Raw genomic sequence first — 61,181 nt, 5'->3', positions numbered from 1 at the left:
AGCCGGAAATTCAGTCTTTCTTTCTTTTTTCCCTCCCTGAAGCATCTCCCATATCCTGAAAGATTGCTTAGCCATCGCTTCAGTCTTTTCTGATGATAAGGCCAATTCAAGCCTATCCAAGCTCTTCAAAGCTATTTTCATCTCCTCCTCCCTTAACCACTGAGAAGATGAGAAAAGAAGAAATGGAGGCGCTGTGATTAGAAGACTGCTCCTTTCCCAATGAGAAATTCTTGCCTACTCATGGAGTAGGTAAGATGCCTACATCGCTCCATTGTGTGTGTGTGTGGGGGGGGCATTGTGGCACTAGATGGAAGAATGTGACATCACATTCTCCCCTTTAGCGATACATGATCACCGCCTATTGGAGGCGTATAGGCACTTAGGGATCACGGAGCACCTATTGAGATAAGTAATTAGATTGGGGGGGGGGTTGCGGATTAGATACATATCCATTGTAATGAGTCATTTCTTTGATGTATTTACCATTATAGGACTAGGTGTGTACATCAACATATAGAACCTTGCAAATCAAGTGTATTTTTAATGAGATAATTGATCAAATTCCAACTTTGGTCATCAGAGCAAACAACTTATCTCATTTTTTCGTTGGCATGAGCCCTAGCATCCAGCAGCCTACCGCTGTCCTACGCCACCCTAGGCCGCCTGGCTTCCCCTTTGACACCTGCTTCTTCTGTACTCATACAATTGCCATATCCCGTTATGTGTTTAACTCTGACCCTCCTCTCTTGTTGTCGAATCCATCGCTAACCTCACCATCAATACCTTCCTCATCGCCCGATTTTGGGCTGCCTTAGAACAAAGTGTATGCTCTGCTTCCTGTATCTTGACTCTTCATGAAGACTTTACGAACCTTATTGACGAAAAGTGAGATCTGTCACGGCCTACCTCCACAATCATGTTAAAGCAACACAGACTCTCTTGCTGCATCGACCGTCCTCTTTAACGACAAGAACTAATATGACTATCTTCAAGGCCTTTGTCCAAAGATTTGGCGATCTCAGAGACTCTCTCATCGCTACATAGAACGGTAATCGTTGAAGATCGACTCCCTACTTCTTATTAATGAGTTCATCTACAAGAATACGATTTACCGAGTACAACGATCTGCTCGCCTTTTACATCGCGCACAATAGGATCAGAGTTTTCCCCTAGCCAAGAGCTCACCTCTGTAGCCTCCTCTCTCTTTCGGATTCATGCCCATGCAACTGGCCTATCTCCAAAGCCTTGGTCATGCCACCTCGCGTGAGTGACAACAGCAGTGCGGCTTTAGCGCGCCGAGAGAATAGTGGGAAGCGGTGACTTATTTTCGGTCATCCCCGTGCATTTCTCGGTTATAGTCTTAGAGTGTTTTTATTGCTAATTCCAAAATTATTAAGATGATGCTTATACTTATAGATTTTGTACTTTTTGTGTGGGCCGATTCCCTAAATTTAACTTTTAGGTACATCTTGCAAATTTTTCAAAAAAATTGTGTTTTTTTTTTTTCAAATTTCAAAGATTTTCACAGTGGCTCTTTATAATATATGTCTTAGAACATTTTGTAGGTTTTGATATTTCTGGGGGCATGTTTCTGTAAAGCTTTGATTTTTTTAGGGGTGTATATTTGCAATTGGTCAAAGTTTAGGCATTTTCCTGCAACTGTTAAAAATTTCACCTGCTGTTTATAACCATAGATTTTGTACTGTTTGTAAGTTTTGATATTTCTGGGGCATGTTTCAGTTAAAGTTTGACCTTATGAGGGCGTATTCTCAGTTATGCAAAGTATTAGGGTGTTTTCTTGCAAATTTTCTGGTGTGCGTTCTATGATATTTAACTTTAATGGTTGTTGTTTTTTACAACTTTTGAAACAGTAGGGTGTTTTTTGGGAAATTTTAAAAGTTTTATCGTGTCGCTTCTAAGTTCTAGATTTTATAACGTTTGGAGGTTTTGATATTTATGGGGTATATGTTCATGGTACTGCTCAAAGCTTACGTGGTGTTGTATTGCTTTTGCGAGTTTTTAAATCCTTGGTACTTATGCAGTAAAGTTTTGAACTATTGAGGATGTATTTTCAATTTTTAGAGCCATTGAGGGTGTTTTCTGTAAATCAAAAAGTTTTAGGGCATTTTTTGAAAATTACAAAAGCTGTATGTAATGTACGGGTTTTGTCTTGTTTATGTAAATTGCAGGTGTTGAATGTAATTTATGGATATTGTTTTGTTTACCGTATTTTTGTTAGTGTTGAATTTTGAACGTTGAAGATGAATGGTAAATAGGTTGTAAAGTTAAACGGGTTGACCCGACTATAACCCGGTTAAACGTGTTTGTGACCCGACTAGTCGGCTCGGGTCGGGTCAGCTCCGATAAATTGCCACCCCCCACTTTAAGGGGGTGTTTGTTTCATTTTTTTTTGGGATATAGGGTGGATTTCAAGTTTTGGGATGTAAAAAGTGCTTTTTTTGGCTTTTTGGCTAATTCCGATAAACTTCTGTTTGTTTCAAATTTTTTTTTGGATATTGCAAGATTCCTAACATTTAAACAAATAATATATTTTTAGCACTTTATGAAATCCTCTCTTTTGGTTTTCAACTTCTTTTTGGGATATAAGGTGGAGTACAACAGTTTTTCGGTTTTAGAATTCCATAAACGTTGGTGTTGCAAACCAATTTTGATATTGAATCCCCAAAGTAATAAAAACTATTATATTTTAGAATTTTGAAATCACTTAATGAGAGAGGATGTCAGTTGGATATTGATGTATTAATGCTTGATAAATATAAGAATTAATATTAAGATTAATACATCTATTTCCCTCTAAATTATAGGAGCGACCAAGAATCACTGCTTTCTATGCTTTAAGTAAATGCTGAGTAAATTATCACGTGATCATGCTGTAGTAAAATATGTAGTAAATTACTGTATCATTATATATATTACAGTATAATATTACTATATGGTATTATATTATATATTCAATATTAGATATATTATTATATATATTATATAATTATATAATATATATAACATATCATTTATATATATGTTATTACTCATATTATATATATAGCCTATTATTATATATTATATAAAGTATATATATATATAATATATATATTAATATTATTATATAATATATAACTATTCTATAATATATATATACTCTGATTTTTATTTTTTTAGTGTATTATAGATCACTGTTCAATGCTGCCATAAATGCTGCCAGTACTAAATTACTAAGCCCATATTATATATTACATTAATATTTATATAGATTATATATTATATAATAATTATATATATTATTTTATATATAATTTATATAATTTATTATATATATATTATATAAATATATACGGTAATAATAAATTATATGATAATAATTATACATATATATATAGTATATATTACATATATTATATATATTATGATAATATTATATTATATTATACTATTATAACATATATAATATTATATAAATTTATAATATTATTATATATAATATATTATAATAACTATCTTTATAGGGTGAGTAGTGATATGCTATATATATATTACAATATATATTATATATATTATTTTACCAATATAATAAAATCATTATATATATAATTATTAAATGTTATAATAAAATAATATATATGAATATATATAATTTATATATAATATATTATATATAATATATCATATTTATATATATATATATTAATATAATAAGATAATATATAAGTACTATATATATAATATAATAATTGTATATATAATATTTAATTTATATATAAATAATATCGTATATATATATACTATTATAGACCTATATATATATTATATAATATTATATATAAATAATAATATAATATATAGTAATTAATAAAAATAACTAATAATTATATATACGTATATAGTAGTCTATATAATTATGATATATACTGCTATATATACTATAATATATATTATATATATATATATATTAACTTATATATATAAATATATACTATATGAAATATGGGTAACACTTGGGCCAAGATCTGGTAGTTAGTCTGGACACATCTCTGTCCATACATCACACCCTTGAGTTAGGTAGGCCTCCATCTTCTAGGGTGATGTTATGGGACAAGATGTCGCTCCACATCACTACCAAATCTTAGTGTACAAGTATACCATATTTTTCTCTTAATTATATAGTATATATATATATATTATATATTATATATAGTATATATATATATATATATACTTATCATAATATGTGTATATATATATAATATTGACATATATATTATATATATTAATTTATTTTAATATATAATAAATTTATATATATAATAATTATATCGTCAGTCAATACTTAACTATATTATAATTATTGATAATATAATATAAATTCTATATAATACTGAGAATATATATATATATTATACTATATAATGATATAATTATATATATATATATATTATATATATAATCTCATCCTATATATATATATTATATAATAAAATAATATATATGATACTATATATATAATATAGATAATTTATATATTCATATATCACTGTTCCAATGCTGTAGTAGTAATGCTTGCCAGTAAATTACAATGTAGCCTTATATACATATAATATATTACATATGTATATATAATATTATATATTTTATATATATAATAGATTATTATTATATATAATATATAATATAATTATATTAAGTCATAATATATTTTATAAGTATATATATATAATATCAATATATATACTATAATATATATATATATATCATATATATATATATATAGGACCAATAATCTTGTTCATGCTGTAGAAATTACGTGTCGCATTATATATATATTTTAATATATATTAATATAGATATTATACTATATATATATATATATATATAATATATATATATATATTATATATAAGTATTATATATATATTATACTATATATATATATATATATAATACTATATATTATTATACCACTATAATATTATATATATAATAGATAATATTAGATCATATTATAGAAGACCCAATAAGCACTGGTTCCATGGGTAGTATTCAAAATCCCCAAATATCATTAATAATTATAATAATATTAATGTTCATGTAAAATACTATTAATAATATTATAATATATAATTTATAGTATTTCAAATCCTAAAATATTGATGAAACAAACAAAATATTATAAATTTTGGTATTCCAAATCCCAAAATATTGATGAAACAAATAAAATATTACAAATTTTGGTATTCCAAATCCCAAAATATTGATGAAACAAATAAAATATTAGAGATCCCAAAACATGTAAAAATTTAAGGTGAAATCCATATCCATAAATTTTGGGATGCAAAACAAACACCCCCTAAATCTCTTTCCCCAACCCCGGCCCCTGAGCGGGTATCCCCTAACCCTATCTCATCTTTGGCGGCGGTGCTTGAGGGAGACGACATGGAAGGCAGGAAAGGCGAGGTGTGCATCTTTCTTTTCCCCCGTTCACCCTTCTATTGGGCTCAGATATGTTACTTTTGTTATTGCTATTAACTTATCGTTGTTGTTGTTGTTGTTATTATTAACGATTTAAGGAGGCTATGCAGATTCAGGAAGAACTCAGAAAGATGTACGCCAAAACTATTTATCTGAACCGGAAATACCGTTCCCTGGAACATCTAAATTGTTGGCTTGAGGACGCGGAAGGCGATCGCCAAACGGAATATTCACGTCACATTGAAAAATCCTTCCGGCGCTGGCACCATGACCCACCTGACCAGAAGGTAACGGTCAGTTTTAAATATTTCATATCGACATGATCCATCAACTATTGATCCCGCTAATTTATGGGAAACGAAAAATCCTTTTTTTTTTTGCAGGTCTCCAAATTGATTGATGAAGCGACAGAACATTTCAGCATGGAGAGGATCTTTTCCAAATATTGGACTCCCGAGGTAGTTACTGGTACTCACTTAAGCTCACTTAATTTTATGTTACTCAAATAGAAGGTTGTCGTTGTAGGCAGCAATTGATACTAAACTTAAGGAGATTGAAGTTGAGGATGATCCGTTAATGACTATTCGCCTCGAAATCGAGGTTTGCATCTTCCTCGGCAACACCACATCTAACTAATGGGTTTGTTACATGTCGATCTAACTTTTCATGAATCATTGTCCAACCCTTTTAGGATTTCAAGACGGTGGACCGAAAACTACGGATAGAGTGTGAACTGAGCCCAGACCGGGAAAGGCTCCACTTCCTCTTGTTCCTCCTCGAGGAGGACTTTTGTGACTTGGTATGTGCTGCATGTAAAGTCTTATTTTCTCTTCTTTTGACTTGCAATAGAATCCAGGCACACCCCCCACTTGTCACATCAGGTGGGCGTGGGGTCTATTGTTTGTGAGTCGGCAGCTCGTTTTGTCAGGCGAGTCTTTACACCAACATAGAATCAATGCGCGCTACCCATATGTATGTTATGAATTCTAATTTACTCTTATCATAGACCAGCCTCACTCCCTACTCTGCATCTTATCTCTATTAATCACCGTGGCTCTTCCTCTTGATGAAATATTCTTCTCAATATTGTCACTCCCCAATTCCTGAAATATTACAATGACAACACCCAACTCTTTCAGCGACATATGCATAAGGAAGGAACACACCTCTTGGACACACTAAACATCTCGGAAACCCAACCCAAGTAATAAGCATGCAAATGTTTTTACGACCAAAACACCCCACTCCTTTTGTTTCCACTGATTTTTCGGCGGTCTTACTATGTTGTGTCTGTTTTCTTTTTTGCAAGTTCTTTTTCGCCGCATTATTTTCGACTCCTTTTTTCCGTGGCTTTTGTTTTTGTCTTTATATTCCTCCGCAAAGATAATGCTTAAAAGATTGGCGCCGTTGCTGCTCTCTTCTAGCGTAGATGAAAGTCCACGAGATGCTCTCTTACAATGCTTGTTCCATTGGTGTATATTTTCCTCTTAACTTGTCATATCTTGACCTTTATTTTACTTACCAAATCAATGTCGTACGTTGAACTTCGAATTTTTAAGATTACTAGTTGAGATGCACGTGTGATGCACGTGTAATGTACGTGATTGAATATCATGATTATTTAAATTAATAAAAATAGAGTAAAAATATAAAAAATAAAGTTTTTTGTGGGATTGATCAACTCAATGATTTCTCTCTCAAATAAAATATTATTATTGTTTCCTTCAACCCAAACCGTTGTCACATGATCTACTATTTGTGAGTTATAAACACATTAATCTATTACAACATCTCTATTTAATAGTATCTTGAAATCTTCAAAAGATGGGTGATCATTCAATTCGTAAAGAAATTTTGTATATGAATTTACTTGCAATATATGTCTGTTAAACTTTTAGTTGTGGTTTAACTCATATTCACGTTAACTTTTAGCTGTGATTTCACTCATATTTATATTATTTAATTTAATATTCTCATTCAATTTTATAACTCGTTCTCTGTATCATTAAAACTGAAAGCATGAAGAATTATTATCTTGTGAAATTTGAGCGGGAAGATTATGATATATTTCCTTATGTGCTCTAAATATAAAATTTTTTTTTTCTTTAATGCAAGGTCTCTATCGAATCTTACCCCAAGCGATGTGAATAAAAAATAATATTATAACTCATTTTCCTAGTACAATTGTATTGTATATAAGACATAACTCATCTGGAATATCAACATCTACTAAGTAGATTTTGTTGTTGTGAGAGCAACATAGTAGAGCTCGTAGTTAAACTTTTTGGCTCTATAAAAGACATAAGAATTTTCGCTGGTAACGTCTTCCCCATGTTCAAACACGATCTTTGGCAGTTATGGGGCCACGTGACGTGCACAAATCTCAAAAAACTACAATTTTCTTCTTAACTTCCGAGACAGTTGTGTCTCAGAATTTTCCGAGACAGTTATAAGTGTCTCGGAATTTTCGAGACAGTTGTAAGTGTCTCGGAAGTTTCCGAGACAGTTGTAACTGTCTAGGAAACTGTTGGTTCCCTTTCATGCTTTTGGGATGTGTTTTGCACCTCAAAACTTGTGTGATGCGTTTCTTGTGCATTCTCAAGTTGATCTTTAGCTTTGGATGATCCTTTGCAACTTAGATGATGATGTTTATCGTCTTCTCTACGTCTTGAGCTACGTACGATTATCTATAGGTAATTTTTGACGCCTACAGATATCCCCTCCAAAGTATTTCAGTCTCGATCTTTTATAGAGGAGTCTGGAATACTTTGGATATGATACACTCCTACTTTGATTCGTCGACTTCTTCGTATTTTAGTCTATTCAGTTTTTTTTGTCGAATAGCTAAAATTTTCCCGGTGCTACGTTTATCGCTTGACCGTTATCGAAATCATGAACTGAAGTTGTGTTGATTGTTGGATTTAGCTCGTGTTGTTGGATCAACGATGAACTGCTCATCTTGTCCAGAATGAATTAGCAAGGATTGTCTTTTGATTTGGAATTGATCTGCACCTTATTTTGGCAACGTTATGGACGCGTTGATTGGCGTCGACCTCCATCGCGATGGAAACACAGTTTATACTCATATGTTAATTGGAGTCTACACAGTTTAGGCTCTTTAGGTGTTGGAGCGTGGAGAATCAGTCTATACTCGTGTACTCCTCGGAGTGTTCGGAAAACAGTTTAACCTCGTGTACCCGTTGGGAGGTTCAAGGAGATGTAGTTTATACTCGTATACTCATCAGTGTTCAAATGTGCTGAAAATGGGTCGAGAATGCTTCACGAATACAATTGTTGACTTGCTAGGTTGACCCTTCTTCCAAGATAGTTTTAACTGTCTCGGAAGTGTAGGGGTCGTTCCTTCTTTCGAGACAGTTGTGACTGTCTCGGAAGTGCGAGACAGTGACTCGGCAATGCGAGACAGTCACGACTGTTTCGACAATGCGAGACAGTCACGACTGTTACACACGAAGGCGAACAGTCCCTTCGTTGGGGGCTTTAAAACCCGACCTTTTGGGCATTTTTTGTTATCTTTGGCCGCCTCTTCCAATTCAAAACTCCTCCAAACCTCTTCCAGAGTCTTTAAGCCCATTTCCTTCCCTCTTCTTCGGATTTTGTTGGATTTTGCTCGTAGGTTCTTAGGGTTTTGGCTTGTTCTTTGAAGGTTTGATCTCCTCTCACTCACTTTTTTTTTATTAAAGTTTGCATTTTTCATGATCTTTGGTGAAATCCGAATCTCCAGGTGCCATCTCCATGATTTTGTTTAATTATAACCCTAAAAACCCTAATTTTTTGTAGGATTTCCGATAAAAATCACCTCTTTAGCATGTCTCCTAAGAGATCTCGCGTTCCCCGAGGTAGATCGGCTTCTCGTGCAGCCTACCGAGAGGGTAGACCCCGCTGTCGCTTCATATGGAAGTACATTTTCCCACTTTTTTTGTTGATTTACATTCTGTATTTTATGAACCATATATATATCCTCGTTTGTCGTCCTTTGAGAGGCATTCGGGAAGAGCTAGTATTCTCCTTTGAGAGGATCGACGCTGACAGATGCTGTTTTGCTTAGACAAAACACATCTAAAGGCAATAGGGACGATTTTATATTGTTTCGCATTAAAGGTCGTATATATTGCCGTAGTGTTCGCACGCGGCGATGTATATTGCCTTTCATGCGTGTACCAATTGAAATCGTTTCGCCTACTTGTAAGGTGGTGACTCTATATCGTGGATTCACGAGACGAGTTCTACCCCTTATCTAGCTTTAGGACATCATTTTAAAATAGATTCCAACCATCTATTTTCCTTTTCAGTCCATTTTCCTTCTGTGATCTTCCCGGATGGAGAAGTCACTGGTCAGAGTAGTGCCACACACTCTCGTTATGAGGGAATTCCTTTAATTGAAGGGGCACCCTAATTTTCTACGGACTGTCCGGAGGACGTCCGTAGGCTTGTGTAATAAGGAGATTGCCGTACTTTACGTCGATGGATTACAGACGCTCCTTTGACACGGGACGAGGCTTCAACACAACCATTGAAAAAAACACAGTACCTTTTCGGAGATTCAGTGAAGGATCCCAAAGCCCTTTCTTGTCCACCCTTCGGAGATTCAGTGAAGGATCCCAAAGCCCTTTCTTGTCCACCCGCACAGTGGCTGAATGAGTGTGGTTCAGACTTCCGGTATTTTTACCATCAATCCCTCGCCACCATTCTCTTTTACGGTTTATGAATTTAATTATTAAAGAAATTTTAAATATTAAACTCATTACAATTGTATCTGCACTTATAAAACGACGTTCTAAATTATGAATTACCTTATAAAACATGTAACTGTTTCTTTGCTTCTTCCTTTATTTAACATGGTACCCGTTATAACCTGATCAAGATCCACAATATGGAGTGGAGATGAATGTAACAGTCCGCTACAAATACAAACAGATATAGTTTTTCCCATCTTTTTCCTATTTATGTGGAAAATTCTTCTATTTTATTTTATTTTAGAGTCAGTTTACACCCTAAAGTTTAACCAACTTCAGCTTTGATACCCCGCAAGTTAAAGTTTGCTCAAATAATAGCCCCAAGTTTCACCCTCTTTAACTTCGCTAACCTAATTTTATTGCTTTTGAACTTTGTATGACCTCGAACCCCTAAAAAGTAATATTTCAGTTTACCCAAACTTTAATGATAGGAATTATTTTCAAAATGCAAACTTAATCAGAATGTTGAACTTGCTACCTCAATTACCAAATAACTATTCACCCAAATATGTATAAAGACACAAAATTCATATAAAATTTCGAAAATTGCAACTGACCTCTCAGTGTTACCATTTCCCAAGTAAAATTGGCATCAAACGAAATTGCGCAGAGTGGAGAGAAGAGGAAAGCGGACTTCATGTAGATGTTTGCATATTTGCTCATAAGTCTTAGTTAAAATAGATAAAATAGAGGAAAAGGAGAGAAATTTTTTTGTTCAAAATTTTTTCAAGGGATTTATTTAAAGCCTATACCATAGCGATCACATGGAGTCGATCGTGGTCACTTGGTTTTCTTGCTTTTGATAATATAATTTTCTATTTTGTTTTCTGTGACAATAGGTAGATATGTACTAAAGAGAGTACAATATGCAAATAAATTAGGAAGAGAGCTCCCTATCAAGAAGTTTAGATGTTATGTCTGGGTCCATTATTCTGGAGATAAGTGATGGACAAGAATGACCAACTACGTATTGACACGTTGGGAGCGCGAGTTGAATGAAAGTGGATTATACGTCCCCATTCGAGCTAGTATGTATGCTCTGCAAATTAATGTTGATCATTTCTTTGCTCTGTTTGAAATTTATAACCCCGACACCAACATTTTCCTGACCAAGAATGGAGAATTGAGACTTCCTCTTCACGAGATGATGAAAGTTTTTGGATTACCCATGGGTGATGTGCCCTATCAAGAATTCTTTCCGATAGTTGGTCAACTGAATAGGATGAAAGAGCGGGCTAGAATAACTTATGACACTTTATGGGAACTAACGTGTCACTATCATACTGCCATGGCCACAATGGAAACTAAGGCCAAGAAGAAGTCTCCACATCTTAGCTTGAAGCAGTTTGTTGACTACTTATTCAATAACCTTGAGAATCATGCTGTCAGATCGGTGTGTGAGTTGCCTCCTTTGTCCACATCGGAAATTAATGGATTATTGGAGAAAACGAACGCCCAAACATATACTTCATACTCAGAAGATGGATTTCGTCATGACACCAGGTTCAGATCATTTTTATAGCAAGTCGGCACATCGATTGAATCAACAACTCTTTTAGCCGGATACTTAGCTATTTGGTTAAAGAAGTGTGTGGTACTTCACCAACCTTCTGATGTAATGCTTATCGGGTTTTATATCCAGGGGTTCAACTAGCAACAGGTCATAAGCTGTCTCTTCTCCCAACCATGGTAGCCGATATTCACAGTGGGTTTCGTCACCTAGCTACCACATTCACACAAGAAGGAAAGCAGCCTTCCACAGAGATTTCAATTCCTAAAATGGAGCTGCCGTACACTTATTTAATGACTTGGTTAGCTCTTCACCGACCGGATCTAATGTCAGCTCCAGAAAATTTTAATCCAAATCTCCCTTACTATAAATTTTAGAAGAATCCAAGTGGGTAGTGAAACAATGGCATGATGTGTCTCGGCAATTCAGAATTCATAAGTGTTGGGAGTTCTTTCCGTGTTTTCCTCAATTTTCTGGTGCCTACAATGACACTTTATTGGATATGGAAAAACCAAGATAGGACATGTCCATATTGAATGTCGGATGTTTTAGGTGCTTGATGAATATCCGTCCTAGTTACCTGATTTTGGTCCTAACTGTAGGAATGTTTGACCAAGTGGGAATTGAGACAATTCTACCTTTTATAGGCTTAATTGTTCAAATTGGGTTGAGGCCTTTTCGTTTATCGAAAGTGTAGGATCTGAAATAGATACACTTGAACACTAGAGGGGGGGGTGAATAGTATTCTTTTAAAATTAATGCAAAGTATATTATAAATTGTAAAGAAAAATGGCAATCTCAGAAATTCATAATCACAAACACAAGGATTTTATACTGGTTCCACCAATCCGGTGTACATCCAGTCCCCAAGCAAATCCCGCTTGAGAGTTTTCACTATGATTTTGAATAAACTTGCAAAATCAAACGCAAACCTGACCAATTTGCAAGTCCCTACAAATTGCAACACCAATTGACAAACACCAAACCAAGAGATTAATCCTCTCATACCCGAGAGAAATCATTGTTGAAGCAAGAACACAATTGATCCTATAAGCCTTGAATGTTTAGTGAAGTGCAGCAGTGACTTAGGATTCTTTTAACCTCTGTAAATTGCCTAAATGATATGTATTTGATGAATGTTTAGAGGCAATTTCAGAAACTTCTCTTTTTCACAAAATCTGAATATTTTTCACTTGAAAAATTACACAAAGATCAAAGCTTATGGGTATGTAAGTCTCTGCAATTTTTCTGAACAAATAACCTATTTATAACCCTTGAAAAGATAATTTTTTAAACTTTAAAAACGTTTAAAAACGGCTATAAACTGTCAGATATTCAAACTTTGAAAACTGGAAAAACTGTATCTGTAGTCGACTACTGTAGACATTAGTCGACTACTGTAGACATTAGTCGACTACTGTAGACATTAGTCGACTACACTGAGTTCAAACAGACTGTGTTTTCGGAAAATTTTCTCAGTAGTCGACTACAAAGCCCATTAGTCGACTACACTGTATTTTGACAGAAACTGATAAAATGAAATTTGAGTTTAGTAGTCGACTACTGTTGACATTAGTCGACTACACTGTAAAATAACAGAAACTTATGTTTCTGTCAAACACCTTAGTAGTCGACTATAATCACTATTAGTCGACTATACTGTAAATTGACAGAAATATGTATTTGAGTTTTATACACGAGTAGTCGACTACTATTCTAATTAGTCGACTACTAAGAGTAAAAATTCTGCTATAAAGAGTTTTTATAATCAAGTTTTAACTATAATTCTAATGGTTAACATAGGGGATTTCTATAGTTAACCAACACACTAAGCCTGTGTTAGTGTATTCTAAAAGTGTGTGTGTGCGTGTGTGTGATCAAGGCTTGTACAATTATTCTAAGTAAAGAAAATGTAAAATACATTATCTCTTTTGTTCTTCATTTTCTTCACTTCAAAATGCCTTAAAATCAACTTGCACTTGTACATATTCTGATATTGAAATCTGCATATAAAAGTTAGTGCACAGACTGTATAAATTGTTATCATCAAAACACTATCATAGAGATATGATATTCAACAGAAAGGGGATCTCGATTTTGAAAGTGGATCTCTCGTTCATGGAAGGAATCAAGAGAGGATTTTGGTTTTGGTCTAACTGTAGGAAGGTTTGACCAAGATAAACAGTGGGAGTGAGAGTACAAATCACAGTGGAAGTGTTGACTTGTACAAATCACTCAGTGAGGGTTTCCGATGTCAAATAATAAAGACCTAACATGAAGGGGTTCGCTAATCGCTATGAATCAGCATATTAAAATTTTGGATGTCGTGTCAGGATTTCAACAGGAGTGTTATAGGTTTAGACACAGTGAGAGTTTGAATGGATTCAGCCGTAAAATTTTTAGCGGACCCACCGTCAATTAATTTGATCAGTGAGGGATTTTGTGGTGAAGGGTTGTGAATCATCAAGCACTTCACGATTGCACCACGGAGATTTCGTGAGGAAAGATCGACTATATGCAGTCATTGAATCTCATCTCAACGAAATAATGCTTGGAAAGTCACAATGGTAGATCCTTAATCATTTTGGAAATAATTAGGTAACCAAAGTGGAAGATTCCCAATTATTTTATAATAATTAAGAATGAACTATTCAGATGATCAGTTTCTATTTGAAATAATTGACTAATCTCGGGTTATTCTTAAAATACCCTGTACAGTATTCTTTAGGAAATTCCTATTTAAATAGGTTATCCTGAATATACTAAGGGTAGTACTTCTTCAGGAACTTCTCATTTATTGGCATCATGAGTTTGTTGCTATCTTGAGTGATCAGGCGATATGCACCGTTTGAATAGACTGTTTCTATTACAAACGATCCTTTCCATTTGGATTGGAATTTTTCTTTCTTCTGGAATTGAGAATCATGGTTCTCCGAACGGCAAGAACCAGGTCTCCTTCATTGAAGCTTCGTTGTCGGACTCTTTTATCAAAAGCCCGAGAAATTTTGGCATGATAAAACTTGATTTGTTGCTGAGCTTCCAAGAGTTTTTCATCTAGCATCTCCAACTCTTCGAGACGTTTTTGATGTCGTTCTTCCGTCGTCATTCCCGTTGCGAGAGTGATGCAGAGAGAGGGAATTTGTATTTCCGAAGGGATGATAACTTCACATCCATATTCTAAGGAATATAGGATTGCCCCGATTGGCGTACGGACGGTAGTACGATAAGCCTATAGAGCTTCACCCAGTTTGTCGTCCCAATCTCGTTTATTGACTCTTATAAGTTTTGACAAAATTTTGATAATTGTCTTATTGAAAGCTTCATCCAGTCCGTTAGCTGTGGGATTATAGGACGTTGATGAAACATCCTGAATTCTGAATTTATTATAGAATTTGATGAATGCATTGCTAACGAATTGAGGACCATTGTCATGTACTATTCGTCTCGGGACACCATATCGATATATAATATGGTGTTTAATGAATTTGACCACATCGCTCGTCTTCACTTCTTTAAGCGAGACCATTTCAGCCCATTTTGAAAAGTAATTGGTGATCGTTACGATGAAGCGGTCACCTTTGATTGACGGTGGGAAAATAAGACCTACAATGTCCATTCCTCATGTTTCGAATGACCATGATGTCGTTGATGGGCGTAAATACTCCGGAGGCTGGTGCATATAATTTACATGTATTTGACACGCATAACACTGTCGGACGTAGTCAACCGCATCCTTGACCATGGTTGGCCAGTAATATCCTATTCTTAAGTCGATCACAGAGTTTGAGACAGGGTTGATGCGCACCACAAGTTCCATCATGCGCTTCTTTGAGTGCTTCCGCTTCTTTACTAGATAGACAACGGAGTAATAGACCATCATATGAACGTCGATACAATATTCGTGTCGTGGTATTGTAGTAAAATCTTGACGTCCTTCACCGGATTGAATCCCTTTCTTTTACATCTTCAGGTAAAATACCGTGTAGGACGTAATCGATAATAGGAAAACGCCAATCTCGAGTTTCGAGTTCGATTCTCGTTGAATGTGCCTCTTTGACGTTTGCATCGTAAATTGGCATAATAAGCTGGTGAGTTCTCATGGTGACTAACTGTTCTGTCTTGAGAGGCTGAGCTAAGGACACAGCTAATACTGCCAATGCATCTGCATATGCGTTTTGGAGACGTGGAATGTACTCTATGAAAAATTCCTCAAACGAGTTCGTCATTTCAACAGCCGTCTTGTAGTATGGAATCAGATGTTGATTTCTGACCTCGTACTCTCCTCGTATCTGATTAATTATCAGTTGAGAATCACCAAAAGCTTCAAGGTATGCGACGCCTCTTTGACGTTTGCATCGTAAATTGGCATAATAAGCTGGTGAGTTCTCATGGTGACTAACTGTTCTGTCTTGAGAGGCTGAGCTAAGGACACAGCTAATACTGCCAATGCATCTGCATATGCGTTTTGGAGACGTGGAATGTACTCTATGAAAAATTCCTCAAACGAGTTCGTCATTTCAACAGCCGTCTTGTAGTATGGAATCAGATGTTGATTTCTGACCTCGTACTCTCATCGTATCTGATTAATTATCAGTTGAGAATCACCAAAAGCTTCAAGGTATGCGACCCCCAGCTCTTTAGCGAAATTAAGTCCAATTATCAATGCGTTGTACTCAGCTATATTATTGGAGCAAGGTTCAGTCAATGAATAGGCTCGAGGCAATACATGTTTCTCCGGGAAAACTAGTACGACTCCGACACCTGAAGATATTTTTGAACATCCAGGAGTGCTCGCTATATTGGTTGCCTGAGAAGCTTCGTCGAAGTATAATTGTCATACTTGTTGATGTGAAGTGTTGTTGACTTTATGAGTTTCAGCCGGCAAATCTTCGTATAATTCAGCTGTATCTTTTGTTGGATTAACCTCCAAAAGATTACAAATTGCTTGTCCCTTCACCGACTTTTGCTGTTTGAAATGCAGGTCGTAGTTGGATAAGAGTAGAGCCCATTTAGCTAAATGTCAATTCATAGAAGCCGGTTGGGTCATGAACACTCGAATTGGGTTCACGTTAGAGATATCATAAATCGTTTGTCCAACTAGATAATGCCGCATTTTCTGAATTGCGAATACTAAGACGAGACATTCCTTTTCAATCATCGGGTATCGAGATTCGGCGTCTACTAACGTACGGCTTAGATAATATACCGTTTGCTTATGATCGTTATCATCGTCTTGTGCAAACAATGCACTTAACGAATGGTTCGTTGCCTTAACATAAATCAAAAACGGTTTAACCGACTTCGGTGCAACGAGAATAAGCGGATTTGCTAGATATGTTTTGATATCCTCGAATGCTTTTTGACAGGCTTCATCCCAAATGAATGACACATCTTTCTTTGTGAGTTTAGAACGGTTGACATTTTCCCGAAAGGTTTGATATAAACCGACGAATATAAGCCAATCGCCCCTACAATCCTCTAAGTTCCTTAAGATTTCTCGGAGGTTGCAATTCATGTATCCCTTTTACTTTGTCGGGATCGATGTGGATACCTTTTGTAATGAGACGAATCCAAGGAATTTACCGCTGGACATTCTAAGAAAGGATTTAGTAGGGTTCATCTTCAATTGATGACTCCTCATAAGACCGAACATCGTCTTCAAGTCGTTAATGTGATCATTCTTATCACGGCTCTTAACAACCAAATCGTCAATATAGCATTCGACGGTCTTTTGGAGGTGTTCCGTAAAAATCTTCGTCATTGCTCGTTGATATGTAGCGTCGGCGTTGTTTAGACCAAAAGGCATGACTGTATAACAGAAAACGCCTAAGGGTGTTCTGAACGCAGTATGTTTTTCATCATCCAGATGCATCTTAATTTGATTGTATCCCTTAAATCCATCCATAAATGACATTCTCTCGAATCCGTATGTGTTATCAATGATAACATCTGTAATCGNGAAGAGGAAAGTCGTCTTTAGGACAGACAGTGTTTAAATCTCTGAAGTCAATACAGATTCTGATTTTCCCGTTCTTCTTAAGGACCGGGACAATATTTGCTAACCAATCAGGATGTTGTTCTTCCCTGATGAAGCCTTAATCAATCAATTTCTTGGCTTCTGCTTCTATCGCTTCCATAATTTGTGGACGAAACTGTCTCTGTTGTTGTTTGACAGGTTTAACATCTGGTTTGATGTTAAGTCTGTGCATTGCTACGTTTGGGTCAAGTCCCGACATATCTTCGTAATTCCAAGTAAAAACGTCAATATATTCCTTAATAAGGACGATCAATTCCTCCTTCTCATCTGACGGAAGATTGTCGCTAATAAATATAGGCTTCGGATTGACTTCGTCACCCATATTTCATATTAATATGGACTACTTTATCTTCAGTAGGGGGTTCCCTTTGTTCGAATCGATTACCATATTGAATGTTCATGTAATGTATCCAGGGATCTTCCCAAATAGGCAATTGATCATCTTCTTCTGTTTTAGGAGGATCGATCGTGGTCATGTTTGACATTAAGCCTTTGAACATTTCTCCAATACTAATGTCAGAATCCTAATTTGAAGAATCAGACGGATGCCCATTTTTATTTGCTAGCTGGTCGATAACTTGCTAGCAACATTCGTCATCAGATGATGAACTATAACCCAAACCCCTTCTATGGCTGTAATAATTATCAGGTTTTTCTTTTGGTACATAGGCAGGACGAGGTGGAACGCTGGTACCTTGACCAAAACGAAGACCTTCACTGAGCGTGAGGTCATACCCTTGTTTTTTCAAGTAGTCATTCGCTTGTGAACTATATCTGCAGAAATGTCGTCTAGGCCCTTCATCATCAGTATTTGTTTCATGAAGAGATCAGAGGGTGGGATGACTCCCCTTTACCAAAGATTATTTCTTTTCCACCCCTGCCTTCGCGGGTAGGATTAGGGTTGTTCCGAAGGAATCCTGGATGCACTTCTTCGTCGTACAAGACGACCGAAGTGGCATGTGTACGTCAGGGTTATCATATAATTCTTGCATTACATCATCGAGACAATGCGAGTACTTTAAATCATCATTTGTTATTTCATCAGCAAGTTGCCAGTTACAACTTTCATCCGACGATTCACTCTCGTCAAGATCGATTACAAGATGTTCAATATCATTTAATACAAGACCTTCACTATAATCGAGCCCAGCTTCGATATTAGCTTCTTCTTCACTGTCCGTACCGTGGGCTGATGGTTTAGTATCGGATTCGGCACCATAGAGAAAAGAGTCAGTAAAGTAGTTTCTAACCCCTTAAATGGTTGCTTATCCGCGACCACCGTCTTTACTTCGTTGTTAGTGTCAATATATTTCAGACACTGATGGAGGGTGGAGGGAACTATAACATTACTGTGGATCCAAGGACGACCCAATAGTAGGTTATAAGAAGTTTCTGCATCAATCACATAACAAGTGACCTCCGATCTCAAGTCTTCGAGTTGACACTTCACCCGGAACTTTCCTAGTGGCCTGGACCCACTGGTGTTGAATCCGTAGATAACGGTTCCCGTGGAGGTTAATTTGTTGGCGGGAATTCTAAGGTGGTACATCAACTGAAGTGGCATGATACTAACAGCGGAGCCCGGATCAACTTGGATTCGGTGAACAACGCTTAAGCCAATATATCCGGTGAAGTATAAGAGCTTATCATGCTTTGAATTCTTCACTTGCATATCCTCTTTGGTAAAAGCAATGCAAGGAAACTTCGTAGCCGCCAAGTTACGGTGTTGAACTGATGACTCCGGCTCTTTAGGGATTGGCTCAATCCGAGTGAGAAACACATCAGAATCAGCCACTGCATCTTGTAAAGCTTCCATCATATCTTTTGAAAGGCGCAACAACTCGTACAAAGTAATCCTCGTTAGGATATTGGTTAACTGAGCCATGCCATCAAAACGGTATAGAGCGTTTGTACTTTCCGGTTTATTTCTTCCAATCGGTCGATTAAAACGAGACTTCTTCGGAATGTGAATTTCTTTGTGCTGGGACTCCTCTTTTTGCTTATCCAACTGTTGAGGTTTTTTAGCCGGTATAGGAGTTGGAACTACCCCCAGCTCAACTAAGGTTTTGGAAGGTGTGGTCTGTACCACTCCCTGTTCAGCTAGTTGTTCGGAAGCACTTGGATAATTGAAGTGGTATTCATTTCCACTTCTGGTAGCAAATGCTTCATGCTCTTCCTCAGAAAGCGGTGAAGTTGGGATTTCTTCATCATTTTCTTCAGGAATTATCGAGGCTCCGTAACAAGACTTCTCTTTTCCTTTGCCTTTCAACTTCTTGGGTGCAGATGTCGTTCATTGTTCATATTCAAGCAAATCGGGATGAACCCAGAGGATTTCGTCGTTTGGAGCTGTATGTGACACAAGTCCCTTTTGGCGCTGTCCGTGAGAGTCATCGTTGACGATTTGCATTTTAACCTTTGACACGGATTCAGGTTGAAACCATGACAAAGGAACTGAACCGAAACTAATGGATATTGCATTTGCACCTACTTTCTTCTCTTTCGGCTTCGCGATCATAATACCAACGTCGATCAAAGTCTGTATTTTGTCTTTTAGGACATAACACGCTTTGGTAGGATGATGGACCCTTTTGTGATATGCACAATATTTTGGGTCTGTAGTCTTCTTAGCTTCTTCCCGATTCGTGACCGGTGGAAGTTTGATCTTATTGTTATCCAAAAGATATTTAAAGATAACTGGTACTTCATCGTCCCTGAAGGAATATTTTTTTGGAAATCTAGGTTCCGAAGTCTTGGGCTGTCTTGGAGACTGTTGTGACTGATGTGGCAACTAGAAAGGTGATTGTTGCGATTATTGTTGTTGCGGTTGTTGTGACGTCTGGTGGGCATCAACAGCAGCCGCGACTCCCTTCCCTTTGTTGTTGCGGTTGTTGTGACGTCTGGTGGGCATCAACAGCAGCCGCGACTCCCTTCCCTTTACCTCGAGGATTGTAATTCTGCTTTTGAGGATTAGTCGGTGGCTGACCTCTCTCCAGCTTCTTCCTCTTAAGAAAGCGTTCGGCCTGTTCACCTCGTACCTTCAATTCTTTCCAAATCTTGGAAGGCACAACCCCCATGACTTCTAGGACATTCAAGGAAAGATTGTTATAACATGTCTGAAGGATGAACTCTTCAGTGAGCGAATCTCGGCAATTTACCGCTTTGTTTCGGAACCGTTTGACGAAGACATCTATAGTTTCTCCATCCTTCTGTTTCTCATCCAACAAAGTACCAATTGAGACCTCGGTGTCATCGTCGAAGAAATTGATAAGAAACAATCCTTCCATATCATCCCAACCGTTGATACTTCCAGGCTTAAGATGTCGATACCAATCGAAGGTAGGCCACAAATGGTCCATACGAATGACCGTACCATCAAAGCTTCGTTCCGAAAATTACACCCAGATGAGATTTAAAGTAAATCAAATGTTGAGTAGGTGAACCACTGCCATCAAATAGAGTAAAGTTAATTAAATTGAATTTCAGGGGTAAGGAATTGAGTCCTACTCCCTCGGATATGGGCATGGAATGTCTGTTTTCTTCACTTCTTGAGTCGTCATCAGGGCATTGACTTTGTTCTAAAGGTCTTGCATTTTCTTATCCTCATCCATATTTTTCTTCGGGTGAGTTCGAGAAGGTTGGATAGTCGACTTGACTGGGTCACTCAAAATTCTCTTTATTAAGAGGAGGATCAGCAAAGATAGTTTCATCCACCTCTTGGTCATTATCAACCTCAGTTATCCAAACTGGTATAGCATTACGCCTGCTAGACTCAGCTTTTTGACTTGATTCCTGCTATTGTAGATGTTGTTGAACCTATAAATCCCTCATCTGTTGCATTCTCAACTCCATCTCCGTTTTTATTTTAGCTCTGATCTCTTCTCGTTGCTTAGCTAAAGCTTCTTGCAACATCTGGACTAATTGATCAGGCGTAATTGTGAATGATTCCCTGGTCTGTCCTACACTGGACATCGTATCATCAAAGGTAACTGCAGAACAATTATCTAAGAGTTCCTCATCTGAAGACAACCCTTCATGCATTCTTCTATAATCTGCGTCTAGTGGCCCTTTGCTGTAGCCGTGACAGTCTATGAGAGAGGCCCTGATCAACTTTTTCTCCCGGAGAAAAATCAGGATCAGGGTTGATTGAATGTCGTTTTCCTCTGTCGATCATATTGATAGTGACCTCTGTAAGCTCATTATGTTGAATGGCAGATATCCTTTTGCGGAAACGTCTCGGCCTGGGCTTTGACGTTTCGGTAGAAAGTCTCTGGAATACAGAAACCTTTGGAGGTTCGACTTTAGAGCAGCTGCATTCATACAACACTGTTTTGATAAGCTTTTCACATACACAATGAGGGCTTGTTTCTCAAACAGTCCTTTTTCGTGATTTGTTTCTACCCTTAGTTTGATGGTACAGCTTGTCAATAGGGTGACTAGAGCAACTTATCTTCTGTTTTTGTGTTTGTACCTTGTTGACATATCCTGGATGACTTGTCGTCGCCTCCGAGCGATCCAAGGTTATATGTTTAGACCCACCCCTTTGCGGGCATGGAGTCTTTAGAGGCCCCAAACGAGAAGAAATTGGAGTTTTCCCCTCTTGGGATTGCTTTGTCCTGATAGCAGGATACTTGCGACCCCCAGTGTAAGAATCTACTCGGGGTTCATTCACCGGACCCAAGCGTTCTTTGATTGGAGCTTTGCCTCGATCATCAGGTAAAGGACTGAGGCGATCCGTCATTGTAATCTTAAATTTTGACAGGTCGGGACTGACCCACGGCTTCACTGGTGACGTATCAGAGGTGGTTGCAGTAGACGGATCAGGAATAGATGTCAACGACGTCGAAGGAGAGGCCTCGGAAGCCTTCCTTTGGCCGAGACAGTTACAACTGTCTCGAGTATAGCTCCCTGGTCCGAGACACTTGATATGGCCTCTTTGCCCGAGACAGTTGCAAGTGTCCCGGATACTGTTGCTTTGTCCGAGACAGTTGTAAGTGTCTCGGATGAAGGACGTATTTCGGTGATTTGATTTTTGCACAAGTTAGGATTTCGGGATCCAAACTTTGAGGTTCTTTGGTGATTCTTTAGACACCATTTTCTTCTTCCCTTCTTGTGTTTGTTGACGAAGGGCACGGACACGAGTGACATTTGCACGACGCTTTTGTATGCGTTATTTAAGGGTCGAACGAGCCCTTTTGACGAGAGTTCATTCCTCTGTTGTAAGTTTAGCAGATATGTGAGTGGTTTGTCGTTGAGGCAACTGGACCACTCGATGCTTCCTCGACTCTAGGTCCGCATAGTAACGAATCCCGTCGGTTTGTTCCAAGGTCTTAGCCATTTGACGAGTACGGCGCTGACGTTGTCTCTAACAAGCTCTTTTTATCAGTGTCGGTGGGTTTTGATTCAATGACTCCTTAACTGGAGAAGAATCATTGTGAGCAGATGTATTGTGAGTAGAATCCTCGGCAACAACAGGGCGAGAGTCTTCACCCGTATGAGTTGAAAACTTAAAAACTTTCGTAGAAGACGAAATCTTCCTCTATTTGCGGGGTGAGGAAGACTTTGCAGACGAGAATGACATATACTCCTCAAACTTTGCTTAGTCGAATTCGTACTTGACCGTGGATTCAACCGGTATCTTGATGATCGGCTGCGACATGACGGTCTCAGCAACGAGACCGTTGGCTCCCACTGTGATCGCCAGCGTGTAAGATGAATACTCTTCTCAAGATCAAGTTGAAGCTTAGATATTAAGGAATCCCAAAGTTGCTATTTGCACTCGAATTTGATGAAGACTCTCTTGAGAAGGACGCTCCAAAATGCTTAAGTTCTCTGTTCAATTTGCTCTCTCTGCTTGGATCCCTGTCTGTAATGGTCCTAGGGGGTATTTATAGCCCTTAGGAACAACAACTGAAGTCGGAAGTCAAAAATAAATCATGTCGAAGAAGTTTCATTTCCGAGACAGTTGTAAGTGTCTCGGAATTTTTCGAGACAGTTACAACTGTCTCGGAAGCTTGCTTTACTCCAGTTGTTTTGTAACTATTTTAAACACGTTCTAATGCTATTATCTGGGCAGTTGTTGGCGTGATTTCCGCTGGTAATGTCTTCCCCACGTTCAAACACGGTCTTTGGAAGTTATGGGGCCACATGGCATGCACAAATCTCAAGAAAACTATCGTTTTCTTTTTAACTTCCGAGACAGTTGTAAGCGTCTCAGAATTTTTCGAGATAGTTATAAGTGTCTCAGAATTTCCGAGATAGTTGTAACTGTCTCGGAAACTGTTGGTTCCCTTTCATGCTTCTGGGATGTGTTTTGCACCTTAAAACTTGTGTGATGCGCTTCTTATGCATTCTCAAGTTGATCTTTAGCTTTGGATGATCCTTTGCAACTTAGATGATGATGTTTATCGTCTTCTCTACGTCTTGAGCTACGTACGATTATCTATAGACAATTTTTGACGCCTACAAATGTCGTACGTTGAACTTGAATTTTTAAGATTACTAGTTGAGATGCACATGTAATACATGTGATAGAATATCATGATTATTTAAATTGACAAAAATAGAGTAAAAATATATAAAAATAAAGTTTTTTGTGGGATTGATCATCAACTCAATGATTTCTCTCTCAAATAAAATTATTATTGTTTCCTTCAACCCAAACCGTCGTCACATGATCTACTATTTGTGAGTTATAAACACATTAATCTAATACAACATCTCTGTTTAATATTATCTTGAAATCTTCAAAAGATGGGTGATCATCAATTCGCAAAGAAATTTTGTATATGAATTTACTTGCAATATGTCTGTTAAACTTTTAGTTGTGGTTTGACTCATATTCACATTAACTTTTAGTTGTGATTTCACTAATATTTATATTATCTAATATTCTCATTCAATTTTATAACTCATTCTCTGTATCATAGAAATAAAACTGAAAGCATGAAGAATTATTATCTTGTGAAATTAGAGCGGGGAGATTATAATATATTTCGCTATGTGGTTTAAATATAAAAATTTCTTTTTCTTTAATGCAAGGTCTCTATCAAATCTTAACCCAAGCGATGTGAATGAAAAATAATATTATAACTCATTTGCCTAGGACAATTGTATTGTATATAAGACATATAACTTATCTGAAATATCAACATCTACTAAGTGGATTTTGTTATTGTGAGAGCAACATATTAGAGCTCGTAGTTAAACTTTTTGGCTCTATAAAAGACATAAGAATTTAGAGTGCATAGCTTATATATCGTAAAAAACATATTAGTTTATGAAGAATTTTTCCTAAAAATGATATTATTACAACAATATTACTATTCAGGACTAAATCAATTTTATTATATAAGATTATATGACCATTTTTAATAAATTCTAAAGTATATATATAGAAACCTCAATGTTTATAGCCAATAGTTGGTCTCCACAAAATAGGTTAATTTTATATTGTAGTTTGCTATTTGTAATGTCATTATTTTTCCTCTTTATCTTATTATTCACGTTTTTCTGATGTAAGTTCTCTTTTGCTAATCACTCAATTGGCTATGTTTAGTTTTTATAATATCAAAGTTAGAATATTTTCTTCTATTTAAAAAGTGCAGAAATTATTTTAAAAAAATATATATTCACATAGATTTAATAATATATACTTTAGTTCAACTCAAACATTGGCTTGAAGCTATTTAGAGTGAGGTCATTTCTACGCTAGAATGGTAATATAGTTATTACATAGTCCAAAAGTCAAAGAAGAAATTTCTATAAAGAAAAAGTAATGTAATATGTTAAATTAACTACTAATTTATACAATATACATGGGCTGTTCAGATAACTATAGAAAGTAAGGTATATATCGTAATAAAATTTTCATAGTGAGTGACCAACTACAATCATCCTAATTTAAGCATAAATAATTATTAATTTAGTTACTAATTTGATACGCGTAACTATAGAATAAATCTCAAGCAAAAAATAAGAATTGAGATTGAATTATCCTGTAGCTAAATAAATAAATGTTATTATAGCTGTTCTTTATATTAAATTTAAAAGTAATAATATAAAATTATTAAGCACTAAATATTAGCTCATGTGAGAAAGTAAAATAATCCATGACCTATATACATATATAGTCAATCAATCAAATGTATTAAAATTATGATGACCACAGTCAAACTTATATGGTGGGTTCACATTAAATATAATTTATAAAAATAGTACATTAAAGTCAATATTTTTAACCACTATATTGATTGTTTGAAATTTTTTGCATATATAAGTTATACTGCCTAGCAATAGTGATGTACACACTTAATTATGTCCTAATAATCTTAAGAATAACTTACTCTTCAATATCATTATTAATTGAAGTATTTATGCATTACACTAAAAGCACAATGAAAATTTAGAAAACTACAAAATAAATACCCTCAAAAGTTTTAAAAATTATAAAAATACTCTAAAATCTTGTAATTTACAAATACACAAAATTATTAAACATTACATTGAAATTAAGGAATTAAAAAAAATCATTGAAAATTTTCATACTTTGGAGGGGTAATTTGCAATGTGCTAAATTTCAAATTTAATAGATTTTTAATTAGTTATGTTCTTTTCAAAAATGTTATGGATAATATTGACCATGAATTTTTTTTTCTAAACTTTTAAAGGGTGTATGATATTTTTTATAAAATTTTAATTTTCTATGGGTTGTTAGTAATTATGTATATTCATTTTAATGTCTATAGGTTAGAAATTCTTATGGTGTATTTTCATAAATTATAAAATTTAGGGCCTTTTGTTATTTTTTAAACTTATGGGCCTTTTCTACAGATTGTAAATTATTTATAGACTATTTATAATTCCTATGCTTTTAATTTACTAATGAGTATGAAATTCTCAGGATGTATTTTGTAAATTTTGAATTTTACGGGTTTCTTTGTAATTTTTTAAACTATAAGTGTGTTTTGTATAAATTATAAACTATGTAAGGAATATTTATAATTCTTATATTTTTAATGTAGTGTTAGGTTGAAAATTATCAGGTTTTTTGTAAATTTAACAATTTTGAGGGTTTTATTTTGTAATTTGTAAAAAGTTCAGAGTATTTATTGTAAATTCGATAAAGTTTGGGGGTTCATGTTATTTGTAGGTTTTTAGTGTGTTTATAGGTTTAAAATTTTTAAGGTGTTTTTTTATAAATTTTAAATTTTTAGGGGTGTTTTTGCAATTTTCAAAACTTACAAGATATTTTTTAAAAAGTAAAAAACCTTCAGTTTCTCGCTAACATATGTTTTTCAGATTTCTCACTGAATTAAAGTAAAATTTATAATTTTTAAGAAGTTTTAATAAAATTTTGAATTTGTAGTGGTGTTTTTGCAATTTAAAAAATTTGGAGAATATTTTTTACCAAGTTTAAAAAATTTTAGGTGTTGGCTAGCATATGTTATTTAGATTTCTCTACGAACTGAAATAAGTAAAGGATTTGAATTATATGAAATGTATCTCTTTTATCCAATAACATGTTAAGTCTCATTATGAATAGGATAAATCATTTAGTTACCAATTCAAAGAAGATATGATAACTAAAATAGATTAGGATAATAATGTAATATTTTTAAAAGTTAAGGGTAATATTGACCATGGAAAGATTTTCCCGAACTCGTACTTTTAAAGGTAGTATGATTTTTTATTTCTAAGTGAACTTTTGACTGGGAGGTGGTTGCTTGAAAAAAAAACCCACGTATGTGGTTCATGCGTCAATTGAAATTTAAAGGTAGTTTTTGTATTAAGATTGTTTGTAGGAAAAAAAATATCATTTTTTAATGTTGCTAAAATCATTATTTGGACTTGTTGAATTTTAAAGAATAACTCTCGGAATTATCACCTCTATTGTTTTTTTTCGCTTTTTGCAGGTTGATGATTATTTGCATGTTGCAAAAGCCTACCGTTCAGCTAGAATGGAGGAAATAAAAAGGGAACCAGAACTTTTATCATGTTCGGTGGTATGTCTTTTGATATTAAGAGTGCTAGTCTTTTCACCCGTGCCAAACTATGGCTATGAATTTCGTATTTATTACAGAACTATCTCTATAATTCCCCACTATTTGTGTCCTCATGTAAGTACTAGTCTTTTGACCCGTGCTAGGCACAGGCTACGGATTTCTTATTTATTACCGAACTTCCCCTATAATTTACCCCACATTCCCTGCTATTGGTGTCCTCATGTAAGTATACACAGTTCTAAATTATGAATTTAATTATTAAAGAAATTTTAAATATTAAATTCATTACAATTGTATCTGCACTTATAAAACGACGTTCTAAATTATGAATTACCTTATAAAACATGTAACTGTTTCTTTGCTTCTTCCTTTATTTAACATGGTACCGTTATAACCTGATCAAGATCCACAATATGGAGTGGAGATGAATGTAACAGTCCTCTACAAATACAAACAGATATAGTTTTTCCCATCTTTTTCCTATTTATGTGGAAAATTCTTCTATTTTATTCTACAAATACAAACAGATATAGTTTTTCCCATCTTTTTCCTATTTATGTGGAAAATTCTTCTATTTTATTTTATTTTAGAGTCAGTTTACACCCTAAATTCTTCTATTTTATTTTATTTTAGAGTCAGTTTACACCCTAAAGTTTAACCAACTTCAGCTTTGATACCCCGCAAGTTAAAGTTTGCTCAAATAATAGCCCCAAGTTTCACCCTCTTTAACTTCGCTAACCTAATTTTATTGCTTTTGAACTTTGTATGACCTCGAACCCCTAAAAAGTAATATTTCAGTTTACCCAAACTATTGCTTTTGAACTTTGTATGACCTCGAACCCCTAAAAAGTAATATTTCAGTTTACCCAAACTTTAATGATAGGAATTATTTTCAAAATGCAAACTTAATCAGAATGTTGAACTTGCTACCTCAATTACCAAATAACTATTCACCCAAATATGTATAAAGACACAAATATCATATAAAATTTCGAAAATTGAAACTGACCTCTCAGTGTTACCATTTCCCAAGTAAAATTGGCATCAAACGAAATTGCGCAGAGTGGAGAGAAGAGGAAAGCGGACTTCATGTAGATGTTTGCATATTTGCTCATAAGTCTTAGTTAAAATAGATAAAATAGAGGGGAAAAGGAGAGATTTTTTTTTGTTCAAAATTTTTTCAAGGGATTTATTTAAAGCCTATACCATAGCGATCACATGGAGTCGATCGTGGTCCCTTGGTTTTCTTGGTTTTGATAATATAATTTTCTATTTTGTTTTCTGTGACAATAGGTAGATATGTACTAAGGAGAGTACAGTATGCAAATAAATTTTGAAAACATGCCCCATAAGTTGATGTTTCTGTATGGTGGAGTTTGTTTTGACGTTGTCTGCTATTTCTAGACTTTTTTTAACAAGTAATGTTTCAGTTCAATCTGTTTAATCTATTTATCCCCTTGTTTAGTTCTTATTTTAGGCTTAGGTTTGGCCCTATTTTCATCTTGGGGATAAAAGTGGTTGGCATTGGCCCAACTTTTCCTAGGCCAAAAAATTGCCTCTAAACTAGTACTTTCAACACCCACTTGGTTTACAAAAGAACTAGTTTAGAACAGAACTGGGCAAGGTTTGATCCTGCCCTTGTTTTGTAAGGATTGCCAAACATACCCTTAGTATCTTGTAGTATTGGGAAGCTCAAAAGTTTGCTTCATCCATGATATTGCAGGTTCCAGATGGTAGGCAAAGATCTACCAAAGAACATGTCCCTTGTGGTGAGCTTTCAAAGATGAATTTCACAGCATGCAGTCAGCTGTCTAGCTTGGTGGATGCTGTTGATGCTTTGATTAATGCAACATTTCGGAATATTCTGACGCTACAAGGGACTAGCAAAAAAGTTTTGCTGGTTAAATTATTGGCACATAACCTGCATCACGTACGAGTAAATGAGGTTCTTACAAAAGTAGATTTTTGGCCTCCACTACTGACACTTTATCCTTTTGCAGCTTCTTACTCCTATTGTTGAGCTCAGACTTGATCTCTGTTTAAGCATAGGGATTTTCCGTGAAGATTGTGAATCTCAGTTGAGATTAAATAGGTTACAATCTGGAGAGGTATTAATTAATGTATAATATTATATATATTTCAACATTAAGCATATGCTTTTATCTTCAAGCTATTTGTTTGTGAACCGTTTCAGGTAACGAAAACTAGTTTGGAAGACTATTTTAACTTGAAGGCAGAGCTTACTAATAAAGAGAGAAGAATGGTATGCATCTTCAATATGCTCATCAAATGGTTTGTTATCAACCCTTACTTTACTTCTAAATGTCTAATTTCATAGGTTCATCATAGGGTACAAACGGTAAGAGGACTTGTAGGTGATAAGGTTGGAGCATATGAAGCTGAAGAGTACTTAATCCTGTTAACAAAGGAGTATGATGCAAAGGTACCTAGTATCAGAAAAATAGCAGTTAACTTTTTGTTCATCTAACAACTAACACACATATAGAACACAGTATTAATTGTTCCTTTGCATAGTCTTTTACTGTATATTCTAGAATCTGGACTTCTTTTCAAGTCCATCTTGTCTGCATATTTATTACCTATGATGATTTTCTTTTTTTAAGTACATCAAATGTTCGAGGCGACAGCCCACTTGAACGTAGAACAACGATCTGTAGTGGTCCGCATTCAAGAATATTCTCGAGTACGAACCTTTCATTCTTTTACGTTGATAATTGCCTTTTTATCTGCTTGTGAATATTCAATACATATCACGTTTCAGACATTGAGGCTGGTGTTGCATGGGTGAGAACTGTTACATACACTGTAATATCCTATATCCATGTAGTTAGGAACTCTTTCAGTACTTTCTTGTAGGAGAATTGTAAAACCTCTATTATATTTTATCTTCTAATATATAAAGGAAATCTTTAAATGTCTTCGATGAGCGCTATTAAATTAGCTAATATTTTAGTAGAGAGAACTCTAAAGCCTACAATATTATCTATTTTTCTAACATAAGGAGAGGAAACTATCCAATTGCTCCTTCACTTTTTGGGCTTAGCACATACTATGAGGTAACATGAACTTTGAATACCTACAATAGTATCTATTTTTCTAACATAAACAGAGGAAACTATACTATCTAGTTGGTCCTTCGCTTTTTGGCCTAAGCACATACTATTACGTAACTGCCCTCTTCATTTACAGCTTGAAGACTGTCACGTATACGCTGGAAATTCCCAATAGAAAGCATTTAGACTTGTGCTCATGTAATTAAGCAAAGTATTTCAACATAGAGCTACTTTATCTAGATCCTAGAGTTCTGCATTTTCAACAAAAAACTTAAGCTCTTGCATTACCACTTTAGAATTAATTTGAAAGAAAGGAAAAAACATACACAAAATGATATGTTTTTCCTATTAGATGTTCTATTTTAAGAAAAGAAATACGGGATTAACAAATTATCCTTTAACCTCTGAAGATCTTAAATGAAAATTTAATTTATTGAAAAACAAATCAATAAAGACCTGAACTTTTAGGGGATAAAGTTTATATATGCTTTTAGTGCAGGTCAATGAGTAACCATTCCTTAGAAATTTAGAAAGTTTATTATTGCTACCCATTCAAAGAGGCCCAACTGTTGCATCCTTTATGCATCATGTTCTTAAAGCTAGACAAATGTGAAGATCTTAAACATGCCAAATTAAAATTATTTGTTTCACATAGCGATGTGAAACTCCAAATTATTGAGCTAAAATAAAGAGACTGAGCTTGGTTTAGAAACCTCATTGATATCCTTTCTGTTATATATTTTTATTTTTTGTTCCTAAATGTTTGCTGTTTCTTTTGTATTATTAGACTTCATAGACTTTATTTGTGATCAGTTATGTCCATACAAATCTAAGGATTATAAATAGAGAGTTTATAACTTAATCCATTTGCTACAACTTAACCAACCCTAAATAAATATTCACAATCCTAACCAGAGGGGCATGCCTAATGAAGTCTATGTAGATAGGCATACTGAATTTTATTATTCATATTAGCTTGTCAAATATCTAGCTCTGGATAGGTATTACCTTGTAGAGGGAGAAGCTTTTTGGTTGAGTTTATATATTTAGTACCGATCTCAATGTTCTGGTTGACTCTCAAAAATAAGGATATTATCATGATGTACAAGTATGAATGATACTCTTCTAGTTGTATGGATAGCTGAAGGAAATGCAACCAAGGACTGTTTTAAATGTTTAAAACACCTTCAAATAAAACCTGTCAAGTGAATTGTTTGAGACTTAGATAAAGAATTAGTTCTTGAGTCACTTTAATCCATTATCCTTGGATCATATTGAGCATATTCTATGAAGATCATCAATCTACTTTACAAGCAAAAAAATTATTCTATTATATTACTATTCTAAATAATAAGAAAAATTATAAAAAATTCTAAAAATTATGCAATGCATATTTAATGCAATTCCGAAGATATACAAGATGAATGAAAAAATATATATTTGTAAACTTTCACCTAGAAAATCTCTCTTTGCAAGTTAGTTAACATTTCAACAGTCATATGCAAATTTATGAGTTACTATAAAGTAGAAATAAATAATTGAGAAAGATTGCACATCAAATACAAATTTTTTTACTTTTAAAATAGCTACGGTAAAATAGCTAAGATACAATTGATTTTTTACTGTTAATTCATATATTTACATCAAGTTGCAACTTGCATACAATTAAATTTTTTACTGTTAATATATTATGCCACGATTAGTTTTTTGAAGTTAAAATAGCTACAGTAAAAAAAAATAACCGGCGGTTCTAACTTACCTGCAGAGAAAAAAAACAAAGAATGACGAAATGGCTACAGGAAAACAAAAGCTGGAGAAGAAAAAACAAAGAACTACATGGAAAAGAAAAATTTTTTTCTAATGGCCTGCTGCTGCCGAGTGGAGAAAAAACAAAAACTGGAAAACGAAAGAAAAAACAAAGAGGAGAAAAGAAAAAAAATTGGAAAACAAAAGAAAAAACAAAGAGGAGAAAATAAAAAAACTGGAAAACGAAATTTCTTCCCTTGCGCTGCCGATCGCCATCGTCACCAGTCGGAGCGGTTAAAATCGCTTTTAAGCGCTAAACAGCGCTATTTACACGCTATCAGCCGCTTTTCGAGTGAAAAGCAGTTTTCCGCGCCTTGACACCCCGCGAGCACGGTAAGCGGAGTGGTTCACCCCCGCTTCCGCGAATAGCGGCGCTATAGCGCCGCTATTCGCCACTTTTTACAACCATGACTGTTAGGACCTAAAAATGGGACATGTTGAGGGGACAAGTGAGGTGATATACTGAGATGGCGATGAGATTTCTCAATATTAATGACTGATGAGTTGTTCACCCCCGCTTCCGCGAATAGTGGCGCTATAGCGCCGCTATTCGCCGCTTTTTACAACCATGACTGTTAGGACCTAAAAATGGGACATGTTGAGGGGACAAGTGAGGTGGTATACTGAGATGGCGATGAGATGTCTCAATATTTTAATGTAACATTGAATTATTAGTAAAGGTAATTTTGTCGATAAAACTATCCATTATTATTTGCTCCGAACTCAATAGAATCTATTTTGTCTCAGTATCCTGCTTCATTGCCTACATCGCTGATGGTAGTTTGAAGACATAATGTATAAAGTCAGAGACCGTAGCAAGCCCATGAAGGATTAAGAAAAAAGAATCCAACTTTGATTGGCTTGATGTGATCTGACCATTAAAGGAGACTTTTTTTTTGTATTTCTCAAAGTTGAATTGAAATCTTCTCGACCCAACAAGGTCGTTCTTTTTCAATATTTCTTGATATCACCCACCAGCTTCCTCTAATCTTAGATTAATTATGGAACCAACAACAATTTTTACTCATTATATATTTCTCTTTTGCTTCAATGATTTGAGGAATTAATTTCACTTGTTGATTAATGTTTTCATTTATGAGACATTCTATTTGATTATTGATCTTATGATGGACCCTACTGCCATTGACCAAAACCTTATTTCCTTCCACATTGCTGATGCTGATTAGGTGATTTTGAAAAAAAAACGAATTACTAGAGCGAGTCATTCCGGTTTGTTTCTTTGATTAGTTCAATTCACATTGGAAAAACATTATGCTAAATGAATAAATCTTGTACTCTTTCATCGGCAGCAGGGGAGACTAAAAAAAGTGCAAAAACAAAAAGAAGGAAGAAGAGAACATGAGCTTAACTTTCAAGTCAGCTTGGATTATTAAAGTTATTAAATTTGAAAATTTTCTTTCCGCGTCCCCTGTTCATATAAGTTGTCCAATTTTTTTGTTCTAAAATGAATTATTCATCTTTAGTTATTAATAATAATTTATTAATGAACTAATAATATAGTAATGATATCACAATATTTATTTAATAAATAAATGTGGTGTGCTATTATCTAATTAATATAATATCTCATAATATATTTATAATATGTAATGTAACATATTAGTATTATATTTTGTTGTGTAGGAATAACAATAGTTAATAATTAATAACTCCTCTAAAAACTAAAATATTAGGTAGTAAAATATGTAAATATTCATAGTAGATAATTATAATATATTATTATACAATATAAAACAGTAGCATGTTTATATGAACAATTATTAGATATATGAATATTTTGAAGATAATATTTCATAGTTATATTATTCTAATATAATTTATTAAAAATATATTACATATATATTGCAATATATAATATTGTAATACATATAATATACAATATGTATAATATATAATTTTGTAACATATTAGCGACAACATATTATAATTTGTATATATTAAATTAATAAGATGTTTAATAATAGTGATATAAAGTGTCAAATAGTCCGTGCTGTTTTTGAACACTTCTAGAGAAAAAACGATTGTGTTTGAATTTGCTACACAACAATCACCACACCCAAATATATCCATTAATATCCAATTTGTTTTTGCTTCCAACCCAATGTTCAGGAATCCATTTATTTTCCAAAATGGGTCAAAATGCTATGGCAAGTAAAATATGATAAATATTAAGTTCATTAAAAGCTGATGATTAAGTTTTTGAGGCTGCTTCCTGTGGTTAATTATTAATTTGCATCAGTTGTTTGCACTAGAAAAGACACTACATAATCCCATAGGTTTCAACTAAGAAGACCTAACAATTTAAATTTTTTGGGAGCAAAAGAAGAAAACATTCATGACATTCGTTGGTAGCTTCACTATACATTGATATCAATTTTAAATCCTTATTTTGTGCCATTGTTTTTGGGACTATGGCTTTCAAGTTTCAATGTGTACATTAGCTCCTTTAAAGAACTTCTGAGAACATAATAACAAATCCAAACTAAAGCAGAGAACATATGAGAATTAGAATTTGGATTCGTAGAGAAATAAGAGGGAGGATGATTTTTGTAGAGGCCTTTTGATTTGGAATTAGGAAAGAAAATTTTTGGGAGTTTGTTCATTCAGGAAGGGGATGTGGTGGTACTATTACAGCAATCCATACTCTTCCTCGCCCATAGCCGCCCTCCCTCATTGCTCATCTCATCGGATATAGGAAAAAGGACTGGGAGCGCAAGGAAAAACAGACATGTATAATGCATGCCGAAATTTCCATGCCCTTTTCAATAAACCAAATTCTTACCTTAAAATTATGAGAAAGAATGTACTATTAAGGATAATAGAGGGTATAAAGGAAAATGGAATGTGAATAAATTCTTACCTTAAAATTATGAGAAAGAAGGTACTATTAAGGATAATAGAGGGTATAAAGGAAAATGGAATATATTCACAGACCTTCTATACAATGTGTTTGTTGGGGGGATTGTTTAAAGAAAGTAATAGAGTAATCTTAAGCAAGTTCTGGCACTTGCTTTAATAGTCCTTGTGAAAACGGTGGAACAACAAACATTTTATCCACCTTGTTGAGAAGATTCATGCTATTATTATTTTGTCATCAAGATTGCAACTTCCTAATTTATTGCTCCACCTTGTTGAGAAGATTCATGCTATTATTATTTTGTCATCAAGATTGCAACTTCCTAATTTATTGCATTGATTATTATACAATTGTGGAAAAGTAGATGCATTTTGAAACTTATCTGGTATTGATTTTTGCATTCGTAATTCCTAAACAAAATACTGCGATGGCTGCATTTGGATTGCAAATATCAGTCCTGTTAATGATTTTTTTATTATTGATCTTTTGCAGATTAATAAAGTTCTATATCAAGTAGGATTGCTTGAAGAAGTTTGGTTGGGAGACTGCTTGAGATCTAATTTTGTGAAATAGTTGCTGGTAACTAACTTCCCTTTTTTTCTTATGGGCCTTCACTATTGATTCCATCCACAGAACCTGACAACGGAATAGTTTGACCACTTGGTTTGTTTGAAGGGATTCAATAGGCTAATAATTAAGTAGTATCCATCCTTCCTAGATTGGTGGACTAGTGTGGATGAGTTTCACAAAGAGAGCGGGTATAAGGGAAGAACTGACACGGTGCGAAGGTTGGATTGCATTAAGATTAACCATGGGAGTTGTTTGATTAAAGTTCAAGCACGTAAAATTTGAGGTTAAAAAAATTTTGATTAAAAATAAGATTTGAGTGGCTACCCTAGTTTTAAAGGAAACAAAAATTTGGATAAAAAGTTATTTTATCCTTCTAGGAAGATGGATCGATTGTAATATAAGAGAATCCTTATAATTTAGGAAAATGAAATTTGATATTTAGATGAGGAATGTCCTTTGTAAAGCTCGTAGGTTTGTATTTGTTAGCAAAACTCTATAAAGAATCCCTACGATTTTTGAAAATTATTTCTGATATTATAAGGTTTTAAAAAGATGAACTTTTGGGTGTGTGTGGGGGCGTCCTTTCTGAAAATATTCAAAATCATATTAACTATAGTCTTCATTAGAACTTCAACTTTAGAGAGAGTTACTTTTTTCTTATATACATTGGTTTCAGTTGTGTATGTTTAGGAGACAAATTTGTTTCGTAAATGAAAATATTATTTGCAAAATTAATTGCAAAACTAATTACATTAAACTACCAGCAAAACTCGAGAGATGCCCAAAGTATCTTATAGATGATACTAGAATAATGTAGTCATACACCACCTGTAACCATGCATGCCTGAGAATAACTACAACTTGTAACTAACTATCAATCCATTACGCGGCAGTGCCTCAAGTTTCTCTAGTGATTTATTCTGACATGAGTAAAGTTCGCAATAGATAAGCATTCAGACAATTTTAACGTATGCAACATAAGCAAGCAAATCTAGAATTAGATGAATTTAAACCATCTGCATACACGTTAACAAATAAATATCACACTGTGGAATGAGATCCGGAGAAATTTAGTATCACAATATTCTCACAATATCATGAAAGCATTGGCTTAGAGACATATACTGACTATATCACATGGTCCTAAAGAATTTATTAATTACTACCACGTTACCACCTAATCATGTGAATTTAAAAACCGACATCAGTGTTTTATTAAGGATATTCCTAAAGGATTTATGACATTTGTTGATAGCTTCACTATACATTAATATCAATTTTAAATCCTTATTTTGTGCCATTGTTTTTGGGACTACGGCTGTCAGTGTGTGCATCAGCACCTTTAAAGAACTTCTGAGAACAGAATAACAAATCCAAAGTAAAGCAGAGAACATATGAGAATTAGAGAGAACATATGAGAATTAGAGTTTGGATGCTGAGAGAAATAGTAGAGGGAGAATGATTTTTGTTGAGTCCTTTGGATTTGGAATTGGGAAAGGAATTTTTTTGGGAGTTTGTTCCTTTGAGAAGGGGATGAGGTGGTACTATCACAGCAATCCATACTCTTCCTCGCCCATAGCTGCCCTCCCTTTTTGCTTATCTCATTGGGGATAGGAAAACGCTTAAACTAGGAGCGCAAGGAAAAAAACATGTATAATGCATGCCGAAATTTTCGTGCCCTTTTCAATAAACCAAATTCTTACCTTAAAATTATGCGAAAGAAGGTAATATAAAGGATAATAGAGAGTATAAAGGGAAAATGGAATATATTCACAGACCTTCTATATAATGTGTTTGTTGGGGGGATTGTTTAAAGAAAGTAATAGAGTAATCTTAAGCAAGTTCTTGCAGACTTGCACTTGCTCCGATGGTCCTTGTGAAAATGGTGGAACAACGAGCATTATATCCACCTTGTTGAGAAGAGTCATGTTATTATTAGTTTTTCATCAAGTTTGCAACTTCGTGATTTATTGCATTGATTATTATATAATTGTGGAAAAGTAGGTGCATCTTGAAACTTAGTTTATATTGTTTTATGCGTCTGTAATTCCTAAACCAAATACTGCGATGGCTTCATTCGGATTGCAAATATCAGTCCTGTTATTAATTTTTTATTATTGATCTTTTGCATATTGATGAAGTTCTATGTCAAGTAGGATTGCTGGAAGAAGGTTGGTTGGGAGACTATTTGAGATCTCATATTGTGAAATAGTTACTGGTAACTAACTTCCATTTTTGTTTCTTGTGGGCCTTCACTATTGATTCAATCCACAGAACCTAGCAACGGAATAGTTTAACCACTTGGTTTGTTTGAAAGGTTTCAATAGGCTAATAATTAAGTAGTATCCATCCTTCCTAGATTGGTGGACTAGTGTGGATGTGTTTCACAAAGAGGGTGGGCATAAGGGAAGAACTGACATGGTGCGAAGGTTGGATTGCATTAAGATTAATCATGAGGATTGTTTGATTAAAGTTCAAGCACATAAAATTTTAGGTTACAAATATCTGATTAAAAATAAGATTTGAGTAGCTAATGCTAAGAAAGTTCCCTAGTCTTTAAGGAAACAAAAAATTTTGGATAAAAAATTTATTTTATCATTTTAGGAAGAAGTTGGATTGATTAAAATATGAGAGAATCATTATAATTTAGGAAAATGAAATTTGATATTTAGATGAGGAGTGTTCTTTGTAAAGTTGGTAGGTTTGTATTTGTTAACAAAACTCTATAAAGAATCCCCGTAATTTAGGAAAATTACTTCCGAGTATCGTAAGGTTTTAAAAAGACGGAACTTTTAGGCTGTAGGGGCGTCCTTTTTGAAAATATTCAAATTCATATTAACTATAGTCTATATTACAACTTCAACTTTAGAGAGAGTTACTTTTTTTTCTTATATGCATTAGTTTCAGTTGTGTATGTTCGGGAGAGAAATTTGTTTTGTAAATGAAAATATTATTTGCAAACTTAATTGCAAAACTAATTACATTAATCTACCAGTAAGACTCGAGAGATACGAAAGTATCTTTTAGATGGTACTAGAATAATGTAGTCATACACCACCTGTAACCATGCATGACTGAGAATAACTACAACTTGTAACTAACTATTAATCCATTATGTGGCAGGGCCTCAAGTTTCTCTAGTGATTTATTCTAACATGAGTAAAGTTCGCAATAGATAAACATTCAGACAATTTTAACATATGCAACATAAGCAAGCAAATCTAGAATTAGATGAATTTAAACCATCTGCATACATGTTAACAAATAAATATCACACTGTGGAATGAGACCTTGAGAAATTTAGTATCACAATATTCTCACAATATCATGAAAGCATTGGCTTAAGAGACATATAATGACTATATCACATGTTCCTAAAGGATTTATTAATTACTACCACGTTACTACCTAATCATGTGAATCTAAAAACCGACATCTGTGTTTTATTAAGGAGATTCCGAACATGCACCAGCATTATAATTCTGGAAGAATTGGACGTTGTGAATGGTAATTTAAGAAGAGCAAATTGCAACTCTATTCCATATGAAGATGATCATGAAACACGAGGAGGAGAATTGATTAGACAATCTCGTTGAGAACTAACAAAAGACTTTACATATTTAAATGAATGAACAATTGGACAACGAGAATGGAAGTGAACGCTTGACTTCACGAAGAAATCAAGTTAAAAGAGATATCCAAGCCAAACTCCTCTCTTTCTTCTTTTCCTACTGAAGCAAAGAGCTTTTGTTCTCTCTCCTTTTTTTTCATGTGAATAAGTAAATGGCATGATGGGAGGGAGATTTTAAGAGATATTTCGTAAGTGTAAGAGATGGGAGTTTGTCGAGATTTCTTGGGATTAGGTATTTTTCGATTAAGAGGTTAGGAGTTCAAAACCTACGACTTTTATTTGAATTCAAAATCATGAATCCTAATAGTCGGGCCTTTGACATTTGGGGCCCGATTTAATAAATATGACAAACTTACAAGAAGTAGATGATATTCCGTAAATTAGTCATGTTGACTTTTGGTTATATTATCTAAGAAAAGTATAATCAAGGGTCCAAAATTTGCATTTCTTGTTATATCAAAATTTTGAATAATGTGTTACTGTCAAAATTTGTGGCTTTAAAATTATCACATGTGTTTAATACCACAATGGTCAAAAACCCAGAGTACATGAAAAAGCAATAACAGACAAAATCCCAGGGACAAATAACATAAAGACAAAATTTTTAAGTAAGGATGAATGTCCATATTGCATGAAAATGTAATAAAGGACAAAATCCCAAGGATAAATACTATAAAGACCAAAATCTCGAAGGATGAATGTCGTAAGCGCTAAAACATGGATGTCTCTAAAAGATGAAGCCAAGGATAGTTTACTAATGCTAAATCACAAAGGTAAATGCCTGAAAGCCCTAGATGAAAACTAACTTCAAAGCTAATTTTACATTATAAATGTTGGACTTTTTATCCCTTGTAACCTCAAGTGTTCACCAAAGTGTTCTATAAACTAAATTAACTCACAAAATATAATTCATAAACATATCCGTAAAGTATTTCAAATTGAAGTTTGTGTTACATCTATACCATGGAAAATCGTCTGCTCGTATGCTGGTGGTTTTAAGGGATCCCTGTTGCATTTTATACGCAACCATGTGATTTAGTTTCATGTTGGTAGCATCTGTTTTCCTTTACTATCATGATATATTCCCCTGATTGTAAAATTTGAGATAGGTTTCTTCCTGATTTCTGTTTGGCTATCTAATATATTAGAGGGGTTTTTGATATAAACATTCGGGGGGTCAATGCTTATCGACTACAATACAAATTACTGAAAATTCCAGATATTTAAGGTTCGGTTACATGAGCACACTAGGAGTGATCCTTCATGCGGTTGGCTCATTTTATTGGGAATGGTAGTAGTTAAATCAGCTCTAACATGAAATTCTCATGCAAAACAATTAACACATGGATGTCCTTTATTTTGGCTTATATACAGATGCAGTAAACTTAATTGCATTCTTGCAATTGTATTTCGTACTTTGTTGAGATCTTGATGTTCTCATCCATATATTCTTTTCGTGAAATAGTTTGCTCATTCCGTTCTATTTCAAGTAAGAGCAGCTTTGGATCACCTTTTTTTTCGTAATACTTAGTTGTTTTATCGCTATTTATTGCTTCAATAATTTAGCGGTGTTTTCCCACTACATCTTTTACCACCAATGCAAATTACGTGCTCCATAGATGTTTAGTCATGACATTCATTGAATGCGTGCTACTATTTTACTTCTGAAGTCACATTTAACAATCAATGTTTATGTTGGCAAAAACAATAAATGAAATCATTGAGACATTCAGGGACTGGTATCTTTATTTTAGTAAGTTTTATTTATTTGAAGTTCTTTTATGAAGTTCTAATTTTACTTTTTTATGGTAGGTCTTCGGTTGTAAGATTATTGGATTTTGGCTCCTGTGTCCGTTCAGAGGTTGTGATTGTGCTCATATGAAATGCATGTTTGATGTGATTGGGCAGTTTAACTTAGTTATGCGTCACATAGTTAGCAGTTATAGGTGCTCGTTTTGCCATAATCTTCATGACACAGTTTGTTAAGTACACATGTTTGTTAAGTACACATGTTTGTCATTATTGATTATGATAGAACGTACTAATTGAGAACTTCTTGAAATAATCTTTCTTCCTTTTTCCCATTGGATGATACTTTATTTTATTTGTGGAACTTGGAAGATATATATAGTAGAACTTATGTCAACTTAAGTGGACATCAAGTATTTGTCCACCAAATTTTTTATCCACTCATTTATATATATAAAAAGTCCTTTCATATCATGCAAGGATCCCTAGGCAACATGAGTGGATAGAAACTTTGGAAAATAGTTACAGTAACTTTGTGCAAAACCCCACCAAAGTTGTGTGAAATTTACCCTTGTTATTTCATTGACCATGATGCATCACTTCCGAGATCTGAAGTAAGCCATATTTGAAACTGATCATTAATGTTATTTCATTGACCATGATGCATCACTTCCGAGATCTGAAGTAAGCCATATTTGAAACTGATCATTAGGGCATAAAGTGAGACGATGATGCATCACTTCCGAGATCTGAAGTAAGCCATATTTGAAACTGATCATTAGGGCATAAAGTGAGACGACGATGCCTGTTTTAGTCAACATAAAAGGTAAAAACTACACGTAATCGCACTTCATAGATATATTTCTTTGTGAAAAAGGACTGGAGAATCACAAAGAGGCAATTGCAATAGACTCGCCTCGACTTAAATCTGCTGTGAGTGAACTTTCATTGTAACGACAAGTCAAATCTTTTTAGTAGCGATTACTTGTCTGTTGCCAAACTTGTCTCACAAAATTTGTAGATTCATGAATGTAAGGTTGTTAGACGAGCAGATTTTAACCTCATGTTTGAGCCTGTTTCTCAATCTATATCGTCTTCAGAACTGCCACTTGCGAAATTAAGCAAAAGTATTACATCAATAATTATATATCAAATTCAAATGATGAAAAAGCAGCACAGAAGATGCTGAGGGTTGCATAAATTCTTTTACATTTTGATTCGGGTAATTGTGTTTGGAACATTTGCATCCCTCACAGCACCTGAAGAAATCAGCAAAATCCAAGGCAATTTCTCTGTACTCGTTCATGCAAGAGTAGAAGTTTTAAACAAATAGTTGCTAATAAGTTTCTTGAACTAACGGAGTTCTCGTTTATGAGTAGCCATTGATGAAAAAATCTACCATCGAAGGTCCTATACAATTAGAAAAAAGTCACTTCCAGAGAACTAAAGCAGAGCAAAATGTAGACTCAAACCAAGCAAAACTTGCAAAACTTGCAAAACAAGCTCAAACAGAGCTTCGAACTAGGGCGCGGGGGGGGGCGGGGCGGGGGCGAAACGTTGCAAAGATCTAAGCTCAGAGACGTCACTTTTACATTAAGAGAAGCTTAACTAATCGTTTGAAGCATCACCTGTATAAGGGAAATTAACATATGACGCAGTTTTTTTTTCCAAGGCCAGTGGACAAACTCATATGGATCTCTCTTTTAATTTATTTTAAATGCCTCTTTGACTTTTACAGTATGAGGGGTGCATTCGATCCAGATATGACCTAGATATGATACTTATCATATTCATATCCGCTTACCCATCACAGATACTAATACGGTTACAAATATACATCGGTAAGAAAAATTTATATCCGCTAAAGTTTGATATGGATATGGATATAAAAGTAGATATGTGTGCGCATGAGAAGATATGACAAAACTAGATAATATTGAAAAAAATATAGCTCATGTGATATAAAAGAATTCATTAATATGTTTGTTTTATCTTAAAAGCTAAGATTAGACATCTGATCAACATAATTAACCCGAAATCCATAATCTAAGGATTAAAAACTACAGTGACGATATGACCAATATGCACTAAGATATTTTGTATACGGACCGTAATATTTCACTACAAAACCTGTTTATGTCAGAGGCTTAGCCATGCAGATTTGGATGTATCTAGGAGATCTTAGGGTCCTTCAATCTCTTTTGGTGGCTGATCACATTGAGTAGAAGAGAATTCATGCACATGTATGAAACATTAGAGGATCAATTCGGTTCTCCGGTGGTTCCTTTGATGATCAAGACAGTTATGATCTTAAAAGGAGAGTTTGTGAAAAGAATGTAATAGTTATATAGCAAGTAACCTTTCAAACAAATCGAAAACAAAGGATGGGTAAATTCCCTCAGTTTTGGAGTTGTTTTATATAACCTCCATCAATTTTGAAACTTTGATTCAAACCTTCAGATGTCCATTCTAGGGGCACGATGTTCTTTACTGCACATGAAGAACTCGTGAGAGAGCGGAGTTGGGTTCTCTAATGGTTTCTCTGACGATCAAGTTCGAATAAAGCTTGAGTGGAGAAGTAAAGTGATAAACTGAAAGAGTTCAGAGAGCATAATGAATTGTTTACCTCTGTGCTGCCAACAATCCCTCTATTTATAGTAGTTGCTGAGGGGTAGTTTGTTAATTTCGATCGAGTTTGAAGTGGGGCAAAGTCAGGATTTATAGGTTTCAATTGTAGAGAGTGGTGGGTCACCTTTGTGTTTAATATGAGTGTGATAGAAGGTACATAGTGCAGATGTGGTGCGATGTGTCATAAAGACTTTAGGGGACAAAGGAATGATGGCTTTGGTCAGGCATTTAATTGTGTTTAATGTGATGATGAGTGTCTGTCGGTGGGAGTTACGAGGTAATCGTCGCCTTTCAACTCATCTAGTTGAGGGTCGAGAAGTACCGCCTTTTGACACAGTCACATGAGCAGTCGGTCAATAGGTTGAGTGCGGGTGGCTTGGTGTGTCGGCCTGGGAGGAGGTCGACTCATACCGTCTTTAGACTCGATTATGCAAGGAGTCGGCCTCTTGTGTGCAAGTTGCTCATAGAGTCGGCCTAGCGAGGAGGTCAACATGTATCACCTTTTGGCTCGGCGATGCGAGAAGTCGGCTAGTTGACATGAGATTTTACTAGTGTCTTTCTTCCTTTTTCCCATTGGATGATACTTTATTTTATTTGTAGAACATTGAAGAAAAGGCTTGTTAATTCTTTCACTGGGAAAAGAAAGTGAGGAAAATTTTTAAAAATTACTGAAAAATATAATTTTCCATAACCATTGAAATAATGTGAGTTTATTGTTAGAAATAATATATAATTTACCAAAAAATGTTATATATGTATATATACACCTTGAAATCTAGAAGAAAGTCGACTGGTCACAATGATAACAATTGAGCCTTCATTTTCCCCTTTTAGTTTTTTCTCCATAGCAAATGCTATGTTTTTCCACAAAGTGAGGGTTATAGTGTCGAAATTGGTAACAAAAATAATGTTTTATATTTAATATCTATATTATATAATAATTTTTCATATTTTTGATATAAACAATAATAACCCTTACTCTTGATTATGCAAAGCTTCTAAGAAAAACACTTTTCCATTATTGTCCATGCTATCAATCGCATAAATTTCATCAACTATTGCAATCATATCTATTAAAATATGATTTAAATTTAGTATCATATGACATACATCATAATCTTGTAGGAATACAAATATAATGCGTACCTATAAGAAATTCTTTTGAGTCAATTCTCGATTCAATCTCTTTAAGGAAGGAACTCGAACTTATATGTGATGCCCCTGGGTTCACACAAGGCTGCAGTTCAAGATGAAATCAAGAATGTCAAACCTGTCATGCACCACACCGTGCAATAACATGTTTCACCATCACAATTACTATCTCTCTAGTGTTAGACCCTAGAGGGGGGTGATTAGGGTCTTATGCTAATCTAATCCGATTTAAATGGCAATTAAAAAAAAATTAATACGTTATCCTAGCAAGTATGAAATACAACAATATTTGTAAGCTAGGATAAGCAATATAAACAATAAGATATATCCTAAATGATGAAATATATATATATATATGCAAGGATATATAAACTGACACAAGGGTAAACAATATGAACTAGATAGTGGATGATATAGATAATGAGCTAATGACAATGACGATATAAGATATGAACATAAATATGAATGAACGTCAAAGCACACTCAAACAAGCAATATGATCACGGAGTTCGGACCTTCCGTCCTACGTCTCCGCTCCCCACTCCCGGGGAGAAATCCACTAACTCAATCCGGTTTGGAAGCCGGAACTTCTTCTACACACTCGGTTTTCTAGCTAACCGAAAACTCTACAACTCACACTCTTGCAATCACACTCTACACCCACTAAGTGTTGGACCTAGCCGTGTCTCCCTCAAGTGCTCGGTTACAACCTCTCCCTAGGCACGTTAACCGACGCCACTCTTCTTGGGACGATCCCCGACTCTCACCACACACTCCTCACTCGGTGTACAAGTGTATTACAAAGTGATTTCACAATTAAGCACAATATAGCAAATGATTGTTCTCTCTAACAAGGTGAGAACTCAATTAGGCTCAACTCAATGTCACACTATCCCACAACCCAATTATATAATGTATGCAAATACAATAAGCTCAATGGTTGTGTGTGCAAACAAAGAGTAAATCAAATCAAACTAAACTCAATATAAAACTAGCTTTAATAGAAATGATAATCAACAAATAATTATAAATAAAAGCTAGACTTGAGTTTAGGAAAACTTCTCTAGATCAAGATGGAGAGATGGAGATATGAAGCCCAAACAAGAAGATGATCTCCTCCACTTGTGAAAATAATCTTCAAACCAAACAAACACTAAAACTCACTTAAACCCTTGTTTAAAACTCTTTAAACTTGTTTAAAACATTTCTTGAGTTACATATATATAAATCTGGAAAATATAGCCGTTAGCTACAGTAACCAACCTCCAGAGACATTTCCGGTCGACCGGTCCGGTCGACCGGAGTACTGTAGCAGTGCGCAGCTGTTTTGTAAAATCAATTTAAAATAGTAAATGAACTCCAAAAATTATGAAATTTTGTGGGAATGTTTTAGACATGTAGAATAACATGTTAGAGAAAGAATTTCTGAAAAATCTTTTTCCAGTTGAGAGAAATAAATGTTTGAACACAAAAATACAGTTTCTGAAAATCTGCTGTGATACACGATTTTGTAAAATCAATTAGGCACAGTAAATCAACTTCAAAAATAGTAAAATTTTGAGGGAAGTTTCTAAACATGTAGATAAACATGTCAAAGAAAGAATTTCTTAAATATCATTTTCCATTTATGAAAACTCATCTATTTTGTAAAACATGCACGAACATGCACGAATGAAAATTATGATTTTGTAAATTCCATTAAACATAACAAATCAATTCCAAACTTGATGAAACTTTGAGAAATGTTTGTAAACATGAAAACAAACATGTTAGAAAAAGAATTTCTTAATTTGCATTTATAATTTGTGAAAAACACTGTATTCTGCAAAAGCACTAAAAGACGTATATATGAAAAACATGTGATTGTTATTTTTGACTCAAAAAAAGTTTTGAAAACTTATGGAATATTTATATGGACATAATAAAAGTTGTTTATGATGTAAATATAGTCCAAAACTTATTTTGCATAAAAACACTTATAGTTACGAAAATCACAAATATATATGTGTGTGTATGTTTGAGCTTATAGAATTAACACACATGATATAAACCTATACTAAATATACCCAAGCAATGATCTTGATCTTCATTGTAGCTCAACTTGGTACACGTTGCGGATGAAGCTAAACTTGGACCTTGAACTTGAATTGTACGATGCTTCACTCCATAATTCCGCCAACCTCCATTTGATATCGTCGTTATGGCGCAATCCATCCATCCTCCAACTACGTTGTTTGTCTACAATACATAGGAATGCACAAACACTAGACAAACAACATTAGTAGTAAATTGTTTGTAAATCATCATCAAAACAAGAAGGCCAACATCTAGTAGAGTCAATAACAGGTGTAGGTACAAAAGCAAGTAAAAGATAATACAAGAGATGACTGATGAAATGATAGAGATCAAATTAGTATTTCATCATCCAACATATAGAAATACAAGATAAGTGTCTGAAATAAATAAACTGGAGTCTCAACGAGTCTCAAACATAAAATGTCTGAATAAGAGGAAATAAGGCATACAGCCTTTACAACTTCTAGAATAAAACTCTCAAATGTTTAAACAAAAGTCTACAGTGGAGCTCAAAAGAAAAATATAACTATAGTAGACAACTGAAGTTAAAGTGCATCGCCATAAACCTGTGACTCTCCGGGCACCTGGCTCGTTACCTAAAAGGGGGAGGGGCAACGAGCGTTAAAGCGCTAGCGAGCAACATCACAACCAACCACAAGAGATATGGCTCGTTGTATACAGAAAATACAGTTAATACATATATATACATAAAATCACTGATCCTATTTAGGAAATTACAATACGAGCTTAGGTTCGTCGAGCGAAATAATCCAAACAAGAAAACCCTCATGTATATACCTTGTAGCTCAAATTGTAAATCCCTAATAATAAGAGGGTTTTAGTACTTAGGAAATTACAACACGATCATAGGTACATCGAGCGAAATAATCCAAACAAGAAAATCCTCATGTATATACCTTGTAGCTCAAATTGTAAATCCCTAATAATAAGAGAGTTTTAGTACTTAGGAAATTACAACACGAGCATAGGTACGTCGAGCAAAATAATCCAAACAAGGAAACCCTCATGTATATACCTTATATCTCAAATTATAAATCCCTAAATACCAAACCAAAAACCTAATACAGGAACAATAATAAAAGAAGACAAACCCATCTCAGAACTTAAATACGGTGTCATGTCACAACCCACATAAGTGTCATGTCCAGCCTATGCAAGTATAAGTGTCATACTCAAGGTCTAAACTGGTGTCCAACACATGGACTAAAACTAGATGTAGTGGATGTCCAACACTTGGACTGAGAAATAAATGTCCAACACATAGACTGAATGTGATAAATGCCCAACACATGGACTACACATAATAATTGCCCAACACATGGACTAAATGAAATATATGAAAAGATGCATATACACTAATCTCACGCGTGTCTCGGTGTGTAAACTTAAATTTTTGTCCGCATGTTATCTCATAGATAAAGATACATCTTTAAACAATAATTTCTAATGCTCGTTATTCGAGGTGACTCCTCGTTCATATTAAAGCACATAACAAAAGTAAACATGCACAAACTGTGCCGGCGATCAACCGAAACAGGCAGAAACCCTTCACAAGTTTCTGTCTGCTTTGAAACAAATCTAGAAGTGACATTATTATTTACCAAGCAAAATATTACTGATATCAACATATATGAAAGAACATGAAACGAAAATATTAGCATGTAAATATATCGTCGAAACCCTAACATTTATATACACATGTTTAAACGTTTTAAAAAAGCAAAAACTTGTGATTTAATTCATGATTAATAAATTTCAGATCTAAAATTTGTCAAGGTTACTGTTGTTATCAATTAGAAAATTATGATAATGTATTCTTACTTCATAAGTTATAAAGATCTATCTTTTGTACACTAAAAAAAATGTTTTAGGCTCGAAAAATCTAAATAAAACTTAATAAAACGTGCAAAATAAAATGATGCAGAGTTGGGTGAGATGTTACTTGCCTCAGATGCTGAAAAACTTCTGCCACATGAAAGAGAACCAATCCCCTTCGCTGCACTACACAAAACCCGCTGAAAAATCCTCCGAAATCCCTCAAAATCGCCAAGAAAAGAACTAGGGTTTGAGAGAGGGGAAAGGGGGATGCTAGGGTTTGGAACACAGGAGAAAAGATGTGTTTTTCGTATTTAAATATGTGTATATATAACAGCAAACCCGAAAAACTACAGCCCAAAACCCGAAACCCGAATCTGGAAAACCCAGTCTGACTAGAAACATACTATTCGGTATTTTAGCTGTAACTTTTGCATACGACCGCAGAATGAGGTGATTAAAGATTTGTTAGAAATCTGATGAAGATATCTACAACTTTGGTCTTTTAAGGTTTTCCATATTCACAAAGTATCAGTGTGTAAAATACATAAACTCTCAACTGGTCATAAATTTTCAGATTTATACATCGAGCATGATTTGTGAATTTGCTCATATATATACATATATACATTGAATTGATCTCAAATCAATTCCTAGCATACTCAAACATCATAATATGTTATTTATAAATATAAAATATATTTATTATTATTTATCATAAAATATTCAAAAATTTTGGGGTTTTACATTCTCCCCCCTTAAAAGAATTTCGTCCTCGAAATTCAAAAATCGTACTTAACTGAAAGATAGTATTAGAAAGCAAGTCGAGGGTGAAATCCAACCCGCACATACGCCTCTCGTAATATTAAACTCTTGATAAGCATATAGGATATTTATACTTAATAATCCAGAATGACTATATTCCCACTCAACCCTTAATCAAATGGAACTAGTACGTCGGGCGAAAAATCCAAACAGGAAACCCCCCATATATATACCATACGTTCCAAAAGATTAAGAATTAAGCAGAAATATCCTCATTCTAGCGTTAAATCTAAATATAACCATACAAATAATCACACACATAAATCAATCCACTTCCTCAATAAGTGCAGGAAGTAGCGCCACATAGCATCTTCGCGCTCTCGAAAATCATCTTCGATGTCTATACTTAACCATATAAAATGTAAATACCCCCACTTAACCCCTAACTAAATGGAACGAGTACATCGAGCGAAAAATCCAAACAAGGAACCCCTCATATATATACCATATGATCCGAGTACTTAGGAGATTAGTGTTAATACCCTCATTTTAGTGTTAAGTATAAACATCGCCATACTTGTAACTATAAGTCATATATAAGTCATACAAAAAGATTTAATTTACCTGCTCAAACATGTGTGGGTAGTCGCGACGCATGTCCTTTTCGCGCTCCGAAGAAATCTCCTCAACGCCACTTCGGTTCCACTGAACTTTCACCAAAGGAATTACCTTATTTCTAAGTCTCTTGTCCTCCCTGGCAAGTATACAAACCGAAATCTCAATAATAGTCAAATCATCCTGAAGCTCAATCTCTGGGGCATCCAACACTCTCTGTTGATCTTCAGCATGCATATGCTTCTTGAGCATAGAAATATAAAATACATTGTGTATACTAGATATCGATGCTGGAAGATTTAGTCTGTATGACACAACTCCAATGCGCTCTAAAATCTAGAAAGGTTTAATATATCTTGGTGCAAGTTTTCCCCGTCTACCAAATCGCTGAACGCCTTTCATAGGCGATACCTTCAACATAACAGAATCCCCAACCTAAATCTCCAAGGGTCTTCGTCTCTTATCTGCATAGCTCTTCTGACGACTCTGAGCGGCTAGAATCCTCTTTCTGATCAATACGACCTTCTCAGTAGTCTGCCTCACAAGCTCTGGCCTAAGCATTAAGCTATCCTCCGGCTGTGCCTAACATATCGGTGATCTACAAGGTCTCCCGTACAATACTTCATATGAGACCATACCGATTGTCGATTGATAACTATTGTTATAAACGAAATCTATCAGTAGAATATGATCCTTCCAGCTGCCTTGAAAATCAATGACACAAGCTCGCAACATGTCCTCCAACACCTGATTCACTCTCTCCGTCTGACCATCCGTCGGTGGGTAGAAATACTGCTGTATGATAGTTGTTGAACCCTAGAGGGGGGTGATTAGGGTCTTAAGGCTATAATTGTGCAATAAAAATAAGACAAGCAACACACTACAACAATGAACAACTAAAGTAAAGGAGATAGAGTTAGAAATCGTTATCCAAGTGACGCGCGATGTGTTAACGAGGTTCGGCCCGCTGACCTACGTCCCCGCTCCCCACTCTCGATGAGAAATCCACTACACAACCCGGTTTGGAAGCCAGAACTTCTTCTACACAACGATCTCCACAAGATATCACAACTACACAGTTGATCACCACAAGATCACACTCCTACACAGTTGATCTTCACAAGATCACACACTCAACAGTAGTAATAGTGTAAAAACTCTCTTTACAATTTCCCTATGGCAAGGAGAGAGATTACACTAAAGCTAGGAAGTAAAACTAAAAACAGAGAAAAACCAGGTTTTGAAAGTTTGCTCTTAGGAAAAACAAATCTCTGATATTTCAAAATGTTTTGGGACACTTCAAGAAGAAGGAGTATAGCGGGTTTAAATAGGAGAAAACACAGCAGATTAAACCCATACCCAAATCCCCCAAAACTTGGAACAATCGGTGCCTCAAATCTGTACTAAAAAGACCGTTTGAATAAGCGGCGGTCGACTGTGAAAATCTCGCGGTCGACCGCGAGCTACTTTCGAAGCTCAGAATTTTCCAAGGACTTTTGCGATCGACCTTGGCGGTCGATCATGGGAAAATTTCGAGCTGACGGTCGACCGTGGCGGTCGACCGTGAAAGTTTTTGAGAACACAGGCGCGGTCGACCGTGGCGGTCGACCGCGAACTGATACATGCTGACACTGTTTATAAAACTTGTTTTGACACTTTAAACAATTTATAAAAATATTTAAATGATCTCCAAAAATTGTGTAACTTTGTAAATTGTTTTTAACACTAAAACAAACTGTTTAGAAAAGGAATTTTGCAAATAGGTCCTCATACTTGTAAAAAATGATATTTTATCAAAATGCTTAAAAATATAAGTATGAAAATGTGTGTGTGATATCCCAATAGCTTCAAGTGAAATCTAAAACTACTTGCCTACATTCTAACACTAGAGAGAAAAGAAAAACTAGCTAATATCCTCACATAGATTTACAATTCTTTGAGTCTTGATAAAGCTTGAGTTGATAATGCTTCTTATTGTATTTGTTGTTCTTGAATTAACATTGCTTCATCACTATGCCTCCTCCTCCTTTGGATATCATCGTTGTAGCTCATATTCCATCCAATCCTCCATAAATGATACTAACAAGTTTGATATATATATTAACTACAATATCACTCAACAAGTAATTAATACCGATAATGAAGGTTGTAAAACATCATCAAAACACAAGAGTTAACAATCTCCCCTTTTTTGATGATGACAACCAACAATTATATAAGAGCAAATTAAATATAGCTTATGGATAGGTGCTCCCCCTATCTATTAGCTCCCCCTTACTATGTGCATAAATGAGGAGATTTCTTTCCTGTGACGCCCTTGAGTTCACACAAGGCTGCAGTCCGAGGTGAAACCAGGAATGTCAAATCTGCCATGTACCACACTGTGCAATAACATGTTTCACCATCACAATCACTATCTCTCTAGTGGAATCAACAACAGGTGTAGGTACAAAGCAAGTAAAAGGTTTTACAACAAAAACTTGATGAAATGATAGAACATCGAATTAACACATCTCATCAACTAAATAAACTGGAATACATAATCAAGTCTGAAATGAAAAACAACAATATGGAGATCTCAACATATCTCAAAATACATAATATCTGATACAGGAAAATAAGGCACACAGGCTTTACAACTCTAGAACATAAACCTCTCAAGTCTAAAAATGTCTCAAGTGGAGTACAAAATAAAATACATCTAATAAGAGGATAAATAGGCACTAGTAAGGTTCGCCCTCAACCTGCGACTCTCCGGGCTCCTGGCTCGTTACCTGAAAGGGGGAGGGACAACGAGAGTCAAAGCGCTAGCGAGCAACATCACAACCAACCCCAAGGGATAGGGCTCGTTGCATAAGAAAAATACAATTAATATATAATAATATAGATCATTTACACTAACAATAGTGGGTTTTAGTACTTAGGAAATTACAACACGAGCATATTTAGTACTTAGGAATTTACAACACGAGCATAGGTACGTCTAGCGAAATAATCCAAACAAGGAAACCCTCATGTATATACCTTGTATCTCAAATTGTAAATCCCTAAACATGTATATACCTTGTATCTCAAATTGTAAATCCCTAAATATTAAACCCGAGATTTGTCACAAGAAACAATAAAGAAAATAATACAAAATCCATCTCTACCAATAAAAGGTAAACCTGTCAAAGCTACAATAGATGTCATGTTCAGCCTAAGTAACTATCATGTCCCAGCCTCACACAATATGTCATGTACTCAACTTGGTTAAGTATCATGCTCAAGGTTTAGCAAAAGTCTAAAACAAAATTGTAATGGATTATGATCCAACGCGAGGACTCTAATAGATTATAGTCCAACATGAGGACTTTAATGGATTATAGTCCAACACGAGGACTTTAATGGATTATAGTCCAACACGAGGACTGTGTATATAAAGGTATACATATCCTATTCTTGTACATACACTGCTGTACTGATCTAAACCTGTGCCACAAATGTCATCTTACATATACAGTTGAAATCAAGATCACTGTAATTTAATACCCGATAAACAAGGCAACCCCCAAGTTCAAGAATAATAGACAATACCCTCGAACATATATATATATACACTGTATATATATATATATATATATATATATATATATGTATATATGTACATATATACATACACTGCGATGAGTCGACTCGTGCTCAAATATGAGTCGACTCAACAGAACACATTTGATAACAGAAAAGGACTTTGTGAGTCGACTCATGACAGTCATGGGTCGACTCAACATGATGAGTCGACTCATGATGAGTCGTGAGTCGACTCACGGGCTGAAATCTGCATATATCACAAGTGAAATTCGCCAACTCGATCCATCCTTCCATTATACTAATCTACACCTCTATAGCTATCAATTCTAGACTATGATACAGTGAGAAATTCATATCTAGCATGAGAAACAATTACTTATATGTTAGATCTAACATTTAACCCCTAAACATGAAAGAGGGCATTTAATCAAAAAGAAAACTCATATTTTTATTCTTTAAAAATATTTCCAGATCTGGGTTTTCTTTAAAAACTCGTTGGTGAGGATTTAAAATCTGAAACACATGATTTCTAGCATTCACCCTAATACGAACATTGATTTATACTTGAAAATAAGTCTTGGGCTCAATAAAACTCATGAAAAAACATTTGTAAACTATTAAAAACATAGGAGAAGTGTTGTGCCAGATGTTACTCGCCTCAGATGTGGTGAAGAGTGATCCCCTTCGCTGCAATCCAAAAGAAACTGCTGAAATCCCCCGAGAATCTCCCAAGAATGCCCAAAAACGAGCTAGGGTTTAGAGGGGAAGAGGAGGCTAGGGTTTGGAGGGGGGGGGGGGGGGCTGATGGAAAAGAGTGTTTTCGGGTTGAGGGCAATATATATGCGTAGATAAAACCCGACCCGAAACCCAACAAACACGAACTTAGAAAAGCCAAAAATCCACGATGAGTCGACTCATGATATATTATGGGTCGACTCATGGGTCATGGGTCAACTCATAATTCGTGAGTCGACTCAGCAGAAACTAGATGGCAACAGGACTCGATATCGTGGGTCAACTCATGACAGTCATGGGTCGACTCAACCTGATGAGTCGACTCATGACATATTATGGGTTGACTCATGGACTAAAAACTACATTCTTCGATTTCTTTTGCACACGATTTGCAAATTTGCAACTCAATCTCATACCTGAAGCATATCCACATCCTCATAAGCTCAAAACACTAGTTTTCATGTACAACCATGCCATAAAGATATATTATTATATTAAATATTTCGTTTCACTAATATTCACATATATGAATTATCAAAATCAACGGGGTCTTACATTCTTCCCCCCTTAAAAGAATTTCTTCCTTGAAATTCAGGAATCATATTAAATTCATAATGATATCTGAAAAGCACGACAAGGGTCTAATCCAACCCGCACACATACACATCTTGTAGTATTAAACGCTAGTTAAGCATATAGTGATTTTCATACTTAACGGTCTAAAATGATAATATTCTTACTCAACCCCTAATCTAACGGGACTAGTACGTCGGACGAAAAATCTAAACAAGGAACCCCATGTATATACCATGTGTTCCGAAAGATTAAGAATTAAGTGGAAATACCCTCATTCTAGTGTTAAATATAAGTATCAATATATGTATATATAAATATACATGTAAGAATTCATATAAAAAATACTTAAATTAGTTTACCTACTCGAATAAGTGTGGGTAGTCGCGTCGCATGTCCTCCTCGCGCTCCCAAGAAGCTTCCTCAACTCCACTTTGGTTCCATTGAACTTTCACCAATGGAATAACTTTGTTCCTGAGTTTCTTGTCTTCTCTAGCAAGTATGGTCATTGGAATCTCAATAGTCGACAAATCATCCTGAAGCTCAATCTCCGGTGCATCCAACACTCACTGCCGCTCCTCATCATGCAAGTGCTTCTTGAGCATAGAATTATGGAATACATTGTGTATATACTATACATAGAAGCTGGAAGATCTAGTCTGTATGACACAGCTCCAATGCGCTCCAAAATCCGGAAAGGTCCAATATATCTCGGTGCAAACTTCCCTTGCCTCCCGAATCGCTGTACACCTTTCATAGGCGATACCTTCAGCATAACCAAATCCCCAATCTGAAACTCTAGGGGTCTTCGCCTCTTATCTGCATAGCTCTTCTGCCGACTCTGAGCGGCTAGGATCAGCTCCCTGATCAACGCTACCTTCTTAGTAGTTTGCCTCACAAGCTCTGGCCTAAGCATCAAGCTATCCTTCGGCTCTGCCCAACATATCGGTGATCTACAGGGTCTCCCGTACAATGCCTCATACGGAGCCATACCGATCGTCGCTTGATAACTGTTGTTATAAGCGAACTCTATTAATGGAACATGATCCTCCCAGCTGCCTTGGAAGTCAATGACACATGCCCGTAGCATGTCCTCCAACACCTGATTCACCCTCTCCGTCTGACCATCCGTCTGTAGGTGGAATACACTACTATAAGATAGCTTACTGCCAAATGAGTCCTGAAAACTCCTCCAAAAATGCGAAGTGAAAACTGATCCTCGATCCGACACAATCGTATCCAGAACTCCGTGAAGTCGAACTATCTCCCGAATGAAGATTCTCGCATACGCCTCAGCTGTATAGGTAGTCCTTACTGGAATAAAATATGCTGACTTCGTCAACCGGTCCACTATCACCCAAACCGAATCATTCCCCTTCTTTGACTTCGGCAACCCTACAATAAAGTCCATAAAAATGTCCACCCACTTTCATTCTGGGATAGGCAACGACTGAAGCGTGCCTGCCGGTCTCTGGTGCTCCGCCTTCACCTGCTGGCAGGTAAAACACTTAGCCACATATTCTGAAATCTCTCTACGCATGCCACTCCACTAGAAGTGTCTCTTCAGATCATTGTACATCTTGGTAGTCCCTGGATGTACTGTGTACCGAGTACAGTGTGCCTCATTAAATAAATCCCTCTTCAACTCTGCATTGGCTGGCATAACCAATCTACCCTTCATCTGTAGACCTCCATCTGCTCCAATGGTCCAATTGGCCTTAGGCTCTTTGGAAATCTCCTCCTTACGGATTTGAATCCAAGAATCTTCCAACTGAGCTCTGACAACTCTGATACTCCCAGATGGCTGCACTGACACAGCTCCCAAGAATGCGCTGGTTCCACCAACCTCAGGTCTAAAATCGAACTGGCTAAGGGTGAGAAGATCTCGATGTAACGAGCACCTCAAAACCGCAATCTGATGTCGACGTTTCCTACTCAAAGCATCTGCTACGACGTTCGCCTTCCCCGGATGATACTGAATTGCGAACTCGTAGTCCTTGATGAACTCAATCCACCTCCGCTATCTCTGGTTGAGTTCCTTCTGAGAGAAAAGATATTTCAGACTCTGGTGGTCTGTGAACAGCTCGAACTGCACTCCATACAAGTAGTGCCTCCATGACTTCAGTGCAAATACCACTGCTGCTAACTCCAAATCATGAGTGGGATAGTTCTGCTCATGCACTCTCAATTGCCGTGAGATATAAGCTACTACTTTCTGAGTCTGCATAAGGACGCCTCCTAATCCTGCCAATAATGCATCTGTGTAGACGACGAATGTCCTGTCGCTGCTCGGAATAGTCAAAACTGGTGCTGAGGTCAACTTAGTCTTCAAGATATCAAAGGCCTTCTGGCACTCTGTGCTCCAAATAAACTGCACACCCTTCTTCGTAAGGTGTGTAAGCGGCATCAAAATCTTCGAGAAGTCCTGGATGAACTTCCTGTAGTAGCCTGCTAATCCCAAAAAGCTGCGAATCTCGGTCACTGTCTTTGGTGGCTCCCAATCAAGAACTGCTGAGATCTTAGCTGGATCCACTGCTATGCCCTCTCTACTGATAACATGGCCGAGAAATCTGACTTCTGAAAGCCAAAATTCACACTTGCTGAATTTGGCATATAACTGATGCTCCTGAAGAGTCCTCAAAGCTACTCGTAGGTGCTCCTCGTGCTCTGCCTCTGATCTCGAGTAAATGAGAATATCATCGATAAAAACGATCACAAACTGATCTAAGAAGGGACGGAAAACCCGGTTCATCAAGTCCATAAATACCACGGGTGCATTGGTCAACCCAAATGGCATGACCAAGAACTCGGAAGATCCATAGCGCATGAGGAAAGCGGTCTTGGGGATATCCATCTCCCGAACCCGCAAATGATGATAGCCAGAACGAAGATCAATCTTCGAGAAAAATCGTGCTCCCTGCAACTGGTCGAATAAGTCATCAATCCTAGGCAGCAGATACCTATTCCGGATAGTGACCTTGTTCAACTCCTGATAATCTATACATAATCTCATACTACCATCCTTCTTCTTCACGAAGAGGACCGACGCGCCCCACGGAGAATGACTCCGATGAATAAAACCCCGAGCTAACAACTCGTCCAACTAGGTCTGAAGCTCTCTCATCTCAGCTGGCGCCATGCGATAGGGTGCGCGGGATATCGGGGCTGTGCCTGGCTGCAACTCAATACAAAACTCAACCTCTCTCACAGGAGGTAACCCAGGTATGTCCTGAAAGACATCCTGATAATCCGAGACAACTCGAGTCTCTAACAAACCAGAACTCTGATCTCGCAGCATCACCTCGTCCATGAACGCCAGAAATGACTCCGCAAAGCGATTGCCCTGAGAAGTGGCCACAATCATCTCAGACCCATCGGACGCTCGCAATCCGACTGTCTTCGTAAAACAGTCAATACTAATATGGTAGGATGACAACCAATCCATACCAAGAATGACATCAAACTCAGACATATGCAAAACTATCAGATCGACTATGAACTCGGACTCGTCTAAACTGATAAGACACCTCCTACAAACGCTCTCTAGAAGCGATACCTCTCCTAGAGGGGTGGAAACTAATAAAGGGGTGTCTAATGGATGAGCTACGAGCTGGAGTCTAATCATGAAAGCATACGAAATGAAAGAATGCGAAGCTCCCGAGCCAAAAAGAATACGGACGGGAAAGGAATTCACAAGGAACGTACCCTCCACAACTGCTCCACTGGCACCATGATCACGGGGAACCACTGCATATACTCTGCTTATGGCTGGAGACTGCTCTATTGCTGATGCTGGAGAATATGGGACAATCTGCCCCTGGGGAGCCTCCTGGACTGCTCGAACCTGCCCCTCTGTTCTCTGTGTCGCTGGCGGTGCCTCAAGCCTGTTCTGCTGACCCTGACCTCTGCCCTACTATCGCTGCTGCTGGTTCGGACCCCTGCCCTGCTGAGCTCCTGCTGGTGTACTATGACACTTTGATGCCTTGTGCCCGACCTTGCGAAAGTTGAAACAAGATCTTTGGAACTTACGCTGCTGATGCGCTCTCTGATCCTGCTGGGGTCCTTTCTTATGAGGGCCCTGCTGCTGCTGATGCTGGTGCTGGTGCCCTGACAAGGGTCTCTTGTTCTTACCCTTGTCCCCACTCTGTCCTTCCTTGGCCTTCCCTTCATTGTCCTTCTGGAACATAGTAGTCTCAATCTCCTGTGAAGTGGCGGCCTCGGCTACCTCCCTAACTGAATAGAACCTCCTCGAAACGAGGTACCGACGGAGATTAGGGTGAAGCCCTGCTAAGAACATCTGAGCCTGACGCTCTCCTGTCTGCCACATACCCATAAAATATAGCAACTCTATAAACCTGCTCTCAAAATCCGCCACTATCATTTCCCCCTGAGTCAACCGGGACAACTCAAGCTCCTTCCCAGTCCGTGCTGCAAAAGAAATGTACTGTCCATCAAAGAAGTAGATGAAATCCTCCCATGTGAGGGTCATCCTCTGCTCTGGAGTAAACTGTAGCCGGTACCATCTCCCGGCATCTCCCTTTAGACTGTAGGATGCCAACCTCTGCTTCTGAACTGAATCTACACTGAGTATGTCAAGTATATTGCTCACATCCTCCTTCCACTTGTGTGCTGCAAGAGGGTCTGGTGACCCCTGGAACTCTGGTGCCCTCATCTTCTGATACCTCTCTACCATACGGAGCCAAGCTTCCTACTCCGTGGATCTATCCGGTACCGCTAGTGGAATAGCTGTAGGTGCTGCCTCTAGGTCTCTCTCTCTGATCGGGATGGCTGGTATCCCCTGCTGCTAAGCTACCGGTGGTGGTGGTGTCCGTGGTGCTATATGAGTCATCACTAACTCCTCAATGGCCGTCATCCTGGCAATAAGAGGAGCCATGATATCCACCAAATACTGAGGACCCTGCTGCGGCTCGGGGGGGGCCTGCTCCAGCTAGGGTGGAGCTGCTCGGGTGGAGTCTGCTGTGGCTCAGGTGAAGCCTGCTGGGGCTCTGCCTGAGCGGCTCTTCGAGTGCGGGGTCTGTCACGTCCTACCATCTCTGATGATAAGAAAATAAAAGTTTCATGAGCCAAAATAGACATATATACATACATAATGTATCAAAATACGATTTTCACAGCATATAGTATACACGCATATACTTTAAACAAAAATAGTTGTCATAAAAAAAATTTCTCAAAATTTTGAGATATACGCATATATCGTCCTCACTCATACTAGGAAATCCTTAGCGGACTCTATACATGAATCCTAAGAAACTCTAACCTAGCTCCAAGACTCGACACTGGATGATCCTAGGGATACTGGAACTAGAGCGCTGATACCAACTGTGACGCCCCTGGGTTCACACAAGGCTGCAGTCCGAGGTGAAACCAGAAATGTCAAACCTGCCATGCACCACACCGTGCAATAACATGTTTTACCATTACAATCACTATCTCTCTAGTGGAATCAACAACAGTTATAGGTACAAAGCAAGTAAAAGGTTTTACAACAAAAACTTGATGAAATGATAGAACATCGAATTAACACATCTCATCAACGAAATAAACTGGAATACATAGTCAAGTCTGAAATGAATAATAACAATCTAGAGATCTCAACATGTCTCAAAATACATAATATCTGATACAGGAAAATAAGGCACACAACCTTTACAACTCTAGAACATAAACCTCTCAAGTATAAAAATGTCTCAAGTGGAGTACAAAATAAAATACA

The 61,181-nt window shown here is 35.9% G+C and overlaps 1 protein-coding gene across 5 annotated transcripts; it reads left to right on the top strand.

Moving 5' to 3' along the window:
- LOC109834398 lies at positions 5,353–41,829 on the top strand. 5 transcript variants are annotated; one of them, XM_020402409.1, is made up of 12 exons: positions 5,353–5,469; positions 5,583–5,771; positions 5,868–5,942; positions 6,010–6,084; positions 6,176–6,283; positions 27,697–27,786; positions 29,510–29,716; positions 29,787–29,894; positions 29,981–30,049; positions 30,125–30,229; positions 36,037–36,123; positions 41,558–41,646. In XM_020402409.1, exons 1-11 carry the CDS (start codon positions 5,449–5,451, stop codon positions 36,115–36,117), a joined length of 1,128 nt encoding a protein of 375 aa, XP_020257998.1. In that variant the 5' UTR covers positions 5,353–5,448; the 3' UTR covers positions 36,118–36,123; positions 41,558–41,646. The 5 variants fall into 5 exon arrangements, with proteins under 5 accessions (XP_020257998.1, XP_020257999.1, XP_020257997.1 ...); XM_020402410.1 differs by lacking the exon at positions 41,558–41,646 and adding an exon at positions 30,411–30,490; XM_020402408.1 differs by lacking the exon at positions 36,037–36,123 and having other exon boundaries at positions 5,595–5,771; positions 41,558–41,829.

The sequence above is a fragment of the Asparagus officinalis genome, chromosome 3, assembly GCF_001876935.1.
Source record: "Asparagus officinalis chromosome 3, Aspof.V1, whole genome shotgun sequence".
Taxonomy (NCBI): Eukaryota; Viridiplantae; Streptophyta; class Magnoliopsida; order Asparagales; family Asparagaceae; genus Asparagus; species Asparagus officinalis.
Note: the sequence above shows the minus strand (reverse complement) of the source record. Positions and strands in the feature narration are given on the sequence as shown.

Excerpts from the sequence above, each read along its gene's own strand:
- LOC109834398 (XM_020402407.1), top strand. The coding sequence starts at position 5,449 with ATGGAAGGCAGGAAAGGCGAG. Across the intron at positions 6,284-27,696 it reads AGGAGGACTTTTGTGACTTG|GTTGATGATTATTTGCATGT; the intron begins GTATGTGCTGCA and ends CGCTTTTTGCAG. Across the intron at positions 29,895-29,980 it reads ATAGGTTACAATCTGGAGAG|GTAACGAAAACTAGTTTGGA; the intron begins GTATTAATTAAT and ends GAACCGTTTCAG.